Below are 72,089 nucleotides of genomic sequence, written 5' to 3'. Positions count from 1 at the left end.
TTCGGACAGCATTATCTGCATAATCATGGCAAAGTGAGACTTGCTGGATGTGGAAGAAGTGTGAAAAAATATAGAGATTTTTAAATATTCAACAGCCCTTATCTCCCCTCGAAAGCATCCTTAATATTCCACTGGCAGCGTGTGGAGAGCAAGCGGCTGAGGCAGTGTTTACAGGTATTTTGTAGCAGAGCAGATCTCATCGTGTTTTAACTAAACTGGCGCTGCTTGGTTCAACAACAGCACAGACAGGAGCAGGACAAGCCCTCAGCTAATTGACATGGGAATAAAAAAGAGGCAGTCGCAAACGAGCCTCAAGTCGGTGGATTCTCACATTCTCATCATCTGTGAGGTGACGGAGATGTATGGAAATGATACAGGAGGAGACAAAACGCAGGCTAATGAAGCACAGGCGCAAGGTTGAGAGTTCAGCACAGAGTCCGTCATTATCTGGCAGGCAAAGGGGAAAGGCAGCAAATGATCACTCCAACACTCCATCCGTACAGTCGTATGAGGCCACCGCAGTCCGTCACAAGAGCGGTATGCAGGGGGATCTCTGATGGGGGGAGGGTGGGAAGGGGAGCAGACGCTGGGGCCTTGAGTTTAACAAGGAGAGCGTGCACGTTTATGGTTTAAGGAAGTGACACAGGCACCGAAGGAAGATCAACAGATTGTGGGACTGTTCGCTGCTTCTTTGAGATAAGAGAATGCGCTTACAAAAAAAAAATGTCTGCCTTGCACTGCCTTTCCCTCGGAGTAGGCAGGAAAAGGAAGATAAAGAGAAGAGGGAGGGGGGGTCATTAAACATGCCTCTTATTCTGCAGCACATTACCTCAAATCTGGAGGATCTGTGTGAGCTTTCAGTCAATATTCCCATTCCTGTATCATTTAAGTGCTTTGAAATTCATTTTGGATGGTTACTAATGGCTTCTGTATACTTGGTTGACCTCTTAGCCTTGATCCCTTCCCATCGTCCTTGAGTCTTGCTCTACCTCCACTGGAGTCAGAATAACAATTACGTTTTTTCCAATTGGCTCAGCGCCCCTTCACACACGCACAACAATAATTACAGAGTCTATTCTAATAGCATATAATTTCCCATCTACACCAGGAGCCATTAACTCAGCTTTATTCCGGTAAAACCAACTGGTTGTGCATTTACATCAGACAAGTGATCCATTCATATTGCAGCTGGAGTTGGAGAGTAATTTACAGATGTAATGTTGTTCATTTATGGCGACTGATTTGCGCGGGCTGCTACTTGTGGCAGTATTTTAATGACTGGAATCACCCATTCAGTCTGGAGCTGTGCTGTCTGTGCAGACCACATGCAACACCAAGCCAATTTCCAAGGAGACTGGGTGAAGCCATAGAGCAGATTGACATGGTTAAAAGGAATAAGGCATGGTGGCCCAGTATCCATCAGTGGAGAGTCAGGCTGCAGAGTCTATAATAGAAGGAAGATGTGGTCTGATTAACACCTCAAAGCCAAAGAGTGATATGATGGCACATGTTCTGCTGGCCATTACAGTCTCCTCGTCCCACAAGTGGCAGCAGTCTGTTCAGGTTTTTCTTCCAGTGTTTAAAAAAAAAAAAAAAAAGCTATATTCATCTTGCAAAAGGGGCACAATTCTGCATCTTATCCTCATATTAAAATGCCAAAGACGCAATTGCAGACGTGGTTGTTCCGTCAAGGCGCACAGATAGGGGGATTGGATATTTTACCCTCGCCTCATTATCACTTACGGCAAGTGGTAGGGACAGCTGCCAGCGTGCCACGGGAGGGGGAATGCAGTCTAACAACTTTGCCAAAACGAATTACCTAATTTCTTTAAGTGTCCGTATTTATAAGAAAGTTATAGAAATGTATGCAATCCATGCAGTTCAACATGTGCAGTCTGACGCGCTCAGGGCTGCACATTCAAGAGAAAAAAGTGGCTGACGAAACGTTGTTTTGATAAAACAGATGCATCTGTTGTAAGTGATGACAAGTGCAAACAAAATTCTCATTGCAGAATGAATGACACGAGAAAACAATTTGCGCATTTGCCCCCTTACCTTGTCAACACAGCAGACTGGCCGTCCGAGAGTCGCCCCCCGAGAGTAATCCGCTGAACTACGCTGAAATTGCGTCTTTGCCTTGAGAATAAAACAAGTCGGCGTTGATCATATAGGACGTCACTTGGATGGTAAGGTCCCACACACTGTAGTATCTTCCTGTATCGCTCCGTCTGTGGGCTGCAGAGGCATCACTGAACGTATGAAACAGCGCTTCACATGAGCGGAGAGACGGAAAGTCCGACCTGGAGTCTGCTCTCTGGATCCTGCAGCGGTCCAGTCATCCAAATTCATCACTTAGAGATAGCTATAGCTCTATAGCTACGAAACTTATGGTAGATAGATAACACTAATAATAATAATAATACGTATCTTTATTATTATAATTACTGGTGTTGCTGTGAGGACCCTCAGGTGCATCCAATTTATCAATAATTAACTCATGTAGAGGTTGAGGCTATAGGTTAATGGCTATAGGCCAATGGCTATAGGCTAACGGCTAAAGGCTAAAGGCTAACGGCTAATGACTAGGCTAAAGGCTAATCTGTGGTTCGGTTATTTCCTACATGTTTCATAATTCAGCTCAACACAACAACAAAAATATTGCCATGAGGCAAATGTGTCTGTGTATCAGTAACATATATATATATATTTAAAGTACATCCACTTACTAGCGAGATTTCAACCACACCTCATCATCTCCATGACAACTGAGCAAAATCCATCCACTGAGGAAGAAAGCTCTGGAAAAAGTGTGTTATGATTTAAATATTTACTTATTTGTATTAATAATATAAAAGTGTTTAAATTGTTATTGTCAAGTATTATTCTCAACCTTAACGGGCTCTGACTGTCTACAATTACATGACAACTGGACAAGTCCATCCACTGAGGAAGATCGTGTCACAAGCACAAGAGCTCCAGCACAGCTACGAAAGGAGCTTGTGGTGACATTGTTTTGTCATTTTGTCAGCTGCTGTTTGCAAAGTCTAGAATGAACTTTCACTCCCTTTTCTCCGTCAAATAAAAAATATAGGGTTTAATTTCTTTCACTTCCGTAATCTTCATTTGTCTTCGGGTTAGGGGAAATGTTCAAATGCAATTATCATGTCTTGTGTTCATAACCAAAGGGCTGCAAAATAATACACATAATGGAGCCATGTGACATTTGTGTTGTGGAGTATGAGTACAATTTTTATACTCACACACACACACACACACACACACACACACACACAAAGACGAAAGAAGACAGAGGCAGTTGTGCAGCACAGTGCACACAGACACATCACACAGACTTCCCACATCACTCTCTGTCTCTCTTGCAGTGATACTGATGAATGACTGGAGGCTACTCTGCTGGGAAGGAGCAAGAAGCAGCAAACCAGCCCAGCCTCTGCTCTGTGCCTGCCAGGCTGCCTGGATCTAATAACAAGGTTGCATACTTCAATGGAATAACCCTGGCAACGGCGGCAGCAGCAGCAAAGATTGAACTTGCTGTAGGCCACTGGTGTGTGTTAATCTGGATTTTGGATGAGCAGGCTTTAAACAAACCAGTTATGCATTTAGAATAGAATACTCTGGTTTGGATGTGACACCGCATAAGGAAATGTCTGCATTGAGACATTATCAGGGGATTTACTGCAGCCTGAAGCCTTTTCATCAACCAGCAATCAACAATTTATTGGTGGCAGTCAGTCAATAAAGGCATTCCCTGAAAGTGTCAGTGAAATCAATACTCTCCCGTATTACTCCCGTGACACAACCCACAGAGCGAGAGAGAGAGAGAAAAAAATCAGCAGATGTATAATGAGTGGCCACACTACATACACGCACTGTATGCAAATGAGGTTGATTAACTGTGTTGCCAGTGGGGCATTATGAATAAACTGAGGTGAATTGGATTTGAACAATTCACTACTCGTAGCCAACTGTGCTAATTTTGACCAAATTAGCAAGTTTTCTCCTTTTCACTCTCCTTTTTTTTAAATGATCAATGTAAGGGTTTAATCCCGACTGATCCCAGTGTGATGGCAGATTTTTCTTGGGGGAGAATTGATTTGTCACCCAAGGCTGGCTGTAGTTAATCTGTGAGAGCTGTCTTTACAGAACAACAAGCACTGCTATCCATAGGCTTAAACCAGGAGGGTGTGTGTGTGTGTGAGTGTGTGTGGTGTCTTTAAGGTTAGTTACAGTCAAATTAAAGCTTGTTGTCTGTATGTGGTGTCTTTAAGGGAACTTGTGCTGGTGCAGTGAGTCCCTCAGGAGGCATGTGTGATCCTGTTTGCGTCACAGCATCTTTCAAGTACAGTACACCCTTGATGCGAGCCTGCACATCAAAGTGTGTTAAATAGCTTGGCTCTCTCAAAATCTGTCTTGAGGCTGAAACAGAAAAATACACAGATACGCTTGTTGAAAATAAATAAAAACCCTACAAACCTATATTCCCTGAGGCTTGTCAACAACACAATTCAACAAGATTGAAATTTCATTCATGTTTAATTTAAAAAGTGTCGCTGAAAAAACGATATATATATATACATTTATAAACACATTTTACATTTCAGATTAAATGTGGGTGGCTGTTACTGTACGCATATTGTCAGACCACTTTAAGAGCCTGTCTGGGTCCGTCTGAATCCAATCCACGTTTTACATCTCTCTCTGGCACAACATGCAACAGCCAGCCATTTATCAATAATTCATACCAAAGGAGGTAGTTGCAAACATATGAAAGATGACAGAAAGAGTGCAAAATAACAGTTACATTACTTTGTTGTCACAATTACAATTAAATCATACTTTGGAAGATTTTCAAACAGTTTTTTCTTTCAGCGGACTCTAAGAAGAAGCCATTACACTGTATTTCTTCCTTGTTATTTACGCATTTTTACAAGTGAAAGTCAGCACTAACACATTTTGCAATGTGGTTTACATGTATTGACTCTGTCAACAGACTAATATTGTGGTTTAAAATTACACTGCAATTTATTGGATTCATCAAATGCCATATTAAATTATGAATTATTAATCCTTCTACATCATTAAAAATTCTGCTTATGTTGCCATGGCAATGACAGCCTTGTGAGAGTGAAAAGCTCATGTTTCAAAATTATACCAAAACTTCAAATAACACCACACTTTTGATGAATGAGGTGAATACTGCATGTTGAATGTTTGGTGAGTGATTAAAGGAACAGAAACAAAATCATGTTTTTATTTGTGGCAGCATATTGATCGCAGCTGTAGTATGCAGCAGATGTCTAGTTTCAGCTTAACCTTCCTTCTGCTGCCACTCACCCTTCTTCTGCTGCTTCTCTCAGAACAATTTCAGACTTGAGAGATTAGCAGATCTCAGCTACGAGGCGTGGCTGGATGAAATCAGTTCCACTGGATGGGAGACCGTAAGCACGTTCCCACCCAGCATTTTCGATCGATGCTCATGAAACAGCCCAGAGGGACATCTGCAAACCTTTGATGTTCCCTTGAAGACTCTATCGCTTTTTTCGACTTGATTTAATTCAGGCCTCTTTGTCTTGAAGCAAATTGATTCCAGCCTGAAAAAGTGATATGTAAACATCAGTGTCTCATTTCAACCTTGCCGTATGTATGCACATTATTCATGTAAAGAGCAGATGTTGTGAGCGTGCTGGCCTTAAGTTGGGGAACATGGAACATGTTGCATTTTCTAATTGCTCAATGAATGTTACACATCTTTCGTCTGAACCCTCTTAACCACAGTATTCACATGAAAGAGCAAAGCTATTGAACAGAGCTGTAAGTATAGACTCTGCAACATATATGCTACTTATGTTATTTACAGTTTGCTCAGGATTCTTCTGCAGCCATCCAAACACTAGAAGTACTAAGAATAGAAATGGCATTGAAGCTGAATAATTCAGACGCAGGGGGTGGAATACACAACGAGTTTTTCCATGAGGCCTCAAAAAAACAAAAAACAAGCCTTAGAAATACTGATATCACAACAGCATGTTGCCCTCACTGAGGAATCTGTTTGTGTGTTTTATGTTTATGTGGACACATTCATTTGTTAAGTGTGTGTGTCTATGTTTATGTGTGTGTGTGTGTGTGGTCATTGCCTGGTCATAAAAGGGCCAAGGGACACTTTACACAAGGATGAACTAATCATATCACAGTCCTCTAGGGATTGAGTTCATTCAAATGCACTTAGTGGATTCATAGCTGAATAACCGATGGGTGATGAAGTCTCTAGAATTACTCAGAAACAGTCACCACACATCAGTAAAACACCAATCTACAATTGATAAAAGCTGTTTCAGCTCACCCGTGAGTCTACAAGGGCCCCTTTACATTTGCTTTATAGATACTACGGTGTAAAAGTCTGCATTTGAATGTGAACCATGTGGACCGTAAAGACCGGAATGGGTAGAAACAGCTCTGTTCACCCATTGGGGTTTTAAAAAATCCAACTCTTCGTCTTACTGAAGAGAACAGGCAGCACTTACACTCTTTATTTCTCACATTCATGCGGCTCCCCTCCTTCCCTCTATGGGACTTGTGCTTTTCACACTTCCCTAAACTTTACAAAAGAAATTCACGGTGAAGTATTAAATATTGAACAGCACAAGTGAGACCGTTAAAGCAGCCGCCTGTCAGTACAGTGGATGAGCAAGATGGAACAAGATTAGTGGATTTAGGCGGAAGTCAGAATCCTGAAGCAGCTGTAATGTAAGGAGCTGTACATACATTAGTGCTACACGATGTTAACACGCTCTACAGATCATCTGATTTACCTTATCTTAAATGATCAGCAACACCCTTAGGTAGAGATACATCTTACTAGGGCTGCAACTTCATTATTTTCACTCTTTTTTTTCATTCAATCAATTAATCACTTAGTCTACGAAATGTGAAAAAAAAAAGAATAGTCATCACAGGTTCCTGGAGCCAAAGATATTCAGGTTTAAGTGAGAAAAAACGAAAAGCAGCACATTCTCACATTTGAGAGGCGGGAACCAGCAAACGTCTGACATTTTTGCTTGACAAATGACTTAAACAATAATAAAAAAAAAATTTGTTGATACATTTTCCATTGATTGAAGGAATAGTTTAAAATTTAGCGAGAGAGAGCCAGGCTGGCTGTTTACTTCCAGTCTTTATGCTAAGCTAAGCTAACAGGGTCCTGGCTGTAGCTTCATATTTATCTTACTCTTATCTTTATATTACTCTGCTCAGAAAGACTATGACTGGACACACAACTGCAGATGAACACATAGCTGCTACACACATTGAAGCGTTGACCCTCCAGTTATGGGGAAGACTTGGGGATGGTCTCTCTAATAGCCAGTGTGCAACCTTGACACAGCATGCTTCATACAATTCAGTAGGCTTTTATTACACCACAGCCTTGAATTTCTGTGAGAACTCCCGCCCCTGGGAAAGAGCTGTTTATACTGGCACCATAGCATTGTGTTGTTACTTTCTGCCACCGTGTTGTCATTCTGTAGCTGCCATGTCCTTTTGGTAGAGACAGGCGGGAGCAATTCCTGCTTGAACTGTTCACTGACAGGTAGAAGGTGCTGAGAGAGCCAAACAGTGACTACATTATCTTTGCTTCACTGCGCTGCTTTCTCTTCGCTTTCTTGCTCTTTGCCCTCTCCCTCTCTCTCTCTCCTTAATTCACTGTGCCCCAACTGAAGTGACAGGTGTCAGAAGGGCTCCTCTCATATTGACTAAAGATACCGAGTCACCTCGGAAAAGAGTCACATTCATCATGACATATCTCCACTCTCCAAACCAGTCAAACAAAAGAAGCAGAAATGGGAGTCATTACAGTTTAAATGCAAGTGCAGCTGTTAATCTGTGTAGGTTTCAAATTGGAGGTGAAATAGACCGTAAATTTCACAAAATGTCACATTGTCAAATAACTTCAATAAAGCTGAATAAATAAATATATAGACATATATCCAATGAAAACCATTGTGTAAGAGGTAAAAATGCTTATTTCTTTACTGACAGTAGCTTCAATAGACCATAATGTACTGCAGCCTCAGGATATGTTTTAAAGGGCATTAACTCTCTATTTTTCTCCTGGAAAAAAGATGCTTTCCTATTTTCACCATTGTTATTGTTATTGCTCTCCACAACCACCAAATGCAAAAAAAAAATGCAGCCATGTTTCAGGTGGACGTCACAGTGGATGCTGGAAAATGTGATGGATCACTAACTGTTGCAGCATTAGACATGGCATGGTTATTACAGCATTTCATGACAAAATAAGACAAATTGATGATACAATACAAGATCACCTGAGAATGGAATTTTCCTAAACATGGTTTCGGGGGGAAAAAATGTCTTTGTGAGAAACAAAACCATGCAAGCCTTCCCTGGAATCAAGCAATTCCACATTTGAGACATTAACAATGCCACTAAACCACCGTGCATTCTGCTGCTGGGAGTTTATAGCTCTGACACTATACTGGATTCAGAGATGAAAGAGCGGGGGAGGGGGGTGGGATATGAAAGTAAATCATGGAGGATGGAAAGAAAGAAAGCTGGTGAATGAGAGACACGCTGCTGCAGGCAGACATGCGCCGGTGAATGTTAGTTTGGAAAGCTTTGACGCTGCTATTGTACATCCACCACCAACAATAACCACAGTTACAGTATGTGTGCCTTACATCCTCTCATGATCGTATAATTAATCATTTCACAGTCCAGAGGGGCCAAGCTACTGCAAGGCACACCTACTCTTATATCGCTTGACATCAGTCTCTCTGCAGCCACTGCTCGTCATTACGCTTGTCATATTTGTGAGGCCGCCATTTTGTCTCCTGCATATTAAACATTCAATTTACCTCAATTTAACTTTTTGTTTGGTTCAATTTTGTATCATTTTGTAGTGTAGGCTGGTTAATTTAAGGAGATACAGTTTGTGCTCTCCATACCAAGCTGAGCATCATGCACGATGCTGTGAGAGTTTAAAATCGACAACATGTGAGAAGTAAGAGTGGAGCTGCATGACAGGAATGGAATTTTAAAATCAGCTGGGATATCGCTGTGCATGTGAACAATAGTGCATACGACTTCATACGTACAGACAAGTGAAAACATAAAGATTAGAGGAAAGTCCGAAAAAAATAAGAGTAACTTTTTGTGGCAGAAACATGTTTTTTCTAGTTTTCTCTCCGTTCTAAACTCTCCCATAGGTGCTCCATTGGGTTGTGTCCCGGTGAATGTGAAGGCCAGCAGGCTATTAATTCACATCATTTTCATTCTCATCAAATCATTCAGTGACCCCTTATACCCTGTATGGAAGCATCTGCATTCAATGTGTTTTGCCTTAAATTTTTTACCTTTCTGGGAAGTGTTTCTGTCTTTCTGTTTTTCTTTTACTTGCCTGAGAATGAGTGATAACTAACTATAAATATTCAAAATCAGTTTACAGTAACCAGTCTCCATTTAGTGCATGACTCTGATTATTTTGTCACAGTCTTGTGTTTGAGCAGAAGTGCGGATAGTAATTCTAGGTCTTGTTGACAAGATGAAACTTTGGGCCTCCACATCCCCAAAATCTGATTTATCCCAACATCAACAACAACAGCTTGTCTGAAGGATCCTATGACTTCAGACCTCCGGCCTTCACAGTCCACAAGCAACACCAGGGGTTTGAGTGACAGGAAAGTAGTAGCATTGAGAAAGGTTGCACAGTCCATACTGTACACATCTTGAGCCATAAAAGAAAAAAAGAATCCTATGTGTTGTGTCCAAACTTGATGTTCAGCGATAATACAGCGCAGCAGTAGACAGCAGCGGCTACCAGGGTCCTGTGGAGGAATGAAATTATTATTTTGACAGCCTGTTACACACCAAAATGATTTCATATGTGGAGATTTATCTCTTGTGATGGCTTGTCTGAAACGAAGAGGTGAGGATAGGAGGGAGTACGATTGGATGTTATCCTTGTGAAACTTCCATCAAAGCTGAAATTATGGTGTCTACTGCTGGTCAATAGAGGTGATTTATTCTTTATCTTTTTTTGTTCAGTAAGGCTTGAGCAAGAATATTTTTGGAGCTTAAAACATCTTCTTTTATCTTGAGAAATGAATTCGTGGTATCTTTAAATGTTGGATTCTGGACACTGAACAGTTTCCTAACAATATCTAAATTATAGTTCTGGGACTCAGAGTAAGTCTTGATTGCATTTAGAAGCCAATATCCTCTGCTCTCACCTTTGTTGTCCTCTGCCATTCTCATTTGTAATCTAGTTGGCACAGCCACCACTATTGGTCATGGCAGTTTAATTGTGACATTAGGAGGCGACTTGGTTCTGTAGGGATCCAAAAATGTCATCCTCAAATACAGCGTGAAAGTCACATAGCCTGGGCTGTGAGGAGATAAACACTCCAAATACACAGAGCTTGTTAGTCATGGTCCCTAATTACCAAACGGTTCATGTAGGAACGTCCCAATTGTCCAATCTTATCGGCAGACAAACGATGCCAGGGAAGCTGTTGGCATGCATAACTATTTGAATTTAAGATGTTTTCAGATATTTTTCTTCTTCTGTTATTGATCAAGACTTTCAGCCACAAACTATTTTCTGTTTTTTGGATCCCCTGTCAGTCCAATGTAATTGCTTCTCTTTCTGGCAAAAAAAATGTTGACAATATTTTAACATTTAACAGTGTTTGGATGTATAATTGCTGTGTGATGCAGAAAGCCTATGAGAACTCACTGTTGCCAAGACCTACATGAGTCATAAAGTGAATCATAATTTGTTACCAAAGTGACAGTGATCCTTTATAATACCCATCATGCACATATCTCTCATAATGTAAGTGATCAAAGATGGCGGGCGTGTAATTGGATATGATTTTATTCATTAGATGATGAGCAGCCGACAAATTGGGCCTTGTCCTCTGCCAGCAGCATGGGTCACAGCAATCAGTCAGTGAACTTGAAAGAGTCGTCCAGACACAATGTGGGATTACAACATCAGAAATAAAGCCAAACACAGTTTCTGCAAAGTCAACAGTAATGTTAAGTGTGGTAAATTTAGCCTCATACACTGGGAAGAGCCTGTTGACTTGATGGTCAGGAAGAACGTCTAGTGTTCATGAGTGTTATGACTCAACTCAAGTATATAATGTGTGTGTGTACTTGTGCTTTTTGACTGTGTAAGTGAGTGCATACCTGTGTATGTGGCTGTATATCTGTGTGCAAGAGTCCATAAAACCTTTAATCCAGGTTCTGCATTAGAGAGATCTGTTTTAATTATTGCAGAGCGTTAAGTACAATACACCACAAGGCAACATATGGTGCCGGGTGAGGAAACTGGCAGGGGAGGTTTCCTGGGTTGAGGGCCCCCTTTAGAAAGGTTGAACCTCAGCTGTGCCGCCATGTCACCGCCTGCCTGCCCACAAACTGTTTGTATGTGGCTTATGTGAGTGTTATTATTTTGTCAAAGTGTGTGCCAATATCTATTTTTGTACTATTACCCATATTACATTGCTGAAAAAGCCACTGAAAGAGCATTTTGTTCAACATGAGACACTAATACTATTTATCACTGCAATAGCCATTAAATGTATTTACATTCTATAAATACCTCTCTTTATGGTAATTTCCATTGTTAGTGGCGGGGTCCGCCATTTCCGCGCTAGATTCAAATTGCCTACCTTCCCACAAGGGATTCACAAGAAACAATGTATGCATGTAATCCTACGTTACTGTTTATAATTTTTCTCATTGATATGAGCTTCACTGTTTACTGTACACTGCCGACGTACCAAAGGTGTAGAAGTATGTAAAGAAAATATTTGATGTTGACAGCTATAAAAATGCAGATGCCTTCGCCGGAAATGGCAGAGACACTTTGCAATTAAAACAATTTGTTTAACATTAAACAGTATTGGACAATTATTGAAAAGACATTACACTTGTAGGCAGTGGTGGAAGAAGTACTCTATTACAAGTAAAAGTCATGCTATACTTATATACTTAGGTACCAAAAGTAAAAGTACTTTTATTATGCAGAATTATCTTTATTATATTATTGGATTGTAATCATTACTTGATTGAAGGTGGGGCTAATTTCAATTACTTTATATACTGCTGGGTAGCTTGTGAATTTCTCCCAGGGATCAATAAAGTCAGTTGAATTCATGCTGTATTTGATCGTAAATTTTAAAAAAGTACAGTGAGCTGATACCACACACTCTCTCAAGACCACACTGCCACACTATCATGCAATGGTGCCACTGTGTGGAAGAAAGCTGCACACACAAAGCCTGCAGTGACTTAAAATGATGACAAGTGTATTACGGTATAAATTAGCACAAAATCAACAAGGTTTCAGCCAACACTTGGCCCTTAGACATACACTTTCACTTCAATCCTATAATGCAAACATAGGAGGTAAATAATAGACCATTTAGAGCTTTAAAATACTGTCAATACTATACATCAATGTGAAACCATTTTCTGAGAAAAAGATGCATTTAAGCTAGTGTAGCTCAATTTAATCTGAAAAAACTGTTTAAGTAATGATTTCCAGGTCAGCTAACGCCGTAACCTCATTATTCTTAATCTAATTTGCCGTTGTATTTGTTAAATGCTGATCATATTAAATGATGTCAGTAAAATAGATTTGTAGAGACCTGATTGATCTGAACTCTTGCCATCCTCACACCCAATCTGTTTGCTCCAACTAAATGCCAGCAAGGAGGGAATGTTTTCAAATTGTAACTAGAAGGATGATTACAGCCGAGTGCATCTATATTTTAGGAAGTTTTATTCTAAAATATAACTTCTGTTCTAATTCAGTCCTGATTTCCTGGTCTTTACTCTTTACCCAGCAGATTGTTTATGACAGAGATAACAAATGCCCAGAGCAGGACAATAAAAAGGGATGACACAATATATTGTATCATGCAAAGGCAGGTTATGATAGGTACTGTCATACCCTATTTCAGACCTGCAGATACTGGGCTACATTTGCTGTGGAAGAACTAGAAAGACTGAGATCGTACACATATAGATAAGTGAAGAGGTGAGTTTAACTGTAAATTCAGATTTTTATGTATCAAGAAATAAACAATGCACTTTTGTTGTTGTTGCTTTTTTTGGTCTAAAGTAGCAGTTTTCCTTTTGTGGACTTTTACCCTCAGACCATTATCATGGTGAACCACGTCCCAGCCCGCGTTGTGCTCATGTTTGTTGGATTGTTTACCTTTTTAGCCGCAATCACATTCAACTCTTTATCAGGATTCGGTGCTAAATCAGGTGAATATTTGTCACATAATCAGGTTTTTGTAAAGTATTTCTGTGGAATAAGTAATAAACTGTGCTCATCTCGATACAGGCGTTTTCAAGCAGAGCACAGAGGATGTGACACTCAAGTATACAACCCCCATAACTCCTGCTCAGTGGGCTCTGTTTGTCTGGGATTTCACATATATTTGGTTTTTTGCCATGTTTATATACTTTTTAGTGGGATTCTGTAGAAGGTAGGCTTCTGCACCATTTGTCACATTTTCATACATAATTTACAAAAGATGATAATGCTGAATAGCTGCATCACACTGCATAACAGTGTCTATTTCTTAATACTGTTATCTCATCCGCTTGTATTATTGCATGCAACAAATCACTCCACCTAGGCCAGAGGCAATTTAGTCTTCTTCTGTGCAGTCGTTTTCTCTTTACATGTTGCAGATTGCTCTGCCTTTGTATGAAAGAGTCTGATTATTTCCCCACAGGCACAATTTGTTTACTGTGGTGTATTTTCTCTCCCGAATCTAACACTATTATCCTTGCTCCCCGCAGGAGTGCTTATGACTGGATGTACACCACGCCTGCAGTGCTACCCTATGGATTTCATGTCTCTATTATCATCAATATTTGCTTGAACATTACATGGTTGTTTCTGTTTGACAGAGAGTAAGTGTGTGAGTTCAGGCTGGGCCCCCAAACATGGGCCTCTATTTCCAACGTGATTAACGGCTGTATTTGCTGCTGTGGTTCCTGACAGTTTAAATGTCTACTTTTCTGTGTGTGTGTGTGTGTGTGTGTGTGTGTATAGGTTGTTGCTGCCAGTGCTGATAACCTCAGCACTATTGACGCTCACAGATTACATGATCCTTTTTTTCTCCTGTCATGGACTGAAGATCTATGGAGCCTGGTTGAACAAATACCGCAACACAGACCTCTGGCTCATCAGAATATTGGTAAAAAAATATGTTTGTCTGTGAAAAGTGAATCTCCACTTTGCCTCAAAGGGAATAACATGTAAAAAGGGGAAGGAAGAAGAGTGTCAGTGTAAGAAAAGAGCTTGAAAAATGAATAGATTCACACATTAGCTAACAAAAGTATTTGGATTGAAGTGCCACACACATGCAAATAGAGTGAAATTCAAAGTACTCTGATTCAGAGTATAGTAAAAATTATAAAGCCATTTTATGTAGGACTCTTACACTTACACAGTACATGTTTTAGTCGTGACAGGGTATATTTAACTTTTACTATACTTGAACATTGACTGCGTTTCATTTCTCTGTTGCTGCATACGGGAACAACATGCATACAAAACTATACTATACTTTGTGATATATCCTTTGTAAACTCATGCTTTAAGAGCCAAATGCTGTCGCTGTTAATTGAAAACCATGTATCTCCAAATTTGGTGAATCAATTTAAGGATTATGTATTCCTTTATGGGTTGAGAAAACTCTCTTTCTTCTTAAGATCAATAAGATTTTAAAAAACTCATGGGATCATCTGAAAGATGCATTTACACGAAGCTGAAAAAAAGTGTTGTTTTTCTTAGCTCATTAAAGAGGAACTGCACCGATTTCACACATCAAAGTTTGTTAGATCTTGGGGAGTAATACTTCATGTGTGAAAAAAGTCTTTTGTGGCTTCAGAGGGAGCTGCGCGAAATCTGATAAACTGCCCCAAGTGATGTTATGTTGTCAGACGTCTGGTAAAATCACTTCTTCGCTGGAGACTACAAGTTTGAAAAGGCAAAAGAAGTCTGGGGCTGTGGAGTCAGAAAGAAGAGTTTACCAGACCTCTGTGGCTCGCTCCTCATCTCGGCTTGAGGCTAGCGTCACGAGGCTACATCAGTCGCTACTAGCCTCTGTCTGTCCAAACATAACAACATCAAAATAAAATCCACCAACCAGCACCTCTAATCCTCACATAATATCTTGTATGAAAACCAAAGAGTCAGGTTATGTTCCGCCAAGAAATAGTCCCAAACTTATACCCTTTTTTAAACTTTGGCTTTTGTTCGTATTAAACACATGAGATGTAATGTGTGAACTTGTGATCTTTAGAGGTGGTAGTAGGTGAATTTTGAATTTTGTTACCTTTGGACAGAGCCGGGCTACCTGTTTTTCCCCTGTTTTCAGTCTTTATGCTAAGCTAAGCTAAGCAGCTGCTGGCTGAAGCTTCATATTTACCGTACAGACATCGCAGTGGTAACGATTCTCTCATCTAACACAAAAGCGAATAAGTGTTTTTTTCTGAAAATGTCAAACCATTCCTTTAAATCAGTCAGTAGCAGTCCATTTCAAGTCAAGTCCCACTGCACACTGCTGACACACTGTAAGGTTAAAGAAGCCAGCCTGTGGTCCCAAAGCTGCCGGCTGCTCCATCACCCGTATCTAAAGAGGGAATCCCATCCAAAATGCCAAGTCCTACTGGCTGCGCAAAGTCTGTGCACAAGGCGACTGTGGTCTGAGATTAGGAGGGTAGAAGCAGCCGAGTTAGACCATAGCAAAAACCTTGAGATTAGTTTCCAGTCCCTCTTTGCCGTGCACTTGACATTAGAGAAGAGGTGATATATAAGGTCATGTGACACAACAGCATCCTGTACAGTAAACTATATTTAAAGCATACAGAGAATCTGCCAAATACTTCAGGATTAGGATATTGTCAGCTGCCTTTGAGGCAGGTCATAGCTTTCCATGACCTGCTTCAATGAGTTTGTAGCCTGTACAACCTGCGTTCAGACATTCAGATAAGGATAACCACATGTTGCCTAAATCTGCATTTCTAATCATTCAAGCTTTGAAGTCTTCTTTCATTGTGTTGAATCAGGTGCAAAATGGAGTAGCTGTATATGCAACATGGGGGACTCTCTTCACTCTACTGAACCTGACGATATACTTACAGCATCAGACAGAAACACCTAGATGTGACTGTGCAATGCTGTCACTGCTGCTGCTTCTGTTGGAGCTGTTAGCCTGGTGAGTCTGACTCCCTGCTGTGTTCTGTCATTTAGCTGTTTTTTCTTCCCCTGAGAGACGATACATGAGCAAAGGAACCCTAATCTTTTGTCTTCGTCTCCCTTTGCTCCCAGGTTTCTGTTGGAGAACTTCTACCTTGACGAGCATGTGCGTTATATCGTGACCATCTACCCTGTGGTAATCCTGTGGTTGACAGGCATCCTGAGCAATTCTGGCTCTCCTGAAAGTCACATTTACATCTTTGCAGGTACGGTTTGACGCTTGAACTAAGGGAAATTATCACCACACACAATGTACTTTTTATTTCATTTCTATGTACACTGTTCATTAATTCCTATCCTCTTCCCTCTTCAGCTGTGATACTGGCTATTTCCTGCATCTTGTTAGTGGCACGCATTGCCCTGGTCACATGGAAGCATCACAAGCGACCGCTTTACAGTGACAGCGGACCCAGTATGTCACCAGTAGAAATATCCTTGACACAAAGAAAACTCTTTCTATGAATATTAGCTCAGAGCAGGGGGGCAGGTGATCATTGGCTTTACTCATCAGGATTTTGTTTTCAGCAGTATTTTTCTGGATGGCTTAGTCAATCTTAGTCAATCGATTTTTAAATTTACTATGGGTGTATAACAATAAATACTATAATTTGTAAATATGAATGTATTATGAAAATCTAAAAACTACCAGTTTTTTAACAAATAAATGAAAAAATGGAAAGGAAAATTACGTCATGAATTTTTAAATGACAATATCATGCCACATAACAAATAATAAAAAATAAATTATAAATAACAAATTCCACCACAGAAATAATATTACAAAAACATATATTAAAAAAAATGCAAAAACATTATAAACCAAGGTCACACAACATAACTGTACTCAATATAACAACAACTAAACAAGGTGTTACCTGAACAAACTGACCTTCCACAATGGCCCACAAGGAAACATATATAGTGGCTCAGCCAAACCAAGTAAAACACAAGGGGCAAACAAAATGGACACCAACTACAACTAAATACAAAGCAAAACTAACTAAACCCAAACCCCCCACCCCAATGACAAGGCTCCATGATTTAAGAGCCCTCAGCCACACCTTTTGCTGGACCAGGAAGGAACCTCCCCCAACAACCATGGTAATGCAAAGACAAAGGAACAAATGATAAATATAATAAATTACCAATCAAACAAATTGTGATGTTAATTGATAAAGTGTTTTGCTGACTGCAAATTAAATTACCCGAGTAGGTTTACAAAACTATTAAGGTGAGAGAGTGTGAGTTAGGATTCCATTACCCTGTGTGGCCGTGGCCATCACAATAACCAATTAATTGGTTTGCCCATAAAATGACAAAAAATGCACATCACAATTTCTCAGAGCAAAAGGTGACCTGCATGTTTTTCAGCAGTTATCCAAAGATATTAAGTTTGCAATCACATAACACAGAGAAATGCAGCAAATCCCCATTTTTTTGCTTGATAAATTACTTAAACTATTAATCAAATATCAAAGTAGTTTCATTCAGTAATCATTTTTATGTTGATCAACTAATCAGTATGTCACCTTATCCTTGCACAAAGTTATCCCTGTGATAAGTAGCCCTGTGTACCAAGTGAAAACTGCTGCGTACTAACGTCAGCTCTGTATCTTTCTCGCACACACACACGCACACACAGGCCTTGTGCTATAATAATCACTGTGATTACAGGGAATTACAGGTGTAATCAAATCGGTACCATAAAATGTTGCAGTACATGCAGCAATCCAAAGTCCAAAATATTAGATTGTGGTGACAAATACTGTGCCTCACAGTCTTCTGAGCTGCAGTCAGACACTATGGTGAGGTTCCAGATGTCTCCCCTCTCAGCGAAAAACAGCGACCATGTAGTGATACATGCTGGGAGCGTTGGCCTGGCTGTCATTGCTCAGGTGATCTCAGACATTTTCTTCAGCCTGGCAAAGGACAGCTGCGTGCCCAATGGTGAGTGACGCCACATCTACTGAATATTTCATGTAGTCATACCAGAAGGTAGCGTTCAGATGTATGAGAATTTATTTTAATAAGCTGGTCTTGTGCTCATAGTGATATGTTATAGTGTGTGTGTGTTTTTAAAAGTCACTATATTGAGACTGTACTTTACAGGCCCTGAAATCAATTTCTTATGAGTAATGGAGCCCTACATTAACACCCCTAACAGTTTTGGTTATTTCACATGAGAGATTTCTGTTTTTGTTTTGTTCTCTCTGGTTTTAAGTGGGCGGGGCTCAGTTAGTAAATGGTTATGTCACATTTCAGCGCACCAATGAAGAGTCAGAATTGTGTTTAACTCATGATAAACAATACCGAAAGATGTTTTTCAGCTTTGATTGTTTCATGTTTAGTGTTGAAATACTTACCAAGTTTTCAGGACCTTTAAGCCAGCATGTTTATAAAAACAAGAATGTTTTACCGTGCACTTCTTACTAACCTTTGCCCTCACAGTCATTTGATGCACTTTTTGCAAGCTATTCACTTGGGTGGAGGCCAACAAAACTAACTAGGCCATATAAAAACACACACAGCTCGCAATCTATACTGATTTATGGACATGAAACAGAGAGAGTATATTTGACGTGGACAAACCAACGCACTGATTACAGATGTATTGTCCTATGTCCCAGCTACAATGCATCACTGTCATACATCCTAACCAACAATCACTGATTTCTTTTTTTCTTGGCCTTCAGCTCTGTTTCAGACCTCATCCAGGAACGTGTCTGAGACCTTCCCCCTGGAGGTGACTATGGACTGGTGGTCAGACAGTTACTGGATCATGATTGACTTTTGGTCAAAGGCTTGGCTCTTGGATGCTGTGGTCAGACTTTTTAAAAGGTAGGATGGATGATGTCTTTACAGCTTTGCACAATGCCAGAGTGAAGTGTGGTTTACCAGAGCTTCTGTGGTAAGTTAAAATCATTAAGAGATTGATTTGGCGACACCTGTTGTGACAAGTGAGCTTCAACACGACAGGTTACTGGTGTATCTGTTTACAGTGCAACTAGATAAACTCATGTTGTAGGGAATTTGAATCCAAGACGGCGAAAAGATTGAATGGCTATCGCTGAAAGAATGCAACCGTAAATGGTATCAACAATCGGGTTTGATATAATGAAAATCTCAAGGATTATAACTTTAAGGTGCTGAATGTGATCATCTGTTGTTGTTCCATCTGTAGAAATGTCCTCGGTCCTGAGTCTTGCAATCCGGAAATCCACCCTCCAGTATTTTATCTGATGTGGACCATGATTAACATTACAAGAATGTGCAGCATGTCTCTGTGGGACAGACAGTAAGCTGTGTTAATGTTCTTATACTGTAGCGCACACAACTCTACGGCCACGTTTACGAGAAATATGTGTGCGCACAAGCAATCAAAGCTGCTGTTTTCTACAGCGATATACTCGGAGCCGTCATACTCGGGTGGAGTCTGCCAGTCCTCAGCTTCTACATGCTCTACATGTCCTACTCTAACCTCGACAAGCACAAAGCCTGGCTAGCCATCAACAACCCTGGTTTGATCTCGTGGACACGTTACCTGGTAAGGGGGCACAAAAGATCCTTGTAGTAAATTCATATTCTGTAATATTCAGGATCAGGTGAGGATATGCTTTATCATTTGCGACAGACCCAGAACGGCTTGGCAGTGTTTGCCTGGTGGACTCTACTCAATGCTGTGGTGGGTCTTGGCATAGTGCTCAAGTACAAAGCTGGTGTGCAGGACCCACTGGTCAGCACCGTCATCCTCACCATTGTCTCCTCATGCACTATAATCTGGTAAGAACAAAAGTACTGGAGACTTAAAGGAATGTCTAATGTTTGATTTTTGCATTTTGTTTGTAAAGCCAAATTATTATTCTCCCTCAGGTTCATCCTACAGAGCTTCCTGTTAACCAAACACTTGCGCTACACATACTTTGTTTACGCCATTCTCATCCTGGGCCTGGGAGCAATGTTCACCAGAAGCTATCATATCCATGACCTCGCTGCAAACACAGTCTATTGTGGTGAGATGTCACCTTAGAGTCCGGATGCTCATTTAACAATCAAATTTGCCTATTTATTGTGGAAATTTACCCTTTCTTCTCTTTAGGGTTCCTTATGCTCCTGATGACCATCATGAGCTTGATCCACTTGATCTCTGAGTGTTTGCACACAGATAAGTCAAGCAAGCCTCTTGCAATGGAGCCCTATATGACATTTAAGGGCTGTGAGACAGTGTGCCAACCTGAAGGTATCATCAAACACAAACCCCAGAAGTGACGACATCAGGAAAGCTTTCCGCAAAATCTGGCTTTATCTGGTAAAAGAAAACAATCAAATAAATCAGCAGTGATAAAGTGTGCACATTACATTAATCACCAAAAGGGGGCAGCATATACTCACGTCACACTGAGAATGTGATATGACAAACAAAGCTCTGCTGTACCAGAAGATGGCACCGTGGTTCAAGCTACAGAGAATCTCTCTATATCGAGCATGTGAGTCAAAACTTAAAATGTATTAATCAAAAGACAGCACCCAAAACAAGTAAAAATAATATTATCAAGCGTGGTTCTTACTATTTTTGTGTTTTGAGGCCACATTTGATTTGTCTTTGTCCAAAAACATGAAATGCACACTTCACCTCTTAATATAAGCTGAACCAGGGTGAGGTTACAGAACACTGATACTGTTGAAATTTTCTACATTGGCAAAAGAACAAAAGTTCATTAACAACCTCTTCACCCTCTCCCTCCTTCTCTCTGTGACGTGATACCGCACAGATAATCACACATGCTCAAGTTTATAAGTGTCCTCTTTCTTGATGCGGCTTAAAGGATGGAATATCAAGCATGCCCGTTGGCTGTGGGGAAGAGCAGCACGACCTTTGATGAGGACGCTGAGTTGAATAGAACCCGAATGTCAGATGAAAGCAGGGAGAAAAAAAAGACAATAGGGATACAATGAATGTGTCCACTGATGGACATGCTGACTGCACAGCTGAGCAAATTGGTCTCCATCTGCAGTGTGGTTTTGTTCAGTGGGTCAAATAAAGAAATTAAATGCAACATGGTTTTTTCCCCTTATTTCCACGTCAGGTCAAGTAAATTTTATTTATATAGCCCAATACCACAAATTTGCTTCAGGGGGCTTTGCAATAGATGAGGAAAAACTCTCCAAAAACAAACACTTTTAATGGGGAAGAAATGGAAGAAACCACAGGAGGAGCAACAAAGGTGGGATCCCTCTACCACTACGGTCAGACAATCCAATGTTCACACTGGTTCTGAGTAAGATGCAGGCACAGCATGTCCTTCAGACACTTTATCATTTTTTTCTGTTGATAATCATTGATTAATTTACACCAAACTACATGAAAGCCATAATGTTGCTTTTTCCTGCTCTTGGTGAAGAGTTGTTTTTGTGTTTCCAGACATATTAGATTGCAAAAAATGCCTTCTGTTGTGGGCGGATGTCTGTGACCCTGATCATAAACTCACATTGGCAATTTATTTGACTGTCTCATTTGGAGAAAATCCTGCAGAATGTTATTATCACTGGCTTCATAATGCAGAACTGATTCGCTGTCAGGGTCGTCGGCGAAAGAGACAGAGTTAGAGAGAGCATGCAGGAGTGGAAAATCACTAATTACAAATCACATCTCTGTAATTTAGTGTTGTGTGTGTGTTTTTGAGTGAGTAATTCTGCTTCCAGAAACATCAATTTTGATGGAATATTAAACTCTGCTACGTTTGGAAATGCAAGAATTATACAGAGCTGCCTGAAGAAGTGATGTTGTGGCTCAATAAGGAGGATTTTAAATTTAGGTTGGATTTTGACGTATTTGCTATCATAAGGAAATCTGTTTTAAGTACAGTTGAAACGATTAGTCGATTAGTTGGGTTAGGGTCGACAGACAATTAATCTGCAACTGTTGATAATGAATTAACAGTTGGTTTTCTTTGTCTTCTATGATAGAGAACTGAATATCTCTGGGCTATTCTTTGGACTGTATTAGTCATTTTTAAGCAACAATGGCAAAAGATTAAATGGTTCTAGCTTCTCAAATGTAAATATTTTCTGATTTCTTTGGTCTGTGGTAAACTGAATATCATTGTGTTTTGGACTATTAACTGGACAAAACAAGACATTTTAACATGTCACCTTGGGCTCTGGGAAATTGTGATGGGCTCTTTTTTGCCATTTTCTGGCATTTAACTGATTAATCAAGAAAATAATTACTATATTAAAAGGGATGAATTGGAAGCATGCACTCACACTCAAATTATTACAGTCATAATGCTGCATTAGCCTTTTTGTGGTGAAAAAGGTTTTCTGAACTTCCAGTTGTAAGTAACTTCCAGTTGAGTAGGATCACCAAGTAATGTGTTTATCCCTATAGCAACATCATGCATCAGCTTAGTTGATTAAAAATAGCTATGGCTTTATACCACATTGGCTCAGTATTATTACAATGCAGCAGTGAAAAATTATTTGGCTAGAGCAGAAAATTAGATCCCCCCCCAATACCATTTACCATCCAGTATCAGATGAAACGGGTCCAATCAACTTTCCTTTAGAACTTAATTTCAACGATTACCTCCCTGGCAAAACAGGTTTTTAAAAAATACCAACAAGTGCTCAAAGTAATTTAAGATGTCAGGTGATGTTGAAGGTGCCTGCAAAGTCCATTAAATTGCTTCATGGATGTGACTCCTGCACATATTGCACTTTGGTGTTATCACATTTTTCCTACTGAGTACTAAGGCCAAATCCTCCCTGGAGTAAAACACTAGAGGGAAGAGGCAGACGTGAAGGGAGAAATGGAGGTGTTTTACTGTCTGGCCGTCTTGTAATTGTTTCTGTACTCTCCAAAGACCTTTTTCCTCCATATGAGAAATAACCTAGATATGCAAATGTGCATTCCCAATTAATTGAATTCATATAATTATGCAGAGAAAATAGATTGGGTTGAAAAAGAAGTCTTACCTTGCGCTAAGTTGTCCTCCCACTCGAGCCCCCTCACTCTGCAGGGTACAGCTAAATTAGCTTGGAATATTGAAGCATGCTCGGCTACGCAGATGAGCATCAATTATCTCTGACATTTTCATGAGTGGCCTTCAACTTTTTGGAATGAACAAACAGTGAGTTGGTGGTAGTAATCAATACAAGGTGAGCTTTAAATGTGTGCATTTTCTGTGCATCTTAATGCTTTCATTTATAACACCGGCCTTTCTGTTTGAGCAAATTTTGCTGTCTCCTCTGTGAGATCTGGTTATGTTCAAAGTCTCCCTCAGCACAATTTATACTTCATCAGTTGCACTGAAGGCTCTTTTAAAAATGATTTATTGACTTAAACAGGCAAGTGTTAGTTCGTTACAGCTGAAATAAAATGTTGTATTCATATATGGGAATTTTAAAGCAATGCCAAATCATTTGTGATCAAAATAAATTATTCTGTATTTCTCTTTGGTTCACTCTATTGCATTTTCTGAGGAAAGATGTTGTTTTATGTTCTGTTAAATATGAAGGGGATTTCAAACATGGCTGGGATGAGATGAGAAATAATTTAATTTGCTGAAAATAAAATCCAAGAGTCACAGTCTGCAGGATTTGTTTATAAAATGATGAAATCTGAACTGCTACCAGAAATTATGAAAATTTGAACCATTTTTGGCTCATATGACTCGTTTCATATTAAAGTAAAAGATTAACTTAATCCACTCACTCAAGAGAGTTTCATTTTTAAACAAACTATAGTAAGAAAACATGCATTAATAAATGTTTTTCATCACTGAAAATTGTGTTTTATAACTTGAATAACTTGCAGATCAAACTTTAGTTGTTAGTAATCCAACATATCTTTGAAGTATAATGAAATTAGCAAATTTCTCAGCAGTATTATGGTTTCAGAAGTCTGACAACTTTCAATTTAACAACAACACAACATGAGTAATAATACAGTCAGTGCACTACTTTCATTAGCACAGTATATGTTGGATTTAAACCAAGACGGTGTTTTGAATAAATGTATTTCTATTTGTATTCAACATGTTTAACATGGTGTATGCATTTCAAAAAAGCTGATAGGGCAACAACAACATGCAGAGGGCTGACATATTGGCTTTTGCTGGAAGCAAACAAACTTCAACAATCCTCAGTATTACAACTGTGGCACAGTGATGCCAATTAGCTTGGTAAGACAATTAGAATATATGTAAATGCTTTGAATTAATTAATCCCATGACACAGTTACACTAATTAGCTGGTAATCCCTGACTCCTATTGCTCCATATTTAAGACAAACCCACTCAGTCCAGATATGGGGACAGCAGAGCAAACCAAAGAGTGAAAATCTGTAGGAATAATTATTACTTTAAGTTGATGATTTTTTTAAACTAGATCTGACTAATTAGTGGTGGTGCTTTTCTGTCGGTGCAGATGAGCATTGATATGAGATGTAGTCTTCCAGGACACAGGCAAGCCAACAAGGAACTTGTTGATGTTAATCAAAAGATATAGACTTTAATTTACAGTTGTAATTAAGAGAGTAATAATTATAGAGAACATGGTTCTCTAGTGGTCTGTAAATGACTTTAAAAAGATTCAGTGCCACATGTTTAGAATCAGTCTGAAGAGCTGAACAGATGATGATTGACGAAAAGTTTTCAGACACTGATAAACAAACTGTTGTATGTCTACAGATGTTTTCCACATCTGTGATTCATCTGGATAAGTCTGGAACATATTTTTGACTATACTTGTAATATGTTTATGTTAATTTGACAGCTTCACAGTCACTCTTTCCTGCATTTAATGTGATTTGTGTGCACTAAGTTTGTCAATCCTGCTTTGTATAACTGTCTTGCAATGTGTCAACACAAATTAATGAAGCCCGTTTCCTCTTACTGCCATTGTGCGTGGTGAACAAAGTCATTCTGATTCTGAAATGTAAGATCTGAAAAAGAACACGCACACCCAGGGGTTTACAGAGGGGCATGTCAACAAGATGCAAAAACAAAAGTGCCTGCAGAGGAAAAAAAACTCAAGATGGCTTGTGCTTGAAATGCTGAAAAATAAAATAACAAAAGGAGCATTTTGAGAGAGCAGCCTAGTTCCCTACTTGATTCAGAAATATTGAAAGTATGTCAAAGTACAAGGACTCTTCATGCACAACACAAACAAGGAACTTATCTGTGCGTGACTGTCAGCATCACCTTGACTTGATTTCACCAAGAAAACAACAAACAGACCAAAAATTCCTTATTACAAAGATGCTGCCTTGATGATTGAATGCCAATTTGACAGATAACCTTAACTGCTTCTGTAACTGTTATCATATTTGTCTGGCATAAGGTAGCAAGTCTATGACCAAAGTTATAGAGTCTGGCAACTGCACAGTGAAGACGAGCCAATATTTAGTCTAACGAATAACCTCCTATAAAATGTGACATTTTTACACTTTGTTTTTTTTTTTTTAACAGAGCTTGGCTAGCTGCTTCCCCCTGTAAGCTAACAATCTGCTGGCTATAGCTTCATATCTCATCTAACTCTCAGCAAGAAAGCAAAAATATTATTTCTTTAAATGTCAGACTAATACTTATAGACGGATAAATCTTCATATCTTCATACTACTGAGCAGGCATTCTCTTCTAATGATGATGACCATCATTGCTGATTGTATCAGCGGCATAAACCACAAAACAGGCACTCAGCCTTTCAGAATTATGATAGTAAAGCAAGCTGTCACATAAACCCACTGTTTCGAGTTGAAGTGTTTCTTGAATGCTGAAGGCTGAATGAGGAGAAAATATGAATGGAATGTGACTATGTGTTGCTCAGTTTCCATTTCCATTGCACTTTGCAACTCAACAGCGTAAAAGCATCATAATTCACATGCCAAACATGAACCAAAGGAAAAGATGCAAAGCAAAAGCTAAATTACAACACAACTCGTTTCTATGCAAACACTGCACATAAGTAGAAGGCTGCAGAATGAAGAGAAATTAGCTGAAAATGTGCAGCCAGCAGAGTACAACAAGTAGGCCACAAACAGATCCATTAGACAGCGGCATAATGTTGGTCTCACAGGCACTGACTAAACAGAGCCAAAACACCAACCCACGGGAAACATGTTAACATTAGCAGCTAGTACTCACCTTGTAAAGCAGCGATAGCATCCCAGCGGTACCAAACTGCCACGGAGGACCACGCATGATTTTTTTCCTCCACAAAGCCTTCATGAAGCGACGCAATTGGACTGTTAGCAAGTAAGTCTAGTAAGTAAGCTTTGCAGTAGTTTTACAGAAGAGTTAGCGAACAAGTTTAGCAGCAGCAGCCTAGCAAAGAAAAAGGGTGAATAATGGATCATTTCTACAGGACTTTTCAGCATCTTTAACTCAACTTCCCACACCTCGTTTCCAGCTGCAGCTGTTTTCTGATAAACGCACTGTTTGATACCTGCCCAGCACCACACGGGATGAATAGCTAGCAACTAGACTGGTGAACATAATGGAGGATTTAGCAGCTAAATAAAAGGATAATTCCCTCAGAAAGAGAACTAAGAAGAGAGTGAATATTGGACTTATATTCCCAGACATGACTTCAAATGAATGCTAATGTTGCTCCGTGTCAAGTAAGCAACTGTTTGCTAACATGTTCACCATATTCACTTTGCACACACTAAAGTGATAATGTTGCATTGTTTATACCACTTGTTTCTGTTGCCTTCAAGTGGCCCAGAGATGCGTTAATATACCTTCTTTTTGTAGACTCGAGTCTACGTAGAGTTTAACTGAACTAGCCAACAAGTGTTCAAATCTACATTCATGCTTAGTTGTTTATATATATCCACAGCATTATTTTTCTCCTGTTGTCACTCTGAGAGATAGATTGGTTTCTGATTGGGCAGGAAAAACGTGTTTGAGTGAAGCCAAAGTTAACTTTATTTATTAAATCACAATGATATTTTTTGTCTGACTGAACTGAATTTGTTGTTCCAGTACAATGCATTTCCACTAAATTGTCAATATGTTTTTACATGTTAAAAAATGCATTTTAATGTCGAGGGAAATATTACTACAGCTGGAGGGAGTGGAGTCTGTTTATGTGCTGAAGAATATGGTAAATAGCTCTTTGTGTACACAAAATGTTATTTTGAAATAGCGCTGCAAGCTGTGTCACTGTGGCATGGTGGTTCATTTAAAATTCTATGTTATGTAAGATCAAATGAGGATAACAATGAAGGAAAGGACTGGGGTGACGAAAACTATAGACTTCTAGTCATTTCCAGGATGAAAACCTCAGCTCCAGTCCAAAACTTAGACTGAGGAAAAAGACACCTTCCTAAATTAGACGTGTCACTACTGACTTCATTTTAGGAAAGCAAGGAGCTCAGACACAGAAAATAGGACAGTGTACTCTCATTGTTCAGTGTCTGGCGAGGGATCAATTTCAAGTATCTGACTCATTGTACCCCAAAGGTCCAGGGTCTCTGATTGCAGCAAATTACAGATTAAAGGGCCCTTCATACTGTTACACAAGTGCTCCCAACACACTGGCTGGTGTCTGAGATGACATGTGATGCACAGGGTTGAGGTGTGGTGTGTGTAAAAATGTGTGTGTGTGTTGTCGGGGGGGGGCAGCAGGCCCTGTTGCTTCCCAACACTATTTATTTTTAACTTAGCAAGGTGAGAGGCGGATGGGAGCAAAGCAGCTAAGGTGCCAGACACATGAAAAGGAGGGAAATCAACAAGCCCTGACAGTGAACTGTACATACATATGTCTCAAAGATGATCCGAACAGATTTGAAAAAAATGATACAATCTCACTGTGTGCATTCAAAGGGCTACCTGGCCACAGTAGAGCAATATTAGATGAGTTATTGTAATTCTGAGCCACGATTCTTCATTGTTGCACTTGAAAATGCTAAAGTAATTTTGAAGAAAAATGAAGCCTCAGCCTGTTTTACCTTGGCCGGTCCCTAGGAGCAGTAGATGGATGGCTCCTCTCAGAGTTTCCTGGCACATGACCTTGAGTGCTTTATTAATTTCCTTATTTTTTAGGGCAACACCTCGGGCTATTCACCTAAAAGATGAGTCAGGGGATCACTTGAGGCATAATATCTGAAATTAAACAATTTCCAGATAGAAAGATTTCAACAACTCATTAACTATTTCAATTAGAATTCCCGTTGAAGAATAATTAAATTCAAATGATCAAATTAGCTTTTGTTTTATGTGTAAGCTACTCTTTTCAATTATTCAAAGGACAGTAATTATTTAAGGTATTCAGTGACAGCAGTCTGGTTAACATCCGATCATGGCAGAATTGTTTTAACGTTAAAAATGAAAATAACTGCAGCCATTCCACTCTGCTAGATTTCTGCTTAAATTTATCGCCAAGTAGCAAAGACGGCACTTTAAAAAGATTTATGCAGAAAAGATTATCATGCAGAATAATCCAGTGCTGAAGTTGAGATGCTTTGAAAAATGCTCAACACTAACTGGCATTTGAATTAAAAGCCGTATTCATGAAGATGATAAACTCATCTGGAACAATTAGATTCCCCCTGGAGAGTGTAAATTAGCAGCTGGGTTCATTTTAGGATAAACGACATGTGGATTCCCGTTTTGACAGACGTCTATAATGCATTTCACTCGGAGGGAGTTAAATGACCAAAGATTCACAATTCATGCAATGACTCATTGTGTTTTGAAATGCCTTGCACTCAATGTGTCATCTTTGGAAAGGTGTGAATAAGACTGAATATATCATCTGCATTGTGGCTGTCCCAAATGACAAAAGAGAGAGGCCAGAAAATCCTTCCCTGACTGATAAGCAATACATGTGTTTATTTAATCTTATCTGTAAAAATCAGAATACATATTAACATATATCAGAACTAACCAGAGGCGAAAAATAGCGAAAATCCATTTTAAAGATGGAAAAAAACCATCTCCGGATCAGTTTGCTTGAGTGAGAAGTCATAAATAAATAAGCGCTGGAAGAGAAAGTGTTGTATACTGACTGTGATATTGACACCACCACATCATATACTAGCTTTGCACTAACAATCTGACCATTCTTCTTCTATTACTCTGAAAAGTGTCTTTGGAGAAAAGAAAACAAGCCTCATTCTGTCATTTACAGCAGCTTGAAATTCTTGTTACATAGCAAGCTGCTGAAGTATTTCCAGGCTTGGCAAGTTCACAGCACCACACGGGGTCAGAGCAATTTATCAAGATGATTGTTGTACAATAAGGACACCTCTGCACCCCCCCCTCCCCTATCCATATTATGTGTGATGCCTAAAAACCAGCCAAACGTTACAGCGAAGATCAGCTCTGCGGAAGGAATGATTGCATGTGTCAATACTAACTTCAGAGAGGAAATAAAGAAGAGCGTTTATTAATAATACATACAAAAAATAATACAGTGAAAATGCGAATCAGTCACTCACACACAACTTATAATTACATGGTGACGACGACAGTACAACATGTTTACTTAAAAATGAGGTACAACACAAGAAGACACAGACAACCTCAGAGGAAATCACTAGCACTGTAACAATCAGTACGATCATGATGACAAAGAATAAATCATTTCGTGCCTTTTCAATAAGAATTTTAAAACTAGACACACAATTTAGTAATCTGTTGAGGGAGTGAATTCCATTCATACATGCTCGATATATGATATATGTTTTTTTGGGAAACATAAAATGCCTTCCTGCTGCATATCTAGTAAAATTGTTTCTGTATATTTATCGATACATAATAATGCCAGCAGTTCTGTGAGTCTGTGGTTTGAGGTAAATGCTTACAATAGCAACGCAAACATGCTCACCCTGTTCAAAATGCGATAAAACTGAGGTTTTGATCGCTTTAACTCTAACTGTATCTTGTGTCAAACATTTCAAACGCCTCTTGATTACAGCAAGACCTCTTCTCATTATACTGGATAAAAATGTGCAAATGTAAAGCTGCAATTCACAGCGGTAATTTCCAATTTGTAGTTTTAGCACGTGTGCTAATATAAGAGAAAATGCAAGATTAAACAATTTCAGTTCCTCCTTAATAAATAAACATATATGCAGGGGGATATGCTTGCAAGGGGGAAAAAAATACAGGAACATGTTGGAATCCAGAAGAACACAGTTACACTGCAGCCTCAGTAGTTACCACAGGCAAGCATAAACATCTCTTAATTATATTTTTCTAATCCTGCTGCAGTCGATTTCATTATATTGTCAAGTGTTCCTATTATTTTGCCCATCGCTGTACATACAGTACTGTATATAGAATGCTGCATATGCTACACACTGTTGAAGTACATGGCTTACTGCAGTCTTTGGCATGCATGCTCTACCTGAGGTCATTGTCAGATCGAGTCAACCTTGAAAAATATTGAGCCTATAGTACGAGTTGGGAGCATCGCTCATGTGCAGGAAAGTCTGCTCCCTGTGTGTACTCTGCCAACAGAACGTCAAAGAGGACCTCCATCTCCACAATTTATTGAACCGCTTCTTCTTTTCCTTCATCTACTGGGCCAGCGCTGCTAGCCTCAGCACATCACAGCCTAACACCTTGCCTGTCTGAACCTACTCCTGCCTCGCCAGCTACTGACACACACTGATGCTGTAATTAGGTGTGGGTGGTACACTGCAGACAGGTGTCATTGACTTTCAGGGACGAATGACAGTAGAGCTTGACAGTATCAACCTTGTCGGCAGAACAGAGGAAGAATTTGTGATTCAGTTCAAAAAGGTGTAGACTTTTTATATTCTACAGCACATTTAGCCTGTCACATTATTCATTATCACCTGAAGGAGTTTGTTGTTTGGATAAAATCCCAATGAAAAGGTAAAAAAAGGAAACACTTACACATGGGCTTCCTTACCGCAGCAAATACTTTTAAAATTGTGAAACTAATAAATATGAAAGTGTGATTGTAGCCAATAAACAGCCCAACACAAAGGGATTGTGGAGCTCCTCTTCTACACAAATGAGTCAATGAAGTCCTCACATGTGACGCTGTGGGATCATAGAACAAACAGAAGGTGCCCTAATATGAAATGTTGTCATGTTTCTCTGCACAAATACTGCAGGCCAGACGTACAGGCACGCCGCTGAATTTATGTGGCAGGTTTACCAGCAAAGTCCCTGGTCCAATGCCACATCACATTTTTCTCTCCGGTCGTTTTCTACGACGTGAAGTTAGAGTTGCTGACTGTGTTAAATTCCAGTAGTAATAGGAATAATTGATGACTGGCTATTTATGGGGATGAAAGCAGTCTGGCGGGACAAGGTCAGAAATGTGATTTACAGTAATGTGCCCAGAGACAAAGAGGAAAAAGAAGACCAAACAGAGCAGAAGAAGTGTGATGTTTGTGTTTAGTGTGAGTAAAGTGAGTCACAGCTGCTCGAAACAGGACACTGTGTGATCTTTCCGGTGACACTGAGTTAAATGGTAAGCTTGATTAGTGCTCACACTTTTTCTTTGGTTTTGTTTTGTTTTGTTTTTTTTGCAAAAACAAGGCCACACTGCGTGATATGAGGCCTTCCAGTGTTTTGATGTAAACCTGCTGCAGTGTATTTTCATCAACTCTGGAGACTAAACAGCTAAACAGCTGGAAGCGTAAGTATGTCATCTGTTTTAATAAGGAGCAGTTTGCGCTGACACTTTAAGTGGGTTGCATTAATGCCTTCATAGCCCTATAATTAGCAAAGACACAATTTCTCAAAACAGGTTATTCAGCAGTGACTGCAGAAGCAACTGCTAAGCTGATTTGTGCATCAGCAACACCTGAATGAGGGAGTTAAGGGGGGAGGCGAGGAGAAAGGGCACTATAGCTATACTCAGATGTTTTCCTTGAGCAAGGGATGGTGTGTGCCTATAATATGTGTGCAGCTGCATATTTCATGGTTAGTTACAGAAGCGCACTCAACCTCTTTGAGCAGATGTTTCAAACAAATCCCATGGATTTGGAGGAAGCAAGTGTTAGCACAAGCAGCAATTAGATAAACACTCATCGCACACTCGAAGGTTGCTGAAGTAAAAAGGGGTGAAAGGTGTGTGACGTGACATTTACACTGCAGTCACAGCTGTAAAGCTAAGTACATGCAGTGTTTTAACATGGGACTCCATGCAGGTTGTGCTGCAAAAAACAGGCTTTTTTTTTCAATGATGGTAATGAACAAGTCTCCCACTGTGCTGACTATGGCCTGAAACCACAACTTCTATATCGGTTCTCGTTTATTATCAGTTACTATAGGGATTTGTGTGATACTAAACAGTCTGTAGTCACAGTCTGCTGTTGCTGTATCATATTAAAGGACAGTTGGATGTCAGCTACCTTCATAGTGGCAGCCTGACATTATAAAGTCTGATGGGAATCAGACTCCTGGTCTTATATCTACAGGTCTGTTGCTGCATGTAACATTAATAAGCAAGATAGTTTTGTCTTCAAGATGAAAACATCTTAAAACCAGACTCTCTTAAAGGATGGAGTCACTAAATCTTCTATTCCTGTAAGCAGAGTGTCATTGCAGGGGGGCAGACTATGTTGATTTAATTAAATTAATAATTCTCGTTGGTTTTCTCCGGACATTTTCAAAGGAAGTGTCCAAAACGGGATAAACTTAATTACAAGTTGTACAGAGCCAATCAATTAGATTACAATTACTTAAAAAATACAGATTAATCTGCAGGGGAGTTCCAAGGGTGGTCGCATGGATGTATCATCCATCATAAAGCAGCAGGATCTCCTCAAGCAACCTGATCACTGCAGCATAAGACTAATGAGAAAGAGGGAATGTTTCCGAGCAGCACGAACAGTCTGACAAGACAGAGGCATCTCCTTCCTCCACGCGACCTCTGCCTCTGGAAAGAAAGCCGTTGCTCGCGTGAAGTGCACGTCCAAAAACACAGACACGAGTCTCCCACATGCCTAGAAAACGCAGTGTTTATCATCCGAACTTGACTCACTTCCCCCTTCCGACCACTGCGTGGTTCATTCCGGCGCCTGTATCCTCAGCGCGAGGTGTGTTGCTGCTGTCACCGCCAGCCCCTGAGCGGCTCGACAACCAGCCAGGTGGATTCTATGGAGAGGTTCAAACCGAGCTGAGATCGTCTCGTGCAGGACTGCGTAATGCTGAACTGTTAATGGGGTGAGTTATATCCGGATATGAATCGTGGCCGGCGAGTTTTCTTCTCCAACAATAAATACCGTTTTCTTTTTTTTTTTTGTGTCAGATTAGGATTCAAAAGTGAGGCTGTGTTGTTGTGTAACAAGTGTCTTGGTTGATAATCATCTACAACCAGAGTCAAGTGCAGGCAGGAAACCTCACGGGACACGTGAGCTCCGTAGGGAATCCTAAATATTAAAATGGTGAAGTTATTATTCTGGAGAGTTACACTTCTGTTAAATCTCTAAATAGATAATGCACATGTGAATGTTTCTGAGTAAGAGGAGCATGTTTTAAATATCTTGCTGAGGATAAAGCTGCTGAATACACAACCCACCCACAAAGTCCCACTCAAGTTAAATGTTTGCATTATGCTGCCTTATGATTTGAATATCACATCATCACACGTCTACATACCTCCCCTTTCAGCTGCAAATGTCAGCCCCTGAAGCCTCAGAGAAACTCTGCTTGGTGAAAGATTGTGTAACAACTGAGGGTACAACTGTTTCAGAATGAAGAGCTTTACACAAAGAGAAAGCCATCCTCACTCTTGCTGTTTTAATCGCAAGGTTGCGACAGTGTGTTTGGGCACAAAGATTAAATGAAATTGAGACGTCAAAGTACTGTTTACCTGAATCTGCAGCTGGCAGCCTTCAGTGCTTTGTTGGTTTTTTGATTGTATAGAAAGGTCAAAACATTTTACAAACAGAAGCAAAAGGCAAATATGTGTGGCAATATGCTATTATTTTGCTGAGAAATTTACACTCATTTTTTGTGGTCTAGGTGGTGGCCAAAAATAATTGCAACGGAGAAAACTTAATTTAAAAAATATGCAAAACACATTAATCTAAGTTTTTGGTCTTGATTTCTGCAGCATTGTGTGAAGTGTGGCTTTCTTGCAAAGGCTTGTGAAGCTCAGAGAGGATTTAAGTTACTGATTAATTCACTCGTTTTCAGATTATTGTGAAATATATGTGGTCTGGAAATGTGTCGCTGCTGCAGCTCTGTCAGGAACATGCCCATTCTTCACTGTCATAGCCATCTTTTTCACCTCTGTCCTTCTACTTGCATTGAAAAGTAAAAGCGTGCAGACCTCATGATTGCTAATAAGATGTTAATCGCCCTCTGTCCCTGTTTAATTTCTCGCAGTTAACTCGAATCCCCACAAGGCTCCCGAGCAAATATGCCCACATGAACCAGCTGGCACTTGTAGGTCTCAAGACAGTGACTGACCTGAACTGACACTTTACCCACACAGCTGTCTAAAAAAACACTCCAAAATATAGACTTGAATGTGTTCAGTTGTTATCCTTTGACGTCAGTGAATGATTCCTGTCTCCCTGTCTATCAGTGCCCCCCCGCACTTGTCTCACATATGCGTATATACATTTGCATTGTGTTTTTCTGTGCCTGTCTGGCTTGTCTGTCTGTCTTGTCTTTCTGTCTTTCACACAGTGAGTGACAGCCGCTGTTTGAGGGAGCAGGCAATCAAATATGCCTGTTCCTTTCATAACGGTTGTCCAATTTCATGGCTATTAGGCTTGTTAATAGGAGCGGGGAGAAGAGAGAGCAGAGGGCCTATCGGTGTGCTTGGTTGGACCCTTTGATTAGAGGGCATGGTTTGTGATGCTAAAAGACAGTGTCACATGTCACATAAATACACCGGCTGACAGGGACATGGCTCATATTGTTAATACCCCTCAGGCCTTATTGATAAGGCTCAGTGTTTGATAACAAGCAGATCAATCTGACACAAACCAGTGGGTGTAAAAATATATATGAATAAAGGATTTCACAAGGAACTCTGTTGTATTTTTACTTTTTTTTTTCCCTGTTGATTCTCTAGCAGAAAAACGAGAAACGTTGAGAGTGAACGTGAGTGATTTATTCATCAGATTGATGCTTCAGTAATACAGCCAAAAGTAATGTCATTACAGGCCAAACAGCCACAAGAATATGATCCTATTGATTAAATCCCGCGATCTAAATCAAACTCAATTAGGGCCAATTATTTCAACTGAATTATATGCATTAGCTACACTCATTACGGACACTGCCACTGCGCCCAGAGGCCTGGGAAAAACCTGAGTAAGTCATCCAGATCCCCTCATTACAATGTCACAAGAGGAGACATGCAAAATGAATGATTATGTTTAATATTTAACAATACGGGTAAAACTGCAGTTTAAAGACTGGTGTACGGTGGGTCAAGGTAAGAAAGTGTGATCTGTATTTTTTTAATAGCCTGGGAGGACTGTTTGAAGCAAAGGAGTAGGTTGTCAAAATCAAAATTATGGATTTCTAATGTTAGACAAATCCTTCTGCGTATTTTTCATTTAAAGTTTGTAGTCAATAGTTGACTATGCCAGTTGTAATTAAGTTGGTCTATTCACTTATACTGTGTATAGCAGTTGTAAGTTGTAAAGATCAATACCAAACTTTACAACATCCAGCTGACTGACAGTATAAGGGGGTTGGTGATTTGAGATTCGTTGTTTCTGCACTGTTGAACATTGTGTAGTGTAGACTTTGCAACTCCTGCGAATGTATTCACAGCTGGCATGTCAAATCTTTTCTTTTGTGAATCTGAAACGGAGACAATCCTATGTTAATACAGAGCATCTCTCCAACAGACTCTCTTGTGTGTCAAGTGAAAATAGATGCCGCTCTCCACACCACTTAAAACATATAACTCCACAATGTTTAACAGGGATTTCTCTATTGGACTGGAAAGGGAGATATTTCTGAATGAGTGTACAACAAAAACTCCACTTAAAACAGTTCATTTTGCAACAGAGGTCTGACTTTGATGCAAATCAAAGGACAGAAGTGGGATGATGAAACTGAATATTTATGGTCTTTTCCAGACCCAGAGATGTCTCTGAGTACTTTTGAGCCTTTTTAACAGCAGATGAAATTGCACTTGAAAGTTGTAGGCAGGTTGCTTGACAGCTGTGAGAAACTCAAGTGCTTTTTACTATTGTGAGAAAATCATTAAAGTACCTCTCTTGTGAACAACACAGTGACGTGCACTAGTGCATTTACACAATGGTACAAAGACAGCAGTAAAACCTACAAATTGAGTGTTGCATCTTTAACTTTTAGCATTGTTGAACAAAGGGTTATTAGATGTGAGAGACTTGTACATATAACTATTACATTAAAACAGTTTGTCCCTCTTCTCTCTCCCCACTTCAGAATGCATCAACTGTCTGCAGAAACTGTTTCTGAATCGTCTTGGCTCTCGGCTGCGGGGCCGTGAGCGGCGACCATGACGTATCCCAACACCAGCATACTGACAGCCAACTTCAGTGGAGCATTGGACGGCCATGACTCCGGGGGAAACATCTATCGGCCCTTTTCTGTTTTCAGCGTGCTCACTCTTACATTACTGGCAATGCTGGTGGTGGCCACCTTCGTGTGGAACTTGCTGGTGCTGGTGACCATCTTGAGGGTGAGGACATTCCACCGGGTGCCTCACAACCTTGTGGCTTCCATGGCCATCTCCGACGTGATGGTGGCCGCCCTGGTCATGCCGCTCAGTCTCGTCCATGAGCTGAACGGCAGGCTGTGGAAACTGGGCCGCGTGCTGTGCCAGGTGTGGATCTCCTTCGACGTGCTCTGCTGCACAGCCAGCATCTGGAACGTGACGGCCATCGCACTGGACCGCTACTGGTCCATCACCAGGCACCTGCAGTACACGCTCAAGACACGTAAAAAGATCTCCAATGTGATGATCGCACTCACGTGGCTGCTGTCCTCCATCATTTCCCTGTCCCCTCTCTTCGGCTGGGGGGAGACCTACTCAGAGGGGATGAAGTGCCAGGTGAGCCAGGAGCCGTCCTACACGATCTTCTCCACCTTCGGAGCATTTTACCTGCCGCTTTGCGTGGTGCTGTTTGTTTATTGGAAGATCTACAAGGCTGCCAAGTTTCGGATTGGCTCCCGCAAGACCAACACAATAACACCCATGGCTGAGGTGATTATTCATTTTCCTTTTTTAAATCCATTTTCTTAAAATAACCCTTCATCCTTATAAGTCACAACATCATCATCCTCTCCCTTGTCAAGGTATTGGGTTATACATGTAGATGGACACTCCTTGAAACCAATGAGAGAACTAGAATAATGTGAGTCAGAAAGGTTGGTTGACAGAACTTCCTATACCGCTCATATTGAGATGCCGTTGTGGTGTTAATAAACCACGTTATGAGTACAAATAAGCCATGTCGGCCTGGAAGTTCTAAAAGAGAGACCCAACGCTTTGGCAAAGTTCAGCAGAAAACTTCAACTTTGAACGGCCCAGACACTGGCCTTTCCGTAGACCCAGGAAATTATCCCAGTACAGGTCGGCTGCAAATTTGGGAAACAAAGGCGGTGAGGTCCAGGTTACCACACTTATTCATGCAAACTACGAAGGCGAAAGTATTTTCAAGTGGTTCACCTTTGTAAGAGGGGAGAAACGGACTCCTGACGACACGGTGCTAGCTGAATTTGATAAATACTTCACACCAAAGAGAAACCTCATACCAGATCCACCAGCGAGTCCTTCACTCCATGAGTTGAGTGAGAACTGTGACTTCAAAGATAAAAAGAGCTTGAACGAGACAGAATGCTTGTTGGTTTCCTTGACAAAGAGCTCCCCAGGCGACTACAGCTCATGTTCGACCTTACATTGGAAACTGCAGTGCAGATGGTACGACAAGCAGAGGACGTAGCACAGCAGATAAACCAGCAGGAGCAACAGGCAGCATTCAGCCTGCAGGAGGTGATACATCGGCAACCATTGAAGACAGGTGGGAGACAGTCAGCAAAGGAGAGAAGTTATGGATGGGATCAAGCCCACTCAGGGGACTACAGGTGCCGTGGCGGGAAGGAGAAGCATGATGCCTCGGCTGAATGCCCAGCATTAGAGTTTGAGAGTAGAAAGAAGTGCCATTGGGAGAGAAAATATTTCTCCAAGTCAGTAAGAGAAGTCACTACTAGTAAGGAGACTGTGGACAGAACAAATGAATACAGAACACATTCCAGTTAGGTTCAGAACTGATAAAGGATCTGATGTCAGTGTAATGACCATTCAGAGCATTTAGAAAGCTAGTTATATCTAGCAGACCCCTAGACAGCCCAGGAGGGTCATTGAATATTGTGGGACAGTTCACTGCTAGTACACTCCATAAACAGAGGACGTACATATTTAACATACGCAGCAAGAGGGTCTACGGTAAGCAACCTGTTAGGTAGAGAGACAGCAGTAGAGATGGGGTAGGTAAAAAGAGTAGAGAAAGTTAGGGAAAGGTTAGGTAGCCAGCTGGGGATACTTGAAATAGGCCCAGTCAAGGTCCACCGGCCAACTGGTGTTGGGTAATACATGTAGACTAACTCTCCTTGAAAGAGTTAGAATAAGCAGAGAGTCAGAAAGGTTGGTTGACATGTACCATTCATGTTGAGATGCTGTTGTGGTGTTAATAAAGCCACATGTTCTGAGTACAAATAAGTTGTATCAAATGATGAATATCTCTCCTCTTGCAACTGGCTGATGCCCCTGACCCCTGCCATTTTTATATATCATTTTGGTTGACGAGCTATTCAGTATATATAGTAATCAGGGAAACATAAATGTATGAGCATACGGACAAATAATTGAAGCAATCTTGCTCATCATCACCAGCTTGTTAATATGCGTCGGCAGAAGGTAGAAGGCTATAAATACCACCTCCAGCATCTTTAATGGGCCACTGCACCTTCCTGGCAGTGGTGTGTCTTTAATCAGCAAACACAAAGGTCCAGATATATTCCGGAAGCATTCGCAAACATTTAATCAGGAAAATTTTCCCTGTGAAAATTGAGTCGGTGCCCGCTTTTCACCTGCCCTTATGGTATGAAATGCAATTTGAAAACATCACAAAACACCTCAGTGATAGAGATTACACCACTTTTAGACACCTTAGAGCAGACACCTTTTTCTTTCACCTATGAAAGGCTACTTATGAAAATCACACAGCATCTGAACATCCTGAGAACTTGGCAAACATCCTCAGAAGGTAGAAATGTTTCACAGAAAATACACAGCTTTTTTTCTTTTCATGTGTGTAATGCATGTACTTAAAAATTTCCCCCAAGTCCTCAAGATACCCCTTAGTTATGCAAGTGTAACATCAGTTGGTCCCCAAATCTTGGACCTCTTGGTCAAGGAGGGCCAATCATCTAATAAATTAGCCCTGTCATTTATTGCTTTAATACAACTTTCATGTCAAGTTTCATTACACAGGCAATCACTCTTGTAGCAATAGCAATTAAACGGAATATGTTTTACTAGTCATTTTGCTTTCCACAGACATACCCGCAGCTTATGGTTGTACGTGTCTCATTACCCAGCCAAAGTTTATCCTCATCATTTCCCAGCGTACATCGAAGAGTCGTGGCACCGAGCCCTGCAAGGTGTCTGCACGGAGTTGTGATGTGAGCGATGGCATCAACATCAAAATAGTAAACCTCCTGCACTCATCCATCAACAACACCCACTCAAAGACATTAAGACATACACACACATACACATGCCACCAGTAATAGGTTAAGGAGCACAGCCTCAACACAACTCAACACTTCTGTACCGAAAGCCATAAAATATATAGTTTCAGAAAACAGTTAATGTCACTGCAAATATGAATATGTTAAAATGCTGATAAATTAACTTCTATCTCTATATTTTAGATTCCCTAAAACCTCAAAACAGTTTAGCTTCCCGACTGAATTACCCGACCTTCAACACATTAAGCACACTTGTCTTTCTTTCTTGAACGCTTACACCTTTTTATGATATGAAAGAACAATGTGCAAAATTCTTAACAAGATTAAAAAAAAATCAGCCATCCACAGGTGGGAGGCTGTCCTCATTAGAGAAAAGACAGCATCAGTCACAACGAATGTGAATTTATACACCCACTGGAGACTGTGGTTCACATCTGCAGTCAGTCTTAAGTGAGATGATTAGCTTAGCTTAGCTTAAAGAGTGCAAGCAAAGGGGAAACAACCAGCGTGTTTCTGTCCAAAGTCAAAAAATCCACCAACCAGCTCACTAATAAACACAAAATTTCGCCTCACGTTGACCACTGCATCATTTGTGCAGTCTGTGTTTATTTGCCCCAAACAGCCAATGTACCAACTGTATACACATTTGTTGTAAGCTAGCTAGCAACATACACACTGAATTGATGCGAACACTGTGAGAATGTAGTTGAATGAAGTTGTTGTTTTACAGGGAATTGCATGCTGTAACTTTTTCTTTTCTGGGCCAGTAACTTCCTGGAGTCTCTGCTGATTGCCTGACAGTCTTTATGCTAAGCTAAGCTTACGTCTCCCTTTAGCTTCATATTTACCATGCAGACATGAGAGTAGCGATCTTCTTATCTAACTCTCAGCAAGAAAGCAAATAAGCTTATTTCCCAAAATGTCAAACTATTCCTTTGACCTTGACCACAATCTTTACAAACAAATGCACACAATAGAAATGCACAAAAATAACAAATTGTGTTTATGGTTTATGTTTGGGTTTGTTAACTCTCGAAGGAGACTAGGATCACTGCTTAATAAAAACTTAGCTCTCAGGTTGCTGAAAAGGATAAGATTCCCATATATTTAATGATGGGAAACCAGATTTTGTGAGCCATTTAAGGAGAGTTGCCTTCTTAGTTTGAAGATACATCATAACCTCATCACTGATCTGCTGTATAAAGGAGGATCTGCAGTTAAGTGCCCATTTTAGCTACTGCACCATGGAGCATATAATGTTGAGGTTTGAAACCTCCTTCCCAACAGCCTTATGCTTTTAACCTCTGGCCCCTGCTGCAAATGGATTTGCCTCATCCATCTTATCAGTTATAGGCCCTGCTGACCCAGTATTGATTCAACTAAATTTACTCCAGAGTGAACAAGTTTCTCCATCTGTGTGCAGGTTCTTGTTTATATGTTGAGCAGAACAGTTTAGAGTGTTAGACTGTGCGCTTTACTTCCGACACATTTAGAAGGATGGTTTGTCTTTATAAAAGCTGTTAGGCTGCTGAATGACCTGTGCGACATCACCTGATAAACAAAAAAATAAAGTCAGCCTTGAGCTGTGCTAGGCAACAAATAAGAGGAGAAAGTCAGCAGATTAATGTTGACATTTTCTTTTTCCTTTTCCTGGCTGTGCAGTATGTTTGTGAAATGGCACGAAATGGGTTTCTGGAAAATGCAGATTAAGACGCAGCTCTGGCTTTATGCTCTGTGTCGTGTGTGTGAGTGTGTGTGTATAAGTATGAAATGAAAGAATAAGCTCTGGCTTGTTGATCCACCTGTTGATTCACACTTCTGTTCAACAGCCTATAATCCATCTTTTGTTGAGCAGTCACAAAATTTTCACTTCAGCAATCGCTTTTCTTTGGCCTACATTGTTAAAGACATTGCTTTTCTAATTCTAATGCTAACCAGGTTTGTCTTATTGATTAATGAATCAATGTAGTAACTGATTTATTCTCTGATCGGCTGCCTCCCAGGTAAAGGAGGAAACACAGCAGCCCCAGATGGTGTTCACTGTGCGCCACGCCACCGTGACCTTCCAGACAGACGGGGACACATGGCGTGAGCAGAAGGAGAAAAAGGCAGCGCTGATGGTAGGCATTCTGATTGGCGTGTTTGTACTTTGCTGGATTCCCTTCTTCATCACCGAGCTCATCGTTCCTCTGTGCTCCTGTGACATCCCACCCATCTGGAAGAGCATCTTCCTGTGGCTGGGCTACTCCAACTCCTTCTTTAACCCACTCATATACACCGCCTTTAATAAGAACTACAACAATGCCCTGAGGAACCTCTTCTCCCGGCAGCGCTGAGCCACTCTGCACGCTTGGCAGACACACTACACCAGCATGCACTCCACAGTGTTACTCCTCCAGACAGAAAGGGACTAACCTGTCTGTATCCATCATTCCGTCATCCTTCAGATGGATGATAGCCAGAAACTATGTCTGGAAAACTGTCTTTAAAAATCTGTCATTTTTATTTATGTTTTGTTTTGTTTATCACCATGCTGCGGTAACCTCACAGCTGGACTGAGACGGGTGTGTGAGCTACTGTATCTACAAAGAGAGGAATAAATTGGCTGTGTTGTGGCAGTAGCAAATACAGTGCTGTCTACATATTGGCTTTCTTTCTGCCATTTCAGGCTTATTAGGGAGAAAGGCATGTTAACTCCCTCGTAAACAGTTTCATCATCATATGTGAGGCTGCTGGGAATAATTTCAAAGTAGAGCTGGAAGAACTGTTTCAAGAAACATCTTTCAAAACTGAACAAAAAGAACATAAAAGAATAATAAACCAAGAACAAACAAGTTTTTTTTTCTGAACTAGACTACAAAATGCTTGTCATCGTACACAACATTTCAAGTTAAAAAGATGGATTTGATTATAGAAAAGAAGGATTGTAGGACCTGAAAGCCCTCGAGTAAAGCGATAAAGTGTTCAGTGACCTCCACCTCATAGCTAGGTACACATGAACTCCCTGGCCCTACATGCATTTTATTCATACATACTTCTAGATAAATGTACAATCTCTCCTCTGAGGCTGGCTAGCTATACATCAGTTCTCCTCACACATATACCTACATACTCCCTTTTATTAAAGCAGGAAAATAGCAGAACAAGCTGTTATGTCCATCATCTTTGAATAGATGCATTGTTGGGAAACTGCAGCCACGAATGGTGGCATCCCACTGCAGATATATACTATGAGATACAGAAGATGAGTGAACTGGTGTAAAGCTATTCCAGGTGTTATCACAATATATTCTGTAGCTGGAGAAGTCAGTAGGAATTAAATTGGAAAATAACAAATAGGGACATGTGTTGCTGTATTGTGTGGAGAAGCTAAAGTGCTGAGACAATGCCTTTTTTAAGTATGACTTGTGGCGATATATTATAGGGGGGTTATGGGAGTAAGAGAAGCTAATGTCCCGCATGGGCTCAGCACACAAAACTTATGCTTCAGTTGATCTAATGATGTTTTCCAATTGTGGGTCTGAATCAGAGTTTTATGACTCCCCTGTTTCCTGCACAAATTGCCACTTTCTACTGAAAGTTCTCCAATACTGTTGAATTAGTAAGTGAACTTTTATTTTGCCGTGTAATATATTGTAACGTGAGGAATCAAGCATGAGAAAGTGATCCTCAACAAGTAGTTGTGCCATATGTAAGTGAGCTCCTGTTTGAGAGCAACATAAAATCTCATAAAATGTTACATTTGTTTGGACAGGAGAAGATTAAGTACATTTGTTCAAACTATATCACGTCGCTGCCCAGTGAAAACCATGTGAACTGAAGGATTAAGTGTTAAGAATGGTTCAAGTAAACCATTTAACAAGACTACGAGTCTACAGCCACAGGCTGTGAGCTAAATGCTAACTTTAGCATGCTAACATGCTCACAAAGACCGTGCTAACATGCTGATGTCTTGCAGGTTTAATGTTTACCATGCTCACCATCTTAGTTTAGTGTGTCGGCATGCTAACATTTGCTAATAGTAGGATTCATCCTCTGGGAACCATGAACATCTGTACAACGTTTGTGCCAAGCTTGTAGGTCGTCTCGTAGATGCAGATGCGTATTTCATTGGTTAAGTGAAAACTTATACCTGCTGGTGGTGCTATATGTAAGGTCAGGGGGAAGTCATTAGGATTCATACACTCTATGGATATCATAGCAAATTTGGTAGAAATCCATCCCATAGTCGGTAGACCGATCAACTAACATTGCCATCCTTGAATTATATGAAAAATGCCTTGTTGCAAAGCTGAAAATGCTGTTTTAGCTCATGAAACGTTGACATTTTAGAGATACATAGTTTTCACAGGACAGCGGTGCTACGTGGCTGAAATACTGTAAAGAACACTATAAAAGATTTTAAAGAAATTTTTGTATGTTATATATATATATATATGTATAAGTTTTTAATATATATATATATATATATATATATATATATATATATATTAAAAACTTACAGACTTCACATGTACAAGTAAGAATTGTAAAAAAAGAAATGATTCATATGTAGTATTATATTGATACTACATTATCGAGTTGAACAGAGTCATACATCACGATGAGTAAACATAAATATATGTGAAAAGAAAATGAGCCCACTAATTGTAATGGTGGTTCCAGTGATAACAATATTCTGTGGTAAATAATGAATTGCATGGAATATAGACAGAGACATTCATTATTATTACATTCTTTGAGATATGGTAAAATAAATGACAGTGCTGGTGAAGCTGGTCTGTTCTCTCTTAGCACGTCTTCATGTGTTAATTGCATGACTTGGTGGTTGACTTGAGCCAATGGTGTTCTGCAGGATTCACTTATTTAAATGACTTCTCACTGCTCGCCAAATTGCCCGGGGATGGTTGATTATTCCCCCTTTGCTCCTCTTAGGTCTTGTTCTGTGCGATGACCCAGCTCAGGAAATGCAAAGTGTTGCAGAAATGTGTTGTTTTATCATCTGTCCTTGTTTCTATTTTTTCATGTTCAAAAGAGGTGAAACGTGGACAATTACCTCGTTCAGAGGCACCTCTTGGAAATCCATACCTGTATTCATAAATAAAAGAAAACAAACATGAAAGTAGTGGAATTTTGAATGTTGTATCATGTGTGATTGTGTCTGTGTTTTTTCAATGTGTGCATGTTTACTTCCACAGAAGCCTTGGATGATAAAATTGACAATAAACAAGCACTAAATTTGTGATACATAGCATCAAGCTTGGCACTTTGACGAGAAAGCTTATGAAAGTAATAGCTATTCAGGTTGAGCCATGAGGCATACTGCTCGATATCTGCTAACAGTTGACTACAGACACACACTCGTTTACACACACACACAAACACACACGCACACACAAATGCCTGCATAGACTAACACACACACAAAGGGGAAAAGAGTGAAAGGAAGAAAGACTGCAATGTTTTAGTTTTGATAATTCATTTTTATGATGATCATAGCAGAACTACTGGAGGTCATTTTATAAACAGGCATTGGCGTGTCCTATCTCTCCATGGTGCCACTGCCAGCACGCACATTTCAGAGCCAGGAGCCAGCCTACTGCTGTTCAAAGGAGCACATCCATCCATGTTTTCAGGGAAGACAGCATGCATGAAAATGTGGCTTGGCTAAACTGGTTTAGGATTAGAACCAGATGCCTCTGGCAAGGCAGACCTGTGGTTTAGCTACAGAGTTTTACAGAAATAGATGCAACAAGCAGCCTCATGCATGTACAGTGATAAAATGCACTGTCACTACATTCAAAAAATATGACAGCAAATGTAATATGTGGCCAAGTACTGATACTTGTGGGGATTTTAATAATGAAACATTTTATTAAATGTTTTAACACGACACCTACTGTATGCATATCTTTCTGCACTTGGAGTTTTGTACACCTCATATGTTCTGTAGTATCCCTGCCAGTTTACATGTAAACAAATATATCCCTAGTTTGCCAACACTAGCCTCTGGTAACAAAAAAACAGGTTTTATGTGTGTGTGCATGTGGTGGAGACTTGTAGTGTAGAATGACCAGACAGGACCAGATGTCCTGCTCTGCCTCGTCTCTCTTATCTTGACAACAAAGTGGGCTCAGTCTCGTCCTGTCTTTGGCTACGTCGACTGTGTGACTCTGTTGTTGTTCCACTTGTTATTCTGTGACAGCTCAGTTTTATCCAAATAGAAACTGCACAGCAGGACTTGTGGAGGAGAGGATCCTAGTGAGCGTATGTATATGTGATCTGAATGAGCGCTTCACTCTCACTTTCTCACCCTCTGCTTGGCTCCTTGCATAGTTTTGATTCAGGTTCTCGGGGCAAAACAGAGGTGATTGTAGGAGAATAGAAAATTGGAAAATCTAAAATACTCCAGAGAAGATACGAGCTGATAAACCTTTCTTTGCCTCAAGACAGACCTGGAATGGACAGTGCTTACTGGATTTTTTATGTTTCTTCTTCCATATTTTAATACATGAACTCTGCTGATGTGCTGGGTTGAAACCAAAGCACACCGAAGAAATGTCTGTTTTTCTTTTCTCTAAATACCATCATATAAGCGATTCAAATCTGTACTCAAAGCATTGCATTGATAGACATGAATAACTGAATCTGTAGATTTTATTTATTTGACAGAAGTCTCACAAGATAATAAAAAATCTTCCAGTAAAAACACAAACAGAAACAAGTCCACAGCCACACTAGCAGGTGCTTTGAGCTAAATGCTAACTTCAGCATACTAACATGCAGAAGCTAAGCAGATACAATGTTGACCATTTTCACCATCTTAGTTTAGCATGCTAGCATGCTAACATTTGCTAATTAGCATAAAACACAATGATACAGCTGAGGCTGACAGAAACATCATTTGTTTGGCAGGTATTTGGTTGTTATAAGTCATCCTGAGACATGAGTGTCTGCACTAAATTGCATGGCAATCTATTCAATAGTTGTCAACCAAAGATCACTAAAGTCATAGGAATAATTCATCTGGCAACCATGAATGTCTGTAGAAAATTACATGGCAATCTATTTAATACTTGTTGAAATATTTCAATCTGGACCAAAGCAGTTGATCACCTGACAGACCGACATGTCTAGAGCCACGGTGCTAGTGTGACTACAAGGGGTACAATCAAATTTATGTGAACACCTTTTTCCAGGTTCAAATCTTGAAGAGGGATTATGTACATGAAAGCACAGATAACAAAAGCAACTCTGCTATCATAAACAATACTTTCCACCGTGTTTTCCAGAGATATAAAAGAAAGCCAAACAAGAATAAAATAAAACCCTTAACTCTGAATGAACAGCTGCACAGTTCATAATAAAACTCTTTATGAGTCAGTGCCTCCTGCATGTGGCTTGTGAATACAAAATGCTACTTTAATAAAGTTTTAGCCTCGAAAGCAAAAGCAATTTGAAACCCGAGGAAAAAGCTGTCATCACAATTCTTCAGCACCGCTACAAGTCACCAGTCTTTTGTTGGAGTTTGTAAAAATAAGTAATGTCATCTGTTTGCTCTGAACATTGATCCATTGCTCATATTCTGCTATTTTTTTGTGCTCCCTCTCTCTTCTGACCCCTGCACCGTCGTTCACTATAATAACTCACTCTGCCAGGCCATGAATAGTTGATACAATGTATGTGGGAATCATCTCAAACAGATTCAGCAGATGCTGCTGTGCTACAGTCCCACTGATGAATTCGAATAAGCCTATGACATGTTAAATGGAATCACGCTGGAGTACCTCTATCAGCCTCTAATGCATCCTCTTGTGATAACAGCGGCATGCTACACAATGTGTCTGCACAATTAGTTTTAAAAGATCCTGTCCATGCATCCTAACAACAAAACTATTTTTTTTAATGTGGTTGCGGTAGAGTGAAAGAAAAACCTGTGTCATCTTTTGTGTTGTCTGGCTGTCTGCATTTCAATTTTACACCCCAGTGGGCTTGGTTAAACCAACGCAGACATGGAGAGAGACCTTTTGAGAGACGTTTAAAAAAAGACGCTTCCTATGAACTGTGGCGCTGCACAGACAGATGAGTCTGAATGCTTTTACAAGAGGGCGGCTTCCCGGTGAGATTAGGCAGGTGCTGTTGTAATTTTGAGATTGCGGGAAATCACGAGCAAACTAATTCAGGATGGTGATTGCTCAGTGGGTAAATGGTAAGCTGTGGGACGTCTCACCATGTGCTCATCAGACATAGACATGCATGCACACAAACACAGAGAAGATACAGACACAGAAAGACAAAGACAAAGAGGTTACAGTGTTGGTATTCAGTCATCCCATTGCAGGGGAGTCAAAGCAGAAACAGCTGATTCCCCTGCTCCTCAACGTTTCCTCAGTACTATAAAGATAAACCAGGACAGCCTCATGCTCTGTTGCTATGGCACCAGGACAGTGAAAGAAAGCTCTGTACATGTGAAGATTCACAGTCACCCAGGTTATATAGGATGTTTACGTTGATAAACATGTAGGATGTTTAGTGTTAAGTTAAAGAAAGGCAAGTGTATGGACTCAGATCTCAATACTAATGAATGCGCAGTATTTCACACATGTATTTTGAGATTTGTATATAAATGACTCTCTCCACAAAAATAGTTTCAATGCACACAAAATACTCACTTATAAATGTAAAAAAACATAAAAAAGAAGGTTCACATATGTGTTTCTGATGCACACACAAATATTTCTTGTTTTGAATAAATGTAGTAGAAATCCACAAATATATGTATTCGAAAGTATTTGCAATTTTCATCAAAAACATATTTGGACATTGTTTGCTGAACCTGCATGTATAAACTGCTTGTCACAGATGCAATGCATTTTTTTTCATCAGGAAATTATCTCTAGCCAATCAGATGGCTCCTTCCCTTTCAGCCAATCAGGTAAGACAATAAACAAATACATATGTTTGTGGATTTCTACTACATTTATTTAAAACAAGAAGTATTTGTGTGTGCATCAGAAATAGATCTGTGAACCTTCTTTTTTTTTATATGCGGGGTTTATTTACATTTATACAATGATAAATATTGTTGTGTGCAGAGTCATTTGTATATGAATCCCGAAAAACATCTTTCTGCGGGCATTCATTAAAACTGAGACCGATCTGACTCTATACAAGAGAGTATGTTATTTATTCCTCCTCCAAGAGACCTGAAACATCTTCAACAAGTCTACTCAACTTTGACTTACCACTTACAGATATTTCTCTTTATAGCAGGAATCCATCCAGAAAGAAATGCAGAGAGGAAGACTGTGAAATACTCCTTATTCAAAACAAGTTACATGTCAAGACTTGTGACAAATGCTTGGCACAGTTTTCATACGAGAGTCCAGCAGAATAAACTGCAACACTACACGAGTGAAGGCATTTTGCTTGGCAAGTGAGCTTGGCTGAGAGTAGGATCGAGAAGGGGGTGATGTCATTTTTGGCACTGTGGTACTCTGGTAAGAAACAGCATATGTATTGTCATTCTTTCTGTCCATTTTTTCAGCTGATTTAGTCCACACCGATACCCTCCACCTCAATCAGCTCAGAGGATGTTTGCACGCACCACTTTGATGTCTGGCGACGTGCATGTCGGCCCCGTTTTATCATTGCTCACATTATACACCACCAATGTGAGAGCTTCTGGTTTGAATTCCCCTGAAGAAACATTTCAATATGAATGAGATCTGTTGCACGGGAACAAAATGTGGTTGATTATCCTGCCTGATGATCAGAATGACGGCAAAAAACAGCGTGACCATGAGCTTCGGTGGCTTTCTTGTGCCCACTCAGAATTTTACAGTACAAATCCCCCCTGGTTCTGTTCCTAACAAGGATTTAGAGCTGCCTTAGAAATCATGTTGACCCAACCTCTGCAACTGGAACAAGAGCCTGCATTACAGCTCATATGTTAGCACCACAACAAGTCCCAGGGGGGGAAACAGCCTTTGTTTTGCATTCCATTGTTGCAGTGCATTCATATTCAGGAGATGCTCGTGGTACATTGGCAGACACTAAACCCAACTACATGGCACTAAACACCCCGTTACTTCATTTTCAGACAGTGAAAACATGACTTTGTTGGTGTTTTCCCAAGATGAGCATCGCCGGAAAGCTCCAACATTTTGTCTAGCCTGTTGCTATGGTATTTTGTGAAAGGAATACATCTGTACAGGCTTAACTGGTGCCTTTTCTATTATGCAAGCTGCATTAACGTCAGTAAATCCTTGTTTGAGGTAAAATCTAAATATGATGCCATGTTCATCCCATTTCTGGCTTTGGCAAGTTTTATCTCCTTTTGATTCATTTTGCATATTTGTTTCCACACCAGAGCTGAAAGTATCCACAAGATGCAAAAAGACATCCCCATGTGCCGCTGTAGCATTTTCATTAGGGTCTTTGACAAATTGTGCATTGCTAAACTGCCTGCAGTGGTAACCTTTATTGGCCAGCTGATTGCCTGTTAGTTTCCACTTCTGCTGTAGCTGTTTTTGAGAGATTCAAAACTGCAGGAGGAAATGTTGAATTAGCATATCATCACTGTCTGGTAAGAAGCACATAACAGCTAAACTGAATCTCTATCTGTAATCCCTGGATTTGTATGTTATCAGGTTCTTTAATTAGTGTGGGGATATCTTCAGCATCATAAACCAAAACCAGTCTTACTATAATGTGTGTATCATGTTCATTGGAAAACATGATTCAGGTACATAAACAACATGAACATCTTCTTTTGATAATGGAAGAAATGCAGAACATTTGGAAATATTTGACTGCTGGCAAACTCCAAGGCACTTTGCATTTAGCACCATTGTCTACCCCTGCCTTGGGTTTTTTTATAGCCATAGTTGGTCCACGCCAACTCCACTCCACACAGCCCACTTCTCGCTTAAAATGTCCTCTTGGGCTGTAGCACTTAGCAACATGTTCTCTCTGCCAGCCCAGGAAGACTCGATACCACCTAAATCATTGGAAGAGATAAGAGCTGAACTTGTAGTGAATTGCAAATGAATTAGGAAATTAATGCATTGTTCCGTTATGTATTACAAAATGTTTGATCATTTTATACCCAGAGGGTTTCAAATTTGAATAATTTGCTTTACAAACTGAATTAAAAGTGAGATAACAAAAGAGAAAATGAATGGGACAAAATGAGTCCCTAAGGAATATAATAATCAAGAAAAGAGAATTATCATATTATGATGCAGTTAGGGCGTTCACACTGGTTTGCCAATCACCACCCATAGATCTTTCTGTATCTACTCATACATGAGTATATTATTTCAGCAGTTTCTAAATGCAGCCTGCAGTGTTCATTTGATTATTGATTACTCAATTAGGCAGATCGCAATGTGCTGAGTGGGCAGATTCAAGAGGAGTGAGTTGTCCCATTAGGTAAAACATGTTGACTCTGAACAACATGATGGAAATAAGTGTTGTGTGGGTGGCTGTAGCTCTGAGCAGTGGGAATAGTATCAAGATAAAAGCAGGTGTGATTATAAATAAGGATGTAAAGAGGAAAAATGTACAGTGGAAAATAAACATCTCTGATGAAAATGTTCCTCTAACATCAACAATAGAGAAGTCACTCTCAATTATGGTATCAGGGTTAGCCGCCTGTCAAGGTTTCTGTTTTTGCATAGCACTCTATCTAAAATAATTAATTGGCAGATTTACCTCACAAAAGTTTCACATCAATAATCTTGTAAAAGGGTCTTAAATATGAGCATAATGGCTGCATACATGATATAACACTGAAAGACCGAGGCTAAGATGTCCCAGGCACAGCCAGTTAGTCCTAGTATTATAAGTATGATGAGGACAACTGGGTGATCAGACTGTTTTTTCATTCCAACATGATCTTATTTGGCTGCTTAGCTTACATACTTGTCTGTTTTCACTTTTAACATTACAAGAGAAAAGGCTTTTCGGATGAGGACTAACCGCTGTGTTTAGCAAAACCTCGGGTAAAGTGTAAACTGCCCAGACCCAAACTCTGATAGCATCCAGGTCAGGCTTCAACACAATGCTAGACATGAACAGGGCTTCATCATCAAGACAGGAAGGAGCTGCCAGACGGAGGCCAATCAAACCTTCATCACAGCCCTCTGATTCACAGGAAATGTATGCACGAGGCACCAAAGCACAGACAAGCACATGATAATCTTCAAAGCGGAGTGATCATCATCAGCCTACTTGCTTTGTGTACATCAACAACGGTGTGTGTAACTGAGCCACATGAAGGGACTCCCAAGAGATGTATAAATATATATGCTAAACCTCCTGGCAGGCATTATCACTTTGGCACAGTATCATCCTATGGTCCTTGTGAATATGAGATAAACCCCACTGATGAACTGGACGCTCATTATAGTCTCCCAAATCTATTACTATGACTAGCTTCAGATATTGCTTCTGGTATATAATACTAAATGGATATAAATAAGCTATATTAGGATGCTGTTAGGATTAATGCTTGCATAGATCCTGTTTTCCTGCTGTGCATTTTCACTTGCGAGCCCCATTTGACAGCAGTTCTCGCTGACAGTGTTGACAGTGGTAAAAATAATCAGAGAAGCCACATCCTCCAAGTCTTCTTCTTTCCCTATTAATGAGTTCGCCGGCGTGTAGAACATTTGAGAGGAATTCCCAGAGATGTCCGGACTTCATGTGTGTCGGTGATAATGCAGCCATCCTCATGAGAGCATCAACATAAAAGCATGAATATTCAAATGCTCCTTCACCCCAACATGATATCATGCACAGACACCTTCCACTGGGGAAAAGAAGCCACCTCACAGACCGGTTGCTGTTAATGTGTAGTTTTCTCAGGCTTCATGAATCCACCAGTTCCACTGCTACTCCCCGAAAAGTTCAAAAAAGTGCAACATGGTGTGCTGCATGACTAAAAAAAAACCCCAGCTGTGCAGCTTAATTGAGATTCACGATTTAATTTAGAGCACCATATGTGGATTCATGTGTGTGTGCGTCTCCAGAGTCTGTGCCATTATCAGTCAGGGTCATCCATGTGTGTGTCTGTGTAAATGTTGGACTCATCATTATTTATCAGTATTGATTCAGAGCCTATAACAGACCCATATTTCTTTAAGGTGGCAGGACAAATTTGATTTCCCGCTGAGCCCTGTGGGATGTTAGAAATGTAGAGAGCAGGTGATATCAGGTCAAGCAAAGCAGCTTTTTTGAATAGATAGATAGATAGATAGATAGATAGATAGATAGATAGATAGATAGATGTGTGTACACGGACATTATTCACAAGGTGAAACAAGGTGAACTGGCATGTCACTGACACCATTTGCTGAATGGGTTGTTCCATCTCACTTCCCTTACAGGTAATGGTTTCCACATTGCCGCCTTCTCTGTATCAATCCAGCAATCTTAATTAGCATCCTAGTGCTTTGTGTTCTGGCCAATAAATTCCACTTAAATCCAGCACTCTATCTCATCTGTCACAATTCTTTTTTACGCCTCTCGTGGGGTCTGTATCATGTGAAAATATCTGAATGTATGAAATTCAGATTTGAGTCTTTTATGCTACTTGATGAATGCCTAGTTTTGATTTAGAGTTTTAGTGCATGACTGAAATGCTTTCAGATGAAATACTGGCTTTGTTGGCGCAACAGTGGATTGAAGATAAATCTAGAACAGTACCATTTATTGTGTGAGCTATGAGCTTATGGATTTGAAGAGCTCCAGAATGTTTTCTGATGTTTGCAAAGGGGAAAGATACAAAAATGTTCAAGTCGAATAATTTTTATGTTATATTTTTATACTATAATTTCTTTTTTTTATATGAACAGTGGGTCAGATGACTATGTGTGATGTGAAACGTATCATGAGTAGTGACAAACCCACAGAGACTCATCGCCCAACACTGCAGTTCTCCTCAACTCTATGGAGCCTTTCAGCGTCTTTTAGCACATTGTTTTGGTTTTATGGTCCACAACTCCATGCTACCTGCACAGCTTCAAATGGGATACAAAATCCAAAATCAGAACTAAAATGAGAGTGAATATTGGACTTGAATGAGTCTACAACTACAAAATTGATGCTAATGTTGCTCTGTATCTCCTAGATGTGGGAAAAGACAACTGTTCGCTAACAAGTTCATCATATCAACTTAAAAGCTTATATGCTAGTTGTGCAAAAAACTCAATGAATGCTGCTTTAAAAATTATATATTCTATATATAATTATATATGATGTATATTTCAAGTGAAATATCTCAACAACTACTGGGTGGATTGCCATGGAATTTGGTACAGACATTCATGTTCCCTTCAGGATCCCCCAACTTTTTGTTTCGTGCCATCATCAGGTCAGGTTTTCATTTGTCCAATATTTTAGTTGATGACCAAATACCTGCAAACCTAATGACATTCCCATTCTCAAATGTATTTTGTGTTTATTGCTATTTAGCAAATGTTAGCATGCTAACATTATAAACTAAGCCAGAGAACATTGTATCTGCTAATCCTCGGCATTGTCATTGTGATCATGTTAGCATTCTGTTGTTAGCATTTCGTTCGAAGCAGCATTGTGCCAAAGTACAGCCTCCCAGAGCCGCTAGCTTGGCTGTAGACTAATCTTGTTCACTGACAATAAATGTAACAAATGATCCAGTGTCCCTTAAATGGTTGTGTGTATGTATGATGGTAAAGTGGTTTGTTTAAATAAGAATGGAGGAGTGAAGTTGAACTGTTTTGCTCCAAACACAGAACCACATTAGAGTAGAGAGTGCATTCAGAGCTGAAGTGATGTAATTTTTAAGTGATGGGAGTCATATCTTTAAAGATGCATCCTGTGTACAGAGTAAGAGCCAAACAAACAAACTCTCTGCGAAGAAAAAAATAATTTTACATCCTACATTCATTTTATTATATAAAGAAAAATAAACTGATAAATGTTTGATGACGCAATCTGAAACGCTATCATGGTGCTCTGGTTAACATCTGGTATTGTCTGCCCATTTCATATTGGAAAAATATAAAAATCACAGACCCTGAACGTGGCAGAATTTCTTCGTTCTGCACTCACAGTGATGAAGATGAGTACAGAAAGGATTCATTTTGAGTGTTTTTTGCTTCTTTTCATTTGCCCTGTCAAAGAACGTTTTTGCTTCGCTGCAAATGGCCATAGTGAGCAGAGCAACATAAGATTTCAAACATTTGAAGATCAAAAGACAGGATACTTCTGACAACTTCCTACCACGGACTCCGCTATTGGACAGAACACATTTTCACTGTCAGTATCACAACTCACAGATCAGAACTGACCAAACAACATATACACTAAAACATTTGTCGAGATATTTCCTTGCTACCTTGGATACAGAGAGACTGAAGATGCAAAGAGGTTCACTGCAGAGCAAAGCCAATATCTGTGTCAAGTCTAATGAGGCCGTTTGATGTGATTAACTCCAGGGCAATTATTGATCTTAACCAGAAGCTGGAAAAAAGTAAGGACATGGCAGACTCACATCTATGATGAAGAGCTGGTTATATTTTGGGTTTTATTCCTGCTTGTTATATTTTCACAAAAGCTTTTTTTCTTGTGTACTGTACAAGCGAAATAATAGGCAACTAAAAATAGGCCAACAATCAGGTTTGTGTTGCTACAAAATACATTACTGCATTACAGATGAAAATCTAAAAACAGCTTTACATTTGCTGACAGAGTAACATTTAAACACGAGAAGTGTTTAAATAGTCATTTGGCGTTAAGTGGTGTACTGTAGGTCTGTGCGTAACTTCTGGAGGCACTGAGGATAGAAATCCCATCTGTATGGTAGTACTACTTCTGTGCTTTCTGACTCAGGGGCAAAACACAAACATCACACACACACACACACCCTCACTACTGCAACCAGCACAAATACAAAATCCACAAAAAGCAGAGAGACCAGCTCAGTGCCTCCTCTGCAGGTTTTGGCTCTGTTTGGTTCTAGCTGCTTCTTCACATCTCCACAAAAAATCGACCCAAGTCTTAATCCAAATGTTTATTTGCTTCATACCAGATTCAGGTGCCAGAAAATGCCGACGATCTTGCTGTTTTTATGTGAGTAAATTCAGAAGACCGGGAGACATTTTCACCTCTGCCTCTTCTGCCTCTTGGTCACCACAATCAATAAAAACATATTGATTGCCACACATTTTTTCAGACTTCATGGACACATTCTGTGGTTCCAGGAAAATCAGTAAATTCGTCTTGATGATGTTTTGCAAATGAATATCATTTGGCCACAGTTGTTGAATGAAGTCCATATATGCAGAACAATTCCTTATTGGCTTACAGTGCCGCCTCCTCTAATCTAAATGTTTTGAATGGAGCCAAACATGTTCAGTGGTGAAGAGGAGGCTGCCTACAAATAGATGTTTTTGGAGTTCAATGCCCTCACATTTATCCACTGAACACACAACATTGGTCACAAGTGCGTACATGAATGGCTATTTTTACTTCCCACAATATATTTCTTTGCATGAAAGAGTGTAGGTGTACTTCTCTTTAATACCGGCATGCTGTGCCTGTCTGCTCGACACCACAATCATCTGAAAACAGAAGAAGGACCACGCAATAGATGGACTAAAATAGATGGATTCCACAGTGTAGCAGCAAATGAATCAAAGGCAGTGAGCTTGAGATAATCATAGCGAAATACTCTGTGGAGAGATCAAAAGTAGAACGGTGATGCACCTGCCAGTGTGTGTGTGTGTGTGTGTGTGTGTGTGTGTGTGTGTGTGTCGGGGGTTGGCTGGCTTACCCCGGGAAACAGGACTACACCTCCTATCCTGAAGGGACCCTAACACAAACACCAGATGACTGATGAGTCTGTGCACCCGTCAGAACTGATTTCTCAGGTCTTATTTGTAAGCATCAGTTTTTTTTCCAGGTTTCGGGGCGATGTGAGGCGCAGAGGGCAACATAAGGGAATGAAAACTCATATTATTGGCTGAGGTGATGTGTTTCCTCCAAGGAGTGTGATGTCTTACATCCTGAACACACAATCATGAGAGTGCAAATGGTGCGATGGAAAGTGTCCTCTCACATGAACCCTGACACTGATGCCTATTGCTTGTGTATGAGGAAGTATTGACATATCTCTGGACTGTTTTCGTTTTCTAAATACCTCCTTTTTTGCGTTCAGTCTGCTCATGTTGTTCTATTCCTTTTCTTCTCTTTTCCTCAAAAGGAACACAAAGATATTTATTTGTCCAAGAGCAGACTGAACTTAAAAATATTCTTTAAAAACAGACTACAAAACAAAAATACTTAAATCTGGTCATTTGATAATTCAAAGGCCCTCCACACAGGTGTTTTTATTTTAGCCGGATTGTCACATCTCCCTTCACTCTTCTGTTAGTTTTCTTGCACCTTGCGAAGGTGTGGCAGCATACACTTTTTGTATCTCTATCAGCTGATAGTCAAACAGCAACAGGTAGTTTAATAATTTCATTATTTCACAGCTTTTAAGTGTTGGCAGAGACTGTGCAAGATGATCATTTCCATTTGATTCAGCCACTACAAGCCATGTGAAACAGGTGTTTATTGGTTGGTACGCATGCTGGTTGGGTTTTGGAGAGCACCAGTTGTTGCTAGTTCATAGAGTTTAGTGACATAGCTTCACCATTAGCTTTTGAGTAACATTAATGATGGCTCGTGGTATTGTATGTACTGCCTCACTGGGACATTTAATGGAGCTGAGCCGTCATTAATGTTATGAATCACACCTGTGTTTTTCCTGCCATGACAAGTCAACATGTCTGCTGTGAAAAAAAATGTCTATTGAGTTCAGAATAAATGCAAAACCTGTCTTGTGTCCAAAATCACTCCCCTGCTCAATAGTTTGCTCCACAGTGAGCCGTAAACTAAGACTACAGACACTCATGAATCCTCATCATTTTGTGTCATTACTGACAGGTGGGTGTAATGTCCCATCACTGTAATTTTCCCATCTATGAAATGCAACACAATGCATTATGGGAGTGTTAGCAGAAAGTAGGACACTACTTGTTTATTTCCATTATTCAGGACACTTGAATAAAATGGTTTACAAGATTTGTAAAATGCTGTCGACAGAACAACTGACAACATGCCAGTGGAGCCACCATGGCAGTTGGCTGGCAGAGAGATATAATCCAGCATCAAAGCAAATACATTGGGTTCAGCCAATTTAAAAGGAACTATACACAATTTACTTATTTATTAACTGTATTTGACTCATTAATAAGACAGAATAACGGGAAGGTTTTCCTGTTCTTCTCATCATTGGGTGAATGCAGCATTATTCTGTCTGATTAGACCTGGTGAGGCCACCAAACTCTATTAGCTAACAAATTACAATGATAACAGTGTAAAATGTTCCATTCTAACCATTGCAACCAAGCAAGATAGAGAGGGAGCTGTGCCTGCGCACACTGTCTTGAGAGGAGGTCTATTGCAACATAACACCTGTGTGTCAGCAGGTTGACACTCAACTGATTTGTTAATCACATCTCAGTCGAGCAGACCGACCTTGTCTCATTACAACATCATTGCATGTTCTTTGAAAAGCATATAACTACTGAATGAACTTGAGCAAATAAAACTTTAGCGCAGGACGCCTGTTTGTATCCTGCTGGAGCTGACCTCCTTGGCACTGATGCAAAATTCAGCTCTCAAAGCAGCACCAGGGTTACTTTGAGGCAACACAATTGAAATGTGGGAAGAGAAAGTATTATTGTAAAAACCTGCAACTGAAAGGCTCCAGTTTTAATTAGCAGAGCATCACAATCCTGCTGCTATTTTCAATTTTCCAATGACTGTTCTTTAACATGTTTAATTTTCCCCCATCGTTTAATAACCTCTAAGTTGATTAAAGAGCATAATCATCTTCACTCCTTTTTAATCTGTCAAAGCAGTCATTTCCTCAAGCTGTCGTCTGTCTCAAGGACTTTGATAATATATGCTCCCATATGTGGCACTGGTGACATTTCTCAGTTCATTTTTCCTGCTGTTTGCTCAGGATGATTAATGACTAGACTGCACACGCACATAATGTAGCTACCCTCTGAGCCTAGGCTGGTACATTTCTCCTCGTGTACATTCACATGCCTCCAGTGAGTGTCAAACGCAACTCATCTCGAGTCTGTATTTGACCTGCTGGATTCAGTTCCACCTTCAGGGCTTCACCAACCAAAAGAGATTCTCCTCGGCTCGACTCACAAGCACTCAGGCGTTGATGAAAGTCGTGGCCCTTTCAAAAATCTCGCCGCAGTGTGGCTGAACTGACTTATCAATGAAACATAAAGAGAAATGTGAAGCTCTTGGTTATGAAATGTTTCATTTTTGCCCAGCATGAAAATGTAAATGAGTATCTATAGATATGAGGTGAGGATTCATGTAGGAGCCGAAGGAAAAGTACAAAATCTCTTACATTTTAGATGCTCAGCGATCAATATTACAGTCTGCTCATGTGGAGATGGAGATGAGTGTGGTGACGTCAAGCAGACCTACTTGACAGTCAAAGTAGGGTTTTTGATATGTATATTCACTGAAATTATCATCCTTGTTTCACTATCTCTTGATTTCATTATCTGCGATTATGATGAAAAGAGAACTTTCGTAATAATTGCCTGCAATTATCGGATAGCCGGCGTCCATTAGCATATTGCTTGTTTCATGATTTAAAAGTGCACCGTGAACCGCCAACTGTAATAGATCTACGAGGAACAATTACCTTTAAAGGGATGATAATGACAGATTAAGTGGAAAACAATTTACCTGCTCCTGCAACAACAGCACAGTTGTGGTTGCATGGCTTTGAGAGGAAAAGAGGATCTCCAACATGGCACGCTGAGTAAATTCTACAAAAATATAAACTTGTATCGATTAAAACAACATGTGAGGAAAATGTTAGACTTTAACAAAAACAGCAGACTATATGAGTGTTATCCCCGTCAAGTAAAATTCATTCACAGGTAATATACACTCTGGAGCCAGCACTGGAATGGAGAGTCACTTTTCTCTGACCCCTCTGGCCACCAGACGAGCTGTTATCGACAAACACGTCTGCCGCCTCAGCGGACCCTGCTGGAATCTTTAAAAACGAGCCGAGGGAGATCTCGGCTCAAAATTGAAAATGTCTGCTTCCGCTTACACTGAAAAAATAAACAGCTTTTGGAAAATGAATGTCTCTAAGTGACATTCTTTGCCTCTCCAATTTCAAATTTATGGTACAGCAGCGAGCATACAAATGTTTAATTAGCTGGTTAGTGAAAGTTTGCATTGGGGGTGTCAAATTCAAATTACTGTCAAAGTTTAAACATTTCTTTTATTAATGTCTCAGACAAACTAAAGCTGAAGGACGTGTTTTTGTTCTGGTGCCATAGCAACACGGTCTTGCATCTATTGTGGAAATGATGAGAAGGAAGCACATCACCTGACTTAATTCTCCACTGAGACTGCAAACTAATAAGTGATGTGCCACCTCAGTCTGAAACAGATGTAAACATGTGATCCTACAGCCTGAAACTGGATCATGTGGTTGGGAGAATACTGAAAGTATGTAAGACTGAAAGAGAGAAAATCCTGTCTTAAATAACTCTTTTTTGACTGTCATGTGGGTGCCATCTGCTGGTTATTCCTGTGTGAAAAACAAACTCTGTGCTTGACTCGATTCCACCACTAGGAGGACACTGCACTGCTGCATGTACTGTGTCAAACAGAGCAGATTTAGGGACTTCAAATTATTCCAGTGACTGAAAATACCATTACTTGGTAAAAAACAACAACAATATTTTCCATAAAATACCATGTCCTGCAGTGTTTGGAACAATTCTTACCCAGATAAAGTCTTGTGTGTTGTTTCCTTTATCTCACAGATAAAGCCATGCATGCTCCAGCACTATCTAACTTATCAGAGATAATCAGCCATCCAGGCCGTCTGCCTTTGTCCAATAGTGACCCCGCACTAACTGCTACCCTTTATCAGTGCAAGTACAATAACAACATGTACTTATGGATAGGGACACTGTAGAAAGTGATAACGCAATTGGCTCAAATGTAGTAAAATGTGCCGTTAAATGGGTTAAGCATTGAATAAAATCTATAAATGCAATAAATGCCTGGATAAAGTAATGCATGAAGCATATTGTGACTTTACACAGGGAAGATGGAGTGTTTTAAATGAATATGACTAATAAATCTGGTTTATAATGACGTAATTCTCAAGAATTAAGGCTGTAATAGCTCATAATCACTGATGTAAGGATACCATGTCATATTATCCTGCAGCTTATTACATTAATAGCTTGCATTACACATTAAACCCCATAAGAGGACATTTTGTAAGGATATTTTGACTGAGTAATGAGAGTATCCATCATGCTGTGTGTTGATAATATAGTGTGTTTATCTTTAATTATAAGCTATCCTGGTTCCTTTCGGCTATAATTCTCCTTTATAAATGAGGATAATACTCATTCAATGTCATCTTTTGCACATCTATTCAATAGCTGAGTGAGCAATCTGAGCTACATTCATTCAACCCCTTCTATCCAAACAAAATGCCCATCCACAGCCAGAAATGAGTGCCATTCTCAGCGCTTTTGCTTTATTAATCAATATTTGGTTTTTATTCAAGACCCACAATGTCCTTCTGAAAACTATAAGAGAATATCTTTTGTGCTTTGTGATGAACCCTAAATTCTGCTCCCTAGTGTGGACTGGCAGTGCCATGACGCAAGGCCGAAGAAATGATTTAAAACAAAAGAAAATCACATGCTTACAATGCATCAAGGACATTGGCAGGACAGTTGTGCAGTTCAAATCTCCAGCCAATCCTGTGACTTTCATAGTCACATGATGTCAGTGAGTCTTTGGCTGTTAGATGTGGCATAATCAAACAGTGAAATCATGGGTTAGGACTCTGAAACAGCAGGAGATCACTTTGAATTAGTTTTCTCTGTTGACTTTACATCTACTTAAAAAAGGGGAATCATTTTTGTGTTTGCATTATTGAAAAATGTTCAGAAATCACCTCTGTGTTCAACTATTTTGCATCTACTCACCTTTTCAAAAGTATGTCACAGCTTATCTGAGCAACGTAGGAACTATGTTGGTTTTTCTGTAAATAACAAGGTCAAGTGGAAATGGTCTAAGAACAGTAAACAAGGCGAGTTTACTTTTTAACTTTTACATACTTTTTTCCCACACTAATCCTCTTTTGTAACAGGGTGTTCAGCACTTCCCCTGATATGAGGCCACTATGTTAAACATTAAGCTATAGCCAGAGACAGCTCAGGAAGAGGTTGCCTCAGGTAAAGGTGGCGTGATCGACTGTAATAGTCTTTAAAAGGTGCTTGGCCAAGAGAATGACTGTAAACATGCCACGCTCATTCAATATAACCTGTCTAACAGCTTAAACAGATGACTTGGCTGTTGTTCATAAAGGGGAAACTAAGCCTTAAATGGAATTGACATTGTGCTACTGCATCCATTTTGGGCAGTTAAAGGAATAGTTTGGCATTTTGGGAAATACACTTTTTTTTTTTCTGGCAGATAATTTGATAAGATCATCAATACCACTCTCACATCTGTACGTTAAATGTGAGCTATAGCCAGTAGCTGGACAGCACAGCTTAGCTTAGCTAAGCTTAGCACAAAGACTGGGAAAAGGGGGAAACAGCTAGCCTGGCTCAGTTCAAAAGTAACACAAATCCACCTACCATCACCTATAAAGCTCACTAATTAACATGTTATATCTCTAAACAAAAGAGATATAACGTGTTAATTGTAGCTTTGTATGTTCTGATTAAACAAATGAGATATTGTGTGTTGATTACTGAGCTTTAGGCAGACTTTGTTGCCTTCAGTTAGAGCCAATGCTCGCTGTTTCTCACCTGTTTCCAGTCTTTATGTTAAGCTAAGCTAACCAGTTGCTGGCTGTAGCTTCATATTTACCGTACAGATATGAGAGTGGTTTTGATCTTCTCATCTGACTCTGCAAATGTTGAGTTATTCCGTTAAATTGAATGTATTTAAATTGTGCTTTTGCATTGATTTTGGACAGTAAAGTCAGTATTAACAAAATGTATGTCCATTGATTCAGTGATGATTATAGGTGACCCTCTCTGGAGTTAATGGGTTTTTGTTGAAGACATTTCAACCAAATGAGTTTTATTAGCTATTAGTCATGTGCCCAAATCCCAGTAAAGTCACCATGGATGGGTGCTGTCATAGTGAGTTGTCCTATTATTCACTGTCTGTGAAGCAGCTCCAGGATTTGTCTGTGGATTACATCATCATTAAAGTCTGTCTCTGTGCTGTTCAGCTTGGAGAGACACTTGTTCAAATTTACCAAATTAAACACCACTGTACAGTATTGCAGAAAAAAGCACTTTAAACAAACTCTCTCTTTTGCTCTCACTCTCTCTCTCTTTTAGTGTCTCTCTCTCTCACACACACACGCTGAGGCAGTGGCTGTCATTGGTCCAGAATGACACCTGAGCAGACAGCCGGGGATCATTTAGGATGCCGATTGGCTGCTGGAGCTGTGCTGTTCATGGGCACTTCTAGTGTAGCTGGCTTGAAAAGAGCTTTTGTGTAAATATGCCTCATACAAAGACAGAGGGGACAGTATCACGAACACCTATGCTGTAATCTAAAGCAGTCCAACACAATAGCCCTGCAACAAAATGGTACCTTTTGTCGAGCTCATAACGTTCTGTTTTTGTGAGACTGTCAGAGAAGTGTTGATTCAACATTGTGGTAAGTTTCGAGTTGGTGGTGTTGACTCAACTGTTTACCGGACTGCACAAAAAAACAGAGTAATTAAAAGTACAGTCACCAGCCTCGCTGTAAATACGCAACTTATCACCTCGGTACAATTTCCTTCAAAGAAAGATAACAATCTCAAGTGTTTTCCTGTAGAGTGAAATGGCTATTAAAATGTCAACGGCAGCAATAAACTCACAGGTGATAAGCACAACAGACATTGTATCATAACAGACACATAGTGAAGGCTGCACATAAACTTAAAGGAATAGGTGGACATTCTGGGAAATGTGCTTATTTGCTTTTTCAATAAGAGTTTGATGAGATAAGATTGATACCACTCTCAAGTTTCTCCATCAAATATAAGTCTACAGCCAGTAGCCACTTAGTTTAGCATAAAGACTGGAAAAGGGGGAGAGAGCTAGCCTGGTTTGTCCAACTGTAACAAAACCCGCTAACTGAAATGTACAGATTCAATTTAATTAGTTGATTTCAGCGCTTTAGAGATACTGATAGGTGGATTTTATTCACTTTAGACAGAGCCAGGCTAGCTGTTTCCACTCTTTATGCTAAGATAAGCTAACCTGTACAGACACAAGAGTGGTATCAGTTTTGTCATTTAACTCAAGAAAAGTGAGTAAGAGTATTTCCCGAAATGCTGAACTATTCTTGTAGCACAACCACATCGAATGCAAGTCACGGTCTCTGAGATAGAAACATTTTATTCCCTCAACAGCAGAGTTTGTTTTGCTTGCAGCTCTGACTTGGGATATATTTATCATCCCTTTAAACCCAACATATTCTTTCTGTTTTAGCGTAATACACCCAGAAAATGAGCATGCTGTGCAGGAGTAAGTGTAGAATCTGGCCATGAAAAAAAGGTGAGCTGCTCGCTAAAGAACAAAGGGGTTGGGAGATTGCATCTTGGTGCCACGCCCTCGGGCTGTAGAGTCAAGGCCTTTATGGCACCCTTTGTTAAGCCGTTTGATACACTCTACAACCAGAATCCCCTTTCATCTTTCATGGCACAGAGAGAGAGAGAGAGCTACTGAAAAGGTTGTGTGTACCCAGAATGCATTGATGCAGTGGTATTGGAGAAAGGACGGTATGGTTGGGGAATGTTGAGCAAACTGTGGATTATTAACCTAGTGATAAAGAGGGATGGATGCTGCAATCACTGTAACAGTACCATCTTTATTAATGGGTTAAATAATATCAGAGGTTCTCTAAAAGTGCAGTATCTTAGCACTTAGAAAGGAATAAATGCAATGATTTTGACACCTGAACTAGAAGGAATAAATGGGATGAAGCTGAACCCCTTTTCGTCTTAATCAACCATCCGAGAGGAAGGATTAGGATGTTTCTCTTCATAATTTCACACAGGACTGAGGAAAGAAATTGTCAAGCTCGAGTTTGATAGATCAATTTACTAGCTGTTCCAGCAGGCTTTCCCTTTAGCTATAATTCAATCCCTCCCAGTCTAACAGCATAATCTATGATACGCTTGATCTGCTATTCATTTGAAGTGTCGTAGCATCCTGCTTTATCTCCTGATGTGGCTGAGACCTCCTTGACGCCAGCACCGGCTCTGCCGGTTGCTAGGAGCTATTTGCTGTATGTCATTTTCATGGTTATTATGGCCACGCATTAGCAAACATACAACTTGTTATTTCAGCCTCCACATTAATGTACATGTTACTGTCAGTAGAAGTTAAATTAGAAATCTAAATTCCAACAGGATCTCAGTATTTTTCACTGGTTAATGTGTCTTTTTGAGTTGAAGTAATCTCAGTCCACACATATCCAACAACACATTTTTCTTAGCAGATTATACACACTTAAGCAAAAAGAGAGGTTTACACACACACTGACACCCCCACACGCACGCAGTGCTGTAGGCTTTTATCCTCAGGCACCTGGATTGCCAAGAATTACATAGAGAGAAACGTATTCATTTGGGGAACGTACACACACTCTTTGCCAGAGTCAAACCTTCAACATACTCATTTTGTCCTGAGGCACAGAAGAATACTATTGCTGGATTACTGGGGTGGTGTAGTAGTTTGGGGCCTGGGGGAGCTCCCCGCCGGTGCACCCGCCTCATTTTGACCTCCTTTCCCCTTTTGTGAAGCTGTGAAGCTCTGGCGATTTATCTACGTTAACCACATGGTCCACTGAAATTAGGATAGAGTAAATATGACTGATGTCATTATCTATGGATTGCAGCAAAGTGAATGTCTCTGAATGTTGGTTTAGGACCACAACAGCATGTTTGTAAAGAGGTCATGAGTGAGGATGTACGCCATTATATCAAAGCGTCCTTTAAAAAAAGCTATGGAACAAGTGAGGAAGAAAAGGAAACCTGTTCAGATGGTTAAAAAGCAGAGTTTCCTCTTTGACAGTCTTCTAATCCAATAAGACATGCTGTGTTTGTTCAGGCCTTCTTCAGCACCAACACGACTCTAAGCACTCAAAAATGAGACGGGGGACAAATGCAAACTTTTCAACCCTCAATATACTTTCATGCTTGACTTGTTTGGTACAAAATAGTGAAACGGCTCCAGTGGAGTGCAGCTGTGACATTTATATTTAACCATTCAGTTATCACTGCCATTTTAGAAATGGCATTTTCTTATTCTATTCAAGTGGAACCAATTCAGACTCGGTCAATTTGAATGTGCAGTCTGGAAACTGTTATACCTATAAGATAACGTATGTAGCCATATGTAATATTAACATTCAAAAACTCATTCTGAAACTGCTTTAGTGGAACTAAAAAAGCTCCTGTATCTTTTAAGTTGTCTGATGACATGGTTAGTAACTTATAATGTGAAAGTCTTTGGAATAAAGTAGCTTCCCCTCCACTACATTTGCCATCACTGATTGTATTGTAGTCTACAGCCATGCTAGCAGCCATGCTAGCATGACTGTACGCAGCAGTGTTTTGACCTAAATGCTAACACCAGCATGCTAACATGCTCACAATAACAATGCTAACATGCCGATTCTAAGTCGGTAATGTTTACTATCTTCAGCATCGCAGTTTGGCATGTTAGCTTGCTAGAATTTGCTAATTAGCACTAAACTAAAGTGCAGTGTTTAGTACAGTACAGTACATGACTGTGAAAATGTCATAGCAATCCATCAGAGAGTTTGAGATCTTTCAGTCTGGACCAAAGTGGTGGACCGATAAAGTGACATAGAACCATGCTGCTAGCCTGGCTAAAAAGTATCTGGTGTACATGCAGTGTTTCCATGTCTATTTTCATAAATATTATTATTATTATGTTATTGGGTGTTTTTATTTTTTTCAGTATTCTTGCAAATTGGAGCGTTGTGTTCCTCCACATAGTAAATCAGCCATAAAAATAAGAGATAAATTCAGCAGTTGGGTTAAGTCTTTGAAGCTGAACGCTGGGTGACAACTGGAAACCAGTCCCCACATCACACCCTCACTTGGTGCAGAACTCATTTTTGGTTCTGCATTTTAGCACCACATAATTGCCAAAAAAAAAAAAAAAACCCAATGAATTCAAAACCCTGAGACATCAGCGCCACAGATAATTACACCAAAAAATGTTTTTAATTAAACTTAATTGAAAAGAAATGCTATCTGATTGATATGCTCTCTGTTTTTGTTTACCAAATTTGCTGCTGGTCATGAAGCATCAGTTAATTTTTGCAAGCCAATTTGCATGAAAAAAAGATGATTCATCCATGGTATTACTTTCTACAAAGTGCCAGCAGCTGAAATTAAGTAAATCTGACTTAGTCTGTGACTTTTTGACAATTAAATTGAAAAAACTGTAAAATTCTGTTTATTTTCTCACTGGATTAACGATGCAGTTTCATCTCATTCATCTCATCATTTTTTTTACTATGTTCCTCTATGTATGTCTTCAGGCACAGTGAAAAGCAAAACATGTACCTATAGACTAGATGTTTTTTGATGCACGTATGCAAGGTTTGTTATCACACTGCCCTATATACACACAGCTGGGTCACAGAGCTTCTTGCAAAATATGTGTCCATGTTGTTGTCGGTCCTTGAAAGAATATTATCCAGGCACTGAACCTTCTCCATTCACATTATCTCTGCCTGACGTGCAGGGGCCCTACATGCCTTCCCTGCACACTCCTCATTGCAAGCCACACCTCCTCTAGCCTGACCCAAAGTTCATCAACTTTTTGTCAACAACAGAGTAAGGTTGTGCCACTAATCCCATTTCCCCCGAAAGCTGCCTATATAAAAGGTACCTGTGCTGGAGATTGGAAATAGTTTGTGGAGGTGCAGCCTGCTGGAATAGTTAAAGGAGGAGATATTGCTGTTTTGGACAAGATCTTGCAAGTTTGAGCATTTAGTCCAAGAAGGATCACTCATAAATCCTGCTTTCAGTCTGGTAAGCACACATTTCCTTTTTTAAATTATTTATATTCTCACAATAGTTCACCATGGATATCTATTGCAGCTGTGGATTTCTGTAGCTCATCATGATTTATGGGGCGACCTTTATTGTATTTTGTACCACTTCATCCCATATGGCTTATAATACCCCATTTTTATCCTGTCCTGATTTTCATTATAGCTGTTCAAATGCTCTTTAAAGCAAGAGTTGCATATGTTCTGCTGCCATTTAAAAGTAGTTCTCTGTTTCCACTTTCACTTCAGCTCTCCAGCCTCCTGGTTGGCGCGTCTGTTCCGGACGAGGGGGCGGTGGGGTGGCGACACGTCATATCAGCCGCCGCGCTCTGATTGGCTGCTGATTCTCACCCGACACAGCTGTGATTGTTTTGTGCAGAGGAAGCTCTTGTGCCTGGTATGATCTCTGTGCTGTGGAATGGAGCAGCACTGTGCTGTTTTTTCCCTCCTCTCTGTGTCTGCTAACGATGATGTGAACAAACAACGTGATTGAAGTCCTTGTTGTAACGCGCAGGAAAACAAGGAGGGGATCCTGGCTTAGTCATTTTGCCGAAGCGCGAATGAACAGGACTAGAGGTTTATTCTCTTTGGACCAGACACTGAAGACGTCTGGAGATCAAGGTAAGGACTTCGGATCACATAGTCTAACTTATTCCGTTGTGGCAGAACCCTGAAAACCATTCCTTCGTGTGTCTTTCATCTTGCACCAATGTATCTCTCTGCTTGTGAGCTAAATGCATGTATTTTATCACATGTATTCAATTTTATTACAATCCTGGTTCCCTCCCCTCCAGCCCAAAAGTGCCAAATGCCCAGACTAGAGGACCACTGCTGGAGCTGCTCCTGTGCATCAAGGGTTGAAACTAAGCATTCATCTGGAGCAAACTGGTTAGCATCTAAAGCAGAAGAAATGATGTCCATCATCACCTCTGTGCTCAGCAATGCCTACGGCTCTCTGCACGACGTCCGGACGGCCAACCTGATCCGCCGGGGTCTCGTCCTCTTCACCGTCGGCGCGTTCCTCGCCCTGGTGCTCAACTTGCTGCAGATACAAAGACATGTCACCCTGTTTCCAGAGGAGGTGATGACAACTTTGTTTTCTTCCGCCTGGTGGATCCCACCTTGCTGCGGCACAGGAGCCGGTGAGTAACGTTAGAGAGCACGCTGTTTGATGAAATAATGTTAATTAGTGCGTTATAAATAGTTGTGGAGGGCAGTTTGACCTCGGTTATCAGCAGTTTGCTGCTAAGTTTGGGGCAAAGGAATGCAGAGAGGGGAGGGGTTACAATACAGTAGTCTTTTCCATATAAAGACAAACTGAAACTGAAAAACAAAACCATTAAAACTCCATTTACCAATCATGTATAGGCGCTAAACGTCTGGAAACCATCTATGTGACGTTCATTTTCATCACATACCATATTAAGCAGTAAAACAGTTCACTTTTAACCTTTTTAAGGCAGAAAAACACGGCATTTCATATTATTGTCACTGCTATTAGTCACTATATGATCATGTGGTAATGAATCATTATTCGGCTTTGTTTTTGTTGGCTATTATACAAGCCTTCCTCATTCAGGCTCACTAGTCTTGGTGGTTTTGTCTGGCAGCCAGTTATGAAAAAAACTGACTCGGTACAGATGGTATCGTTTCTCGACCTCTGATTGGCCGCAACAGCCCTACACGAGGTGAGCTGCACGCTCATTGGCTAGTGTCATAACGGGTGAGCTGAGGGGGAGGTACTTTTAAGGCCAGGAACCAGGAAGTGGGAGGGGAAAAAAACAAAAAAAACAACAGCATCCGTCGTCGGCTCCTCCTCCGCCCATGTGCTGCAGGGCAGAAACAAACGAAAGTAGAGGTGTAGCTTCATGTCTTAACTGTCTGTTGACATTAGCCTGTGCCTCAGTAATGTCTCTCTGTGTCATGTAGGAACTTGTTTAAGGTCTACCCTGTGTAAACTAGATGCTTTCCTACTCAATACTTAGTTTACAGTCAATTTATTGTACCTTTTGGTATGTTTTTATCTTCTGTGGTGTCAATTATTGCTGCACCGAACAATTATTTTCCTTTCCATTCATCTACCAATAGTTTTTTTCCATTAACTCATTAATTGTCTAGTCTATATAAGAAAGGAGTGAAGATCACTAGTCTCCGGAGCCCAAGGGGATGTCTTAATATAGCTTGTTTAGTCTGACCAACAGTCCAAGACCCAATGATATTCAAATAAAACAAACAACAACAGTAAATTCTCACTTTATAAGGTGGAACCAGCAAATGTTTGGTATTTTTGTTTGATAAATGATTTAACAACTAGTGCATAAATCATATTCTTTTGATAATTGAGTTATCCTTTAAGTCATTTCAAATGAAAAAATGCAAAACAATACCTAGTTCCAGCTTCTAAATTGTGATGATTTGCTGCTTGCCTTTTTCTTATGTGATGGGAAACTGTATCTTTTGGGTTTTGGAATGATGGTCGCACAAATCAAGCAATTTGAAGACATTACCTTGGGCTTTTTACTTTATTGACAATATAGACAAGAGTGCACAAAAGAAAACAGGAGCTCAACATTACACAAAAGAACAACATCAAAGAAAAGGACAAAATTAAAAAACGAAAGATCTATTCTTTTTTTAGGATTTTTAAGTGTACACAGGTGTCTAAATGAGTCACTAATTATGAAAGCGCATGTTCAGCAAATAAAATAATCCCACACAGCAGGATTTGCCCTCTGGCGTTGCACAGAATTTCTGCTTATCTTGTGTAATTCGGGTCTGTTTGTTCCCTTTTCACAGCTGTTGTCGGCCTGCTGTATCCCTGCCTCGACAGCCATTTGGGAGAGCCGCATAAGTTCAAGAGGGAGTGGGCCAGCGTCATGAGGTGCATCGCAGTGTTCGTCGGTATTAACCACGCCAGTGTTGTATCCTTTCACAAAGGACTCCCCTTGTAGAGTCATAGATATAGATTTGTATTTTGTCAGTGTTGTCTTTCATTTTGCCTAGTTTATCAAGGAAAATTCACTGTACCATCTCTAGTTTGGACAATAAAGCAACAGGATGTCCTGCTTTACTCTAAAGTTATGGGTCTTAGTGTTAGCAGGTCATACAAATATTTGAGTGAGAACTAATCCCATGCTAGCATCACACCGTTCGACTATGTCCTTAACTGCCATAACACAGAAACTAGACTTTGACAACAACGTGCAGCTCTCCCTAACACTGGCAGCCTTGTCCTTGGGCCTGTGGTGGACATTCGACCGGTCCAGGAGCGGCTTTGGTTTGGGGATCACCACTGCCTTCCTAGCCACTGTCATCACACAGCTGCTGGTCTACAACGGAGTCTACCAGTAAGTTAGCCATTAGCTTTCATCGTCTGTAACAGCATTGCGTTCAAGTACAAGTTGTCCAGGTTTTGATGCTGTCTACAATGATTCACACTAGTGCTTTGTTATCACTAATTTCTAGTTTCATATAACACCCACAATAACTTGGCTTAAAAGTTAATTACATATCTGTGAGAGTACATCCCGTCCTGGTGTGAAGGAAGTAGATAAAGTACCTGAATGTACTCCCATCTGTAGGATTCCAACAAAAAATGACGTGACAGATAGCACTTGAAGTACCGAGTTATATTTTGGGAAGTCCCCTTGTCTCTGGGAGCCCAATTAACAGGCCCTCCAACCTGCTTCAGTGGCATATCATCAGAACTACACAGCTGAGAAAAGGGACTGCTGCTCACGGCGAGAGGTTCAAAAAGCAGCTGCAGCTCATGCTGACTTTACAAGGTGGAAACAGGGAGGGAAGAGTGAGGGAAGATG

General features: G+C 40.1%; 2 protein-coding genes across 3 annotated transcripts in view; both read left to right on the top strand.

The window, feature by feature from the left end:
* Positions 1–36,781: 36,781 nt before the first annotated feature.
* htr5ab (5-hydroxytryptamine (serotonin) receptor 5A, genome duplicate b) lies at positions 36,782–42,374 on the top strand. 2 transcript variants are annotated; one of them, XM_070928497.1, is made up of 2 exons: positions 36,782–37,489; positions 42,042–42,374. In XM_070928497.1, the coding sequence occupies exons 1-2, from the start codon at positions 36,782–36,784 to the stop codon at positions 42,372–42,374; spliced, it is 1,041 nt and encodes a 346-aa protein (XP_070784598.1). The 2 variants fall into 2 exon arrangements, with proteins under 2 accessions (XP_070784598.1, XP_070784597.1); XM_070928496.1 differs by having other exon boundaries at positions 36,782–37,494; positions 42,038–42,374.
* A 26,407-nt stretch (positions 42,375–68,781) lies between these two features.
* insig1 (insulin induced gene 1) overlaps positions 68,782–72,089 on the top strand; it is a 6,128-nt gene continuing 2,820 nt past the window's right edge. The window contains exons 1-4 of the mRNA XM_070928091.1: positions 68,782–68,892; positions 69,066–69,413; positions 71,068–71,192; positions 71,452–71,618. Of these exons, the coding sequence (XP_070784192.1) occupies positions 68,832–68,892; positions 69,066–69,413; positions 71,068–71,192; positions 71,452–71,618 (701 nt within the window). The 5' untranslated portion in view covers positions 68,782–68,831. The remainder of the gene's footprint in view (positions 68,893–69,065; positions 69,414–71,067; positions 71,193–71,451; positions 71,619–72,089) is intronic.

This window comes from Enoplosus armatus, chromosome 21, assembly GCF_043641665.1.
Source record: "Enoplosus armatus isolate fEnoArm2 chromosome 21, fEnoArm2.hap1, whole genome shotgun sequence".
Taxonomy (NCBI): Eukaryota; Metazoa; Chordata; class Actinopteri; order Centrarchiformes; family Enoplosidae; genus Enoplosus; species Enoplosus armatus.
This window is presented reverse-complemented; position numbering and strand designations above follow the sequence as displayed.

Excerpts from the sequence above, each read along its gene's own strand:
- htr5ab (XM_070928496.1), top strand. The coding sequence starts at position 36,782 with ATGACGTATCCCAACACCAGCATACTGACAGCCAACTTCAGTGGAGCA. Across the intron at positions 37,495-42,037 it reads ACACCCATGGCTGAGGTGAT|CCAGGTAAAGGAGGAAACAC; the intron begins TATTCATTTTCC and ends ATCGGCTGCCTC.